The 72,089-nt window shown below is 35.6% G+C and overlaps 3 protein-coding genes across 4 annotated transcripts; all 3 read left to right on the top strand.

The window, feature by feature from the left end:
- Window positions 1-15,070: 15,070 nt before the first annotated feature.
- On the top strand, window positions 15,071-17,985 carry LOC131028773 (ankyrin repeat-containing protein At5g02620). The gene is made up of 4 exons (XM_057959124.2): window positions 15,071-15,671; window positions 16,017-16,498; window positions 16,778-17,627; window positions 17,768-17,985. The coding sequence occupies exons 1-3, from the start codon at window positions 15,218-15,220 to the stop codon at window positions 17,612-17,614; spliced, it is 1,773 nt and encodes a 590-aa protein (XP_057815107.1). The 5' UTR covers window positions 15,071-15,217; the 3' UTR covers window positions 17,615-17,627; window positions 17,768-17,985.
- A 32,370-nt stretch (window positions 17,986-50,355) lies between these two features.
- LOC131028776 (putative E3 ubiquitin-protein ligase XBAT31) lies at window positions 50,356-52,389 on the top strand. 2 transcript variants are annotated; one of them, XM_057959127.2, is made up of 2 exons: window positions 50,356-51,124; window positions 51,756-52,389. In XM_057959127.2, exons 1-2 carry the CDS (start codon window positions 50,851-50,853, stop codon window positions 51,773-51,775), a joined length of 294 nt encoding a protein of 97 aa, XP_057815110.1. In that variant the 5' UTR covers window positions 50,356-50,850; the 3' UTR covers window positions 51,776-52,389. The 2 variants fall into 2 exon arrangements, with proteins under 2 accessions (XP_057815110.1, XP_057815109.1); XM_057959126.2 differs by having other exon boundaries at window positions 51,706-52,388.
- Window positions 51,897-70,154, top strand: LOC131028782 (ankyrin repeat-containing protein ITN1-like). Its single transcript, XM_057959130.2, has 3 exons — window positions 51,897-51,922; window positions 52,048-52,174; window positions 69,426-70,154. The coding sequence occupies exons 1-3, from the start codon at window positions 51,897-51,899 to the stop codon at window positions 70,152-70,154; spliced, it is 882 nt and encodes a 293-aa protein (XP_057815113.1).
- Window positions 70,155-72,089: the final 1,935 nt, after the last annotated feature.

Raw genomic sequence — 72,089 nt, 5'->3', positions numbered from 1 at the left:
TTATTTACATCATCTTATTTGTAAATTTCCCTTCTTTTTGCCACATCAACATGCTTTTTTCCAAGCTGTGTAAAATAGCACAAAACAAAAAAGTGAAACCGATACTTATGCACTGATGTGGCATCACATGATTCATTGATTTTTAATGCTTAGGGATACATTATATTCAGTTAGGGGTAGTTTTCATCATAATAACAAATTTAAAGTCACAATTATTAGTAGAATGTTGTTATTAATATTGGCCATTAAATAAAAAATTATGTGACAGTTGTTGAAACATGTTCAACTACTAGTTCCTTTTTCCTAAATCCTTCATTGGCAGGGAATATCAAGTACTTTTAGCATTTTTGTATCAAACAACAATTTAGTGATCACATATATAGAATGGGAAAAAAATTAGTGGGTTACATTTTACATACTGTATAATGTGAAATTCACAAAAAATAATGTGATAATTTCTACAACAGGTCCTTGGCTTGGTAAATGAGCTATGATTTAACTTCGTGCACCCATAAATCCTAAATGGTATGATTTTTAACAAAAACAATATTGTCTTTGTATGCGACAGAAATGATTATAGCTATTGTTATGGCTTTTCGATAACATCGATGCACACCATGGGATCCGTTATGCATGCAAGGGTAAAAAATTAGTCATTTCAAAGTACATTCTAATAGCTACTTAAAGATGCCCAATAATTGTACACTACAACCAGCTCAAGAATGGTCAATACTTATGCACAAATGCCTAAGTATTTGTGCACTATGGGTACCAATAAAGTTGCTCAACTCCAGTTAAACTACAAAAATTCTAACTACTGCCAACTATTAGTATATGTGAACTTTATTAATGGAATTTTAGTTATCACAAGTTTTGCTTCTTTAAAGTTAGTAATTAGGGAAGTTGGGTGAATAAAGGTTGAATGGTAATTAGAATATGGGTGGTGCCCTTACCCTATATATCATCTTCTTGCTAAGGAATGACTGCTAAACATCAAATCATTTTGGTATCCCCCGCTTTCAAATATTTTCTAAAATTACCATTTTTAAATATATTTTTATGCAATCATAATACCACCTTTTCTTTTTAGTGTTAAAAAAAACTATGCCGTATATAATAACATTATGTCTCTCCTTGTAATGAATGTAAGATGAATTGTACTCTAGTTTTGCTTCTATTATTGAATGGAAAATACTATTGCTTATTGAGTTATGCCATAAATAGTATAACTTTATATTACTCATTCGGTTTAGACTTATTTTGATAGTTGTGCCTAATTTATACTTCAATGAGCTTAGTTTTGGGACCCTTTCAATAAACTTGGTGCATTATCCTATTAATGACTTTTTCCATGGTTCATGTCCTTATCAAAGTAATTTGAGTTCAACATTTGAAAAATGAAAATCAACTTGGCAAATAGAAAAAAATACCCTCTATTATCGATCTTCCCAAAACTTAAATTTAAAAAGATGTAAGTTACATATAAATACAACTCTTTTTTCCTTTTCAAAGTCTAGCAAGTTCACATATCTTTCTATTTGTAGACATCTAAAAGTATCTAATGCATTTTGATCATGTCACATTCTAATTAATTCTTCTATCCATGTTAATTAAATCATTTTGATAAATTAATTAAGATATTTTTTCTCTAATAATTAGATAATATTTAGCTAGTTCATTAGCCTTTTATATATAATTAATTAAATATTTCAAAACAAAGAAAAAAAAAATAGGAGGTAGTGGGCCAAGGGAAAAAAGTGTAATACTTCATCTTCCTTGAAGACAAATTAGATCAAATGTTGGATGATTGGGGCTACATTTCTTAGAGTATCCCTATTCTTAGTGTTTTTTATTAAAAAAGCAGCGTTAAAGAGGGCGCTAACCATTTACAAAGCCAAAGGCTATCAAATTAAAAAGACCAAGCAGGGGAGCAAATCCCAAAAGAACAAAGTCGGACAAGCCAAATTGACCTGTCAGCCCATCAACAACCCAACCCAAATCAAGATGGGGGAGAAAAACCCGAAACTTGACCAAGGGGGGCTTGGGAAAGGGGGTTAGATTTTCCTTTCCTCCTATGACAAACAACCGTCCAAGCAACACTATCATTAGGAACTTTCAAAGAAGAATCAAGTGGGGAAGACCCTGCAGGGTCATTGCCAGACTGCAGATGCAGAGCGGCAACAGGCTGTTGCAGTGGAGTAGCAGCAAGAGAACAAGCGCCGGGAGCAGAGTGAAGGTGAGGAGCAGGAGCAACAGGTGCAGGAACCAAGGGGGAAGGATCCGCCACTACAGTAATATCAACTAGGCCTTCATCAGCAGTAAGGGGCCCCTCATCATGAGATGAAACCGAAATAGAATCTAAAGCATTAATCATCAAGTGGTCATCCGTAGCATCTTTCCACCAAGTAGCAACACCTTTGCGATGAGAGAGAGAATAGTCAGAAGCAAGGTGACCCGTTGAGAAGCACCTTCGAGAGAAAAAAGGGAGGCCCTCATAATCCAGTAGTTGGGTCCAAGGCCTATCTCCAACCATAAGAACCACATCCCTAGGGAGGGCCAGAGATAAATCAACATCAATTAAAAGGCGAGCAAAGGTAGAATGACCCATGGAGAACGTGGTGTCATCAACCTTCAAGAAGCTGCCAATGGAGTTATCGATGGCCTCAAAATAAGAATGTTCCCAGAAATGGAGGGGGAGATTGGGGATGCGGATCCAAACCAGATGAACAAAGAGGGATTCTGTAAGGGGGTTGAAGGAAGGAGTCTAGGGCTTGATAGAGAGGGAGTGATCCCCCCAACTCCAAAGCTTTTCCAAAATCAAATCATGCTCATGAGTAGAGGTAAAGGAGGCAACAAAAAACCCCTTAGCACAAGGGAAAAGCTCAATGCCATGAGAAATAAGGGGCTTCCAAGAATCATTCACCCAGCGATGAAGGTTCGGGAGGGAAGGCCAAAACCCAGTAAATCTGCAGACCAAAGGGTTGCGTTGATAGAAGTCAACATTCTCCATAACCTCTCAGCCACATACCACAACAAGAGAGGTCTTGGCACAAGGGAGAGGCCGAACACCCTTAGAAGGTTGGGCAACAAATTTAGTCACATGGGCAAAGCTACGTTTTCCAGCAAAGGGCCTGGGAAGATCATCTTCACCCCGAGCATCACCCACAGCAGTAGCAAGGGTCTCCAAATCCAAAAATGGGTCAGCACCAACCGTGGGGGACCCAACCCGAAACCCCCGCGTAGAGGGCATGGGTGAAAGCGAAAGGGAGCCATTGTCAGCAACCACGGGAGGAGGGAGACCAACAGCGACAGAGGCAAAGTGAGAGGCATCCACAATGCCCACCAGGGAGGAGGCAAGGCTGCTAGTAGGGGATGTCGAGAGAGAGTCCAACGAGGGCCACAAGGATCCACCACCAGGAATGTCCACAGTAGCAGCACTGCCTAGCATAGGGTCCAGGTTTTTCAAAATCACCTGGGCGAGAGAAGGTGCTAGAGAAAAATTATTTTATGATGCTAGCGTACACATGTAAAGTGTAAAATTAAAAAATTAAAATATTGTTGATACAAGGTAGTCTTTTATAGGTTGAATATGCCAATGCATCATAAAATAATATTTCTCTCAAGATATGACTAGTTTCAACTGTGCATCCCATTGAGATAATTGGTCGATATATCAAATAAGATGAGCAATTCGAGGTTATTGTGCATTGTATGTTAGTGTGTATACCATTGAGATAATTAATTGATATATCAAATAAGATGAGCAATTGGAAGTTATCTTGCAGTGTATGTTAGTGTGTACTACTTGTATCTTTTAGGGTTGTATTGTTTAATTAGCTTTAATTTTACATTCTATTGAGACAAATATTTGATTCATCGAATATGATTATAATTGGGGATGTCAAAATTTGAACATAAATTAATTAATGTAGTTAGGTTTAAAGGATATTTTAGCTTCAATTTTCACATTATTAAATTAATTTGTTGATTGGTTCAAATAAGAAATACGATTTTTGTGAAGTGTTGAAAAAGAGGTCAATTTAATCCAGTCATTAATTTGTTGTAATAACATTGCTCAATCACTAATCTCATTTCTCAACTGCATCAACATATTCTAGAAATAAAATCATTTTACATAACACGAGCAAAAATAAAATATCATTATAAAAGGGGATTTCTTTACTATAGAGTTATGAAAAGGAATGTTTAGCCACATGATAAAGGGCATGAGTTTGAGAGTTAACTTTTGAATCAAATGAGAATTTTTGTAGTTGTATCTTTACAATTGTTATGTGAAATTGGCCAACATAAAGGATAATGTAAGGAAAATGTAGCAACCATGGAATTAAAATGAGTCATTCAAGTAATTAATATTAAATTCTTATTAGAATCATGTCCAAATTTATGAAACATAATACATGTTTAATTTTAAATGTTCAATCTTAAAAAAAATATTGCATCCATTTTTATGTGAAGTGTAGGTCAATGAACAAGAGGGGGTACAATTCTTAGCAAGTTTAATGGACAAGTAGACTACCACATCAAATTATATGCGATGTATCTTATAAATGGGGTAGAAGACTTGGGTTTTCTAAAATGAAGTATTACATCTAATTTTGGGTGTGGTATGTACAAAACAAACAAAGTTAAGAGAAAGTTGTAATTAAATTTTATAAAAGAATGAAATACCACTTTCAATTATGAATGTCAAAAAATCTCACAAATAAAAAATTAATATAAATAATAAATAAATTAAATAAAAAATAATTTAATACATATGAACTACTTTAAATTTAAAAATTAAACAAAGATTTTGAATAGACATAAATTAATTTTAAAATGACAACAGTAAAGTATATAACAAGACCCCAAAAGAAACACCCCACTCTTCACATCTATACTAGAGGTGGCCAGAAAAAAACATATTAAAGCTATTAAAGTAGTCTATATCAGGTCAATTTTTACTGGCAACGATTTCCACAATCTACATCTATACTAAGGCAAAGAAATATATTAAAACTATTAAAAACTCAGAAGAGACAGATAATTCGTACTCTTCTCCACTACAGCATATAAAAATACAAAGAGATAGAAATTACACGGCTGTTCTTGATTATGTCTTTTCTATCAAATCCTTCTTAATTGCTGAACAATAGAATGGAAAAATGAAATTCACGTGGGCAGCTTTTGTCTCTGAACATAATTCTTTATTTACTTTCTCAACTACTCCCAACTATGTCGATAGACAATCATTCAAGTTTTGCCAGCTGTGATCTATCTTCATTCCTCCATCGTCTTTTTACAGTACAAATTCATACATTTTGGCTTTGGTGTCAATTTGTCACATTCTCTGCCTTGTTTGAGCTAAATTAAGATTGTATTGTTTACCTACTTTGAGTTAGAATAAGATTGGATTGTTTAGACTTTAGCGCTAATATATGGGTTAAGTTTATTTTTAATATGATTAAGTTGTGTAGCGTTTCTCAATAAACCATTTAAGTTTTTACTAATAAACATTTTCCATTGCCTTCAAGAATTCATTATCAAGAGAGCAAGATTGATCATGGATTGATGAGTAATATTGGAATGTTGATTTACAAAACTTACACTACATAGTTTATTGAGATACTATATTGTGTATTTTTTATTAAAGATCAAACAAGTTTTGAAGGGACCAAAACCCTTTACATATAGGTTTTGAGGGGGACTTGAAAGGCCAAAGTCACTAAACAAATAATCACATGGGTTTTGAGTAGGCTCCCAGAACCTACAAAATAGGTTTTGAAATAACCTTAGGAAGAAACATCCATAATCTTTCCTTAACAAGCAAAGTCACCACCTCAATAGAAGTGAAAGGAAGGGAAACAAAATAATGGTAGCATCAACTCCCTTCCAACCAAACATTGGTTGAGGAGTAGCAAAAACCTTTTCATAGCCGAACCAACCCTCCCCGCACAACCATACTCCACCTTAATAAGAATTGACACCACCTCAATAAGTAAAGCAAAAGAGAAGAAGAACTACCAAAGGAACAACTCCACCCACACCACATGATGGAGTTACACCTCTGTAGGGGGCCTCTCCACCTCAATAGGCGTAGCATGACAAGTTGGCTTGAAAGAAGCATCAAAGATCCTCCACATGATAAGGGCAATAACAGCATACAAGAACCTCTCACCATCATCATGAAAAGACTTTTCCCCTAAAAAGGGAGACCAAACACTTAACCAAAAACAACAAAGAGAAAAAATTATTTGTACAGTCACAAGGGCAAAAAGAACCTAGAGAAGAGACCAATATAAGCACTTTTCACAAGCATCCCGCACCGAAAGAACACAACAAAGCACCACATAAACAAGAAAGCATCTTTCAATTGGGTAGAACCTACCCAACAACCATAGAGAAACAAAAACATGGTAACCCAAAAGATAGGAAGATGAGGATCAAAGCCACCACAAAAAAAAAACAAGGGCCCAAACAATATAATAGGGCAACAAGAAAGAAGTGACAATCCTAAATAGGGAAACTCCTGAAGTTGTAATAATTGTTGGAACACCAATGCAAGCCCCAGTAGACGTAGCCATGACCCAAAAGAACCAAAATCTCCAATGACCAAACTTGTAAGCCTCATCAAGATCCCTTGCATTCTCTCCAACAATACCCTCTCCCCTTACATGAACTGCAACATCAATCCTTGCAAGCATATGGGAGAGAAAAACAACAAAACAAGGTACCCAGAAACTGCAACAACAAACTCTATCACCACAACTAGAGGAGAAAAGAAATAGTCTTCACAAGTGGCTTCCAAACCTACAACAACCACTAAACAATCTAAGCCTAGGCCAAGCCACACCTAGGCAAACAAACCTCCATTACTATCATCTTCATCAAAATCTTCTCCCTTATCTCTAGTCAAGCCAAAATAAGAAACCCTAGTAGCAGAGTTCAAAAACACTACATTGTGTACATGATTGCTCCCACCAATGATGAATTTATGATATTAGATGGACTATTGAAAACTCATACTTGTTATAATTTCTACTTGTTTTTATAATAATTTTTTATGTTTTTACTAACAATTCAAGAATCTATGGTTGGTATAAATGAAAATATTATTTGTTATTTTTTATAGAAAAATAAAACATGATTTATAAAATTATTACCGATTATTTAATTGTCAAAATATATAATATTTAAGTAGAATATTTAAAGTCTAGTATTCTTATAAAAAAATATTTTTTCTATGATTTTTTATTCACATTGTATTAAATTATTATATAACACTTCAAAGTAAATCTTATTTAACACAAAATGAAGCGAGCTTAGATTATTTTTCTTTCAATATGAAATGATTAATATAAAACCAATATACATGGACTCTAATAAACCAAAAAAGTATTAAATTTGTTTATGAGTGATTTTTCACATTATAAATATTATACATCTATTCATAATTAATTTTTACTTACTATAGCATAAGGAGCTTGCTATATCACAAAGTATGTTATATTTAAGACACACAACCCCAAGGTTCTTCTTTAGATTATTGTAATTTTCTATGTATCAAAAAGTGTATCTCGTAAAAGTGAAGCTCATAGAGAACCATGAATGGTATTAAAAAAGTGTTTCAATAATGCTTATATAAAATAAATATTTGGAGAACTGATATGTTTAGTGTCTAATGTAAGAACCAATTGAAATGTACATAAATTCATTGGGTTTTGGTCCAAGTAGGAGGTCTAGGTCTAGGTTCACTTTACCATGTCTAGGTTACTTTTTTTAATTTCTCCAATATTTATTATGATGATTTTGCATGTAAAAATGTGGAATGAAAGTATTTAAGTAGGGAAAATGATATTTGAGGCTATGAAGATAAAGTAGTCAGGAAGACTATAGGAAAGGGGGTATATATGTTAGCCAAATATTTATGAATAATTGAAATGGCCTCATGATTGAGATGTGTAATTATGAGACTTTGTTAATTGTGCTATTCACATCTTCTTCATGTCTCATAGTATTATCCACCATTAAGTGCAAACATAGTAAACAATCTCTATTAAAAATTGTATGAAATACCTATTACATGATGATTTTTATCCCTTTTCACCAATAAAAGATGGTGAATTTATCTAAATAGAGTGTTAAAAACTAATATTTCCTTTAAGTAGATATTAACTAGACTTTATAAATCATTTTTAAATTTTGATGATGAAATAATACTATATTTTTAACACAAGTTCAAATGATACAAAAGATGGGGACAAATATATATAATTTGAAAAAGAATGCTTAGTGATAATATACATTATTCTAACTAGAGATGGACAAAATGTGACATAAGAAATGAGATATAAGAAGCTAGTTAGTGGTATTATGCATGGTACCTCTATGTCTTTGTGTTTTTTCTTTCATGTAATGTGATTCCAAGTGATGTGCTACTGGGCATGTCTTTTGGTTGTTAAGATCTTTTTGGGTGACCCTTGATGCTCCATTGGCACAAGGATACAAAGGGACCAACCTTGCAAACTTCTTCTATATCTACCTACATTCCTCTATTTGTCATATATATGTTATCTGTAAAAGTTCTTTTGTAGTAAATAAGATTTTGTGTTGTCATTTGGGGATGATGGAAATAGTTGAGGAATTTTTCATCTCTTCCATCTTGACCCAAAATCCCTTTGTTCCATTTTATGCACGCTCCTCTTCATTTGAACTTTTAGTTCGACTATATTTGGGGGATGACGTCGATTTTAAATATATATTGATATACATTATTTATCCTATACAAATATTGACCCTAGATCTTTAAATCCCTTATGTTCTCTTACATGCTTATGTTTATATGTAATATCACCTTGAATTGCCTATTTTTGGGGACATTTCATTGTTGCAAGATGCCTATCTCTGAATGTTTACTACATTAAAGTCATTTTTTCTTTGTTGGCCTAAGAAATTAATTTAAGGTGGGGGAATACATTCCTCTATTTATTTTGAACGCTTTGTAAACACCATGACATTGGTTGTACACTTTGACTGCACACCATGACCATTTTTGTGCTATCAAAACATACTTTTGTAACATTCTGTCAAGATTACTAAATAACAAAGAAGTTTGCTCAGCCTTGTAAATCTTAGTTTCTATGAAGCTCAACTAGAAAAACACAACATGGTAGCCCTTCTGAGTCTTTCACTTGTTCATGAACCACCTATCATAACACAACTTTCTATGCTTGTGACTCCCTATGGACATGACTCCAAGTAAGTATCTAAGGATATTACCAATCCTAGATTCATTTATGTATTAGTAACATCGCTACTAGTAAGTATCTAAGGATATCACTAGTCCTACATGTCATACCTTATCTTTTGGGATATAGATCTTACTAATGCTAGATGTCATAATTTGTTTTGTGCATTCTCTATGTATGTTATCAATAATGATCATATTGCTCACTTTGTGCTTCATCTTTTATCTTGATATTATATATTGATAAGATCCTCTGTTGTAGGGGATACCATCTTGTTGAGCTTGGAGTTGTCTCATCTCCTTAATATCTTTCTGAATGAATCTTTGGCTTCTTCATACTTTACCAAGAGTATGAGCATAAGTCATACTTAGCTAAAATGGGGGCTAAATATAGTGTCATAGATTGTATACCTTTACAATTTCACACTCAATTTAGAGCCATATTGGTAGTTGTGCCTAATTATGCTTAGTTTTGATATCATTTCCATAAAAAATTTCCATTACCTTACTCATGACCTTTTTCATTTTTTATTTTCCCAAGACTGGTTCAGTGAGAATCCTTGTCTTGGTCTTTGATTACAAATTTTAAAGAATGAATGTTGACAGTGCAAAAAGTGATAATTTTCCCTTGGGTGTTCACGTTCCCCAAAAATTAAATTTAAAAATGTGTAACTAGCAAAAAATACAAATCCTACTCTCATTTCAAACTCCTATGTTCAAATTCTTCTTAGTGCATTCTAATTCCAATCAAGACTAATCAAGTGATTTGATTACAATTCTACAATTAAGGACCAAATCATTCAAGCATACAATTTTGTTACAACAATCATAATAAACTACATTAATTTTCTATATGATAGAAATATGCACGCACATGTTGTACATAATTTACATCAAGTCGTGTGTGAGACTTCATGCCAAAGTTTTCATTTTTGAGGTAATATTTATGAATTCAATATTTCTATTAATTTTTAGGCTATGTCCAATTGACGACAAACACTCTTTTTACCATCATATTTGTTGCAAAGGAGTGAAAACCAACAAGGGGTTTGACTTAGTCAATATCCAATACAACCCAACCCTTCTACCCAATTTTTTAAGTGTGTATGCTCATATCTAATAGTGAAAGTGGTACAAGAGAATAAAAGTAGACTATTATAGGTTGCAACAAATTTTGAATGGATGCATACACCTAGAATAAGGTGTCCAACACCATTGTCTTTCTATTTTGGGTTGGATTTCATAGAGATGGATCTTAAAAGTCTCCTAACTACACTCCTCCTGTTTACCAGTTTCAGACACCTGCATATTGGGGAAACCAACACCCATTTCTGATAATTTGTACTCCATTTTTTAGATCTTTGGTTCTTCTCTATATCTCTCTTCGATATCTAATCTACTAAGTATAGCATTCTTTTTGTAATTTATTGTTATTTCTCAAATCTATCATTTTGCTATCATTAACCTTAAATCTTATACACATTTCATAATATCAACCCCTTTGCAACAAAGGAACACAATTGCTAGTGTTTAGTTCTCATATCAAGACTATAGTTGAACCTATTCATGTTATAATAATATTCCATGGATATTTGAAATCTTAATTTGCATCCCTAGGCCTGCGATCTCATTTTTTTCCATACCAAGATGAAAAGTGGAAGAGAGAAGTAAAAGGAAAATGATGAAAAGACGGAAAATATTCATTAAGAGAGAAGAATTTTATTTAAAGTTTGGTTTTTATAAAAGAAAAGAAAGTTTTGTCTTAACTAAAAATTTAATGATCTATTAATAATATCATAAAGACAAAGAATGCAATTAATTAAAGACCATAAAATATATGTGAATGTAAAAAGTGTTGGGTTCACTAAAATGTTCAATATAGAGAAGAAGATTATCTAAACTATTTAGCACTTATCTAGAACCAATTTATCTACCATAAAACATTGACACACAAATTGACCAGAGGTGTTGGCTAACTTTTCCCAAAAGAGAGCCAAACAACTTAGGTTAGGGTAAAAGAACAAAGTTGTGTCACACTTTTATAAAAGAAATGACCAATGTTGATTCAAATTTTTAAATTGCATCAATAGAAAGTGAAATATATGTTTTTAATTTTGAAATGATGTAAAATAATAAAATGTATATTTTTTTGTGTATTTTTATGTTTGTAATTTTATTAAGAAAAAAATATATATCTGAATGTGTTTTCTTTTAAATTAAACACTATAAATTTAATTGATGATTAAATGTTGAAATTTAAGTTACATGAGGCATCACACTTTATCCAAATATAACTCTTTCCATTTGGTGTCATCTTTTTTCTTAATTATTTATCCAAATTAGAAAAGAGTTATATCATCTTGGCATAGACTCTTTTCTCTAGTGCATTATATTTTTTCAAAATTTTATACACCAACATACAATACAAGATATAAGCCTTCAGTTATTTTAATGGAAGAGTAAACCATTAGATCAAATAGTATATGGGAATATTCAACAAATGAGGGTAAGTATATTAAGATTTGATTGATTTTGGCAAAAGTGACATCATATTTAATTCTAGTCATGCTATGTCTAAAATACATAATGTTAAGGGTAAGCTAGAATGAATTTGATAAAAGAATAAACTATTACTTTCAATTATTGGTGTGACATAATCTTACAAATAAAATTGAAAACACACCATTGATGAATTGAATTAAAAAAATGAACTAAAATACCCAACTATAAATAGAATATAGCTAAACATATAACTTTCAAATAAATTTAATAAGATTAAGTACTACCCAAAGATAATATTAAGTCGAGGCCTTATTTGTGACAACCCTAAATACCTAACCGGCTAAAAATATAATCTCTAAAGTCCACAAACAAAGAAATATATTAGAAAAAGCCTCCATCCGGTCAATTTTTATGGGAAAGGATTTGATAGTGGATAAGTGTGTTGGTTGTACGGGATCTAATAGTCATTATAGCAATTGTGCATATAATATCCAGTTTTGCCACATATATATACTATATAATGTAAATAAACAATCCACATGTAAATAAAAAATTTACCAAATGTTGATCAAAATGGACCAATACTTGAACATAAGAGAACCCATAAATGTTATATAAAAAAGACATAAATACATTAATTAACAAGTGAAATAGATAAGATACTCACTTAAACAAGTACTCTTATCATAGTGTAAAAATATTATTCTTATGTGTACAACTATTGGGATAGCAATGTATATGCATCGGAGTATTTCATATTAGTATTTTGTCCTATCACAAATATAAAAGGTGAACACAATAAATACATTGTTTTTCTCCATAAAATGTGAGGGATTGTCCAAAGATTTAAGTGTTCAACAATTGGACCTTTGTGTTCATATAAGTTTTATTTTATATCATAATATGTTGTTTTTGTGTTCAACTATTGGTCTTTTAGTGTTGGATATAAAAGTTAGAGATAACACACATTTATGATTACTAATAGGTATTTGGTCCATTTAAGTTTTATATAAGTTATATTTTACATAAAAATACGATATGCACTAGACGTGTTATTTTGACGACTTGCATGATGAGTCACACCTTCAAACCTTAATTGTAGATAGTTAAGTGTCCATATTACAATTTTAAAAAAAAACGGAGGTCTTACGATATTCCATGTAATAGCTACATGTTGACGAAGTTAGCCCTAACAACTACTAGTCCCTCTACCCTAAGGGCTACAGCTTGAAAAGCTACTTAAACTCAAACATCTGTCCCACTTAGTTTTGTAATAATTTAGTAATCATATTGCTTATTCTCAACATTGGACCCACATAGAAGGAAAACAAAAAGAAAATTTTGGCTTAGCTTTTACGTACAGTACAAAATCTGCCCAAGAGTAGCTATAAACTTCTACAGCAAGTTTTTCCTTCGGAAATGAGCTACAAAAATATATTCCATATCTGTAAATTGCAACGATAGACAAGACATAAATGGTTGCTAGACCAAGATAAATCCTAAAGTTTTTCTTGCTGTGAAAAATGGCTATAATAAGGACATTCAAAATTTGTATGGCTCTAACCCCCGACTTCTGCAGGGCGGCTACCTTTAAAGGCAATATTGACCATTTGGAGATCCTTCAATACAAAATCTCATAACGTCATATCCACACAACAACTTATTCAACGAGATGAATTTAACTATGTTGTAAGAAGAATGCCATAATGCCACCCCTGTATGTTAATGCACAAACATCCAGAGATCTTTTTAAAAAAAATGAAAGAAACCACACACTCAAACTCCTAGCGTACACATGTAACATGTAAAATAAGAAATACAAATGTTGTTTGATACAAGATTGTCTATAGATCAAGTATGCTAATTCATCATAGTGTAATTGTTCTCACAAGATATCAAGTGTGCAGTCCATTGAGCTGATTAATTCTTATGACAAATAAGACAACCAGTGTGATCTAATTGTGCATTAATTGTATTTAATTAAGTTCATATTGTTTAACTAGTTTTAATTTTACATTCTATTAAAACAAATATTTGTTTCATGAAATATGATTATAATTGAGGATAACAAAGCCTTTACATAATTTAGTTCAAAGGACATTTTCAATCTTCACTCCATTAAACTAGTTTTTTAATTGTTTAAGTAAGACACAATTTTTATTTAGAAATTAAAAAAGAGGTTAATTTAGTCCAATCTTTGATTTATTGTATTAACAATATACTCAATCACTAAACTCATTTCTCAATTGCGTGAACATAAACCCATTGACCATCATAAACAATATACGATTATAAAAGAAGATTTCTTTACTATAGACTTATGAAGGGGAATGTTTAACCACATGATAAAGGGCATGGGTTCAAAGGTTCTCTTTAAATCAAATGAAAAAAATTGTAGTCTTATTTTTGCAATTGTTGTGTAAAATGCCATCATAAAAGACAATGACATGGTTAAAATGAGTCATTCAAATAATTAATATTCAAATTCTAAGGCTTTCATTAGAAAAATTCATGCTTAAATTTATAAGATAGGGTACAAGTTTAATGTATAAATGTTGACTACTAAATCCATTTCTAGGTGTGGTGTAGCTCAATAAACATGAATTTGATGGAAGTAAACTACCACATTAAATTATATGTGGGGTATCCTATAGATGAGGTTGGGTAGAAGATTTAGATTATTTTGATATAAAAAGTATTACATTTAATTCTTGATGTGATATGCTAAAGACAAAGAAAAGTAAGAACAAGTGAAAAATTAATTTAATTTAAAAAAAACTACCACATTCAATTATGAATGTCACAAAATCTTACAAATAAAATTAAATTGAAATTGTAAAAAAATTATAGATATGACATGATTTTAACTTAAAAATATATAAAATTATATTTAATAAAAATTTACTAGACAAATTAATCTTGAGGCCTGATTGTGACAACCATAAATATATTACGAGAACCAAAAATATTACTCCTTGATCTTCACATCTATACTAAAAGGCCACCCGAAAAGAAATATATTAAAGCTATTAAAGAACTCTATATCAGGTCAATTTTTACCGGCTAGGATTTCCACAATCTTCATATGTATAATAAAGGCCACCAAAACTAATTTAAAAAGTCTATATCAGGCCAATTTTTACTGGCAAGGATTTGACTGCCAGCCATTGGTGTGTGGAATCTGCTTTTGTGAAGCACGTTTCTGTGTTGAGCAGTCAAACTCAAATGTCAGTCCTCAATTCTACAGTAATTTATCGATCAAATTCTCAGCATAGGGCCCTCACAAAACGATAACGAAAAGAAAATTGTGGCGTAGTTTTCAAATTATGAATGGTACAGCCTATGCCCGAGAGTAGCTGAAAATTTCTGCAACAAGTCAATGGCTTCAAGACCAAAGTGGGAAACGATTTACAATCCATCTTTATAAATTGTAGAGACAGAGAAGACTCAAACGCGTGCTAGACCAAGATGAATAATGAAGTTTTTCAAGCTGCCAAAAATGGCGATAACAAGGCAATTAGGAATCTCTATGACTCTAACCGTCGAGAACTGAAGAAAGTTACTTTTGAAGGAAATACTGCCCTGCACATCGCTGCGAGGGAAGGCCATTCGGAGCTGGTTGAATGGATTCTTCAAAATGTGAAAGGCCTCTCTGGAGCTCGCAATTCTGATCTCAATACGCCGCTGCACGAAGCTGCTAAGCGGGGAAATCAGAAGATAATTCGTACTCTTCTCCATGACAACAATTGCGCAGCCGCTAAACGCAATCAGTTTGGAGAGTCAGCTCTGTTGATAGCTTCAGAACATGGTCATGAGGAAGCGGTGAAGCTTTTGGTTAAAGCCACGCCGGTATACATAATCCTCTGGCCAAGGGAAAACCACCAAACTTGCCTTCACGTTGCTGCTTATGGAGGGCATTTAGGTAACCCCTACCTTAAAATCTGTTCTGAGTTTCCCATTTTTTAATGTATTTTATGTAGTCCTGATACCACTCTTTCTTTTGAGTGTAGAGTACGTTTTATTAGATATGTTGCATTTGATCAGATTATGTCTGTCCTTGTAATGGGTGTAACATGGTAGTTGCTTTTTTCTATCAGTTTGAAAGTTTTTCTTTTTGCATGTGAAGCATCCTTCCTAACTTCAATTACTATGATCTTAACTTTGTTGTATTACCTTTACCTTTACCTTTATTTTTTTATTTTTCCCTTTTATCTTTGTTACTTGTCTTTATTTTCCATCTATTGATTTTAATATTAATGTGTTGCAGGGATAGTAAAGTTGATACTTGAGAGGCCTAGTTTCTGCAACATTTTGCAGCTCATTATGATTATTCCTGATATCCATGGTGCCATTCCATTGCATTCTGCTGTTCATGGGGGGAATGCAAATATTGTGAGTGAAATTGCAAACAAAAATCTGAGTTGGAGATTTTGTATGAATTGGTTTGACAAGAGCTTAATGACAAAGAAGGATAAGTTTGGAAGGTGTGCAGTACATTTAGCAGCAATCATGGGTGATCAAGAGATAATGGATAAATTCCTGTTAGAAATGCCATATTGTACTGAAATTCGTAGTTCAGATCTTAAAACTGCTCTACACTTTGCTGTAGAACACAATCAATTTGGGATAGTGAAGAAGCTACTCCCTCAAGATAAGACAGAAGAAATGGCAGAACTACTGAGATATGACCGAGACATCTCTGGAAATACGCTGCTACACTTGGCCATCATCAATGGAGGGGATCCAGAGGTTGGAAATTATATAGATTTTTTTTCCTTTCCAACCATTATGAGTTTGAAATTGTTTTTCCTTTTTCCTTTTCTTTTCTACTGTAATGAATTTGAAGATTCTTCTTCCCTTTTTCTTATCAAATATCTTAAATTCGAAATAGGAGATAAAATTAAAAGGGAAACGTACAACTTTCTTATAGACAAGATAAACATAAATTACAATAAATTCTTGAAATGTGTATGCTTATATTATTATTATGAAAACAATTAAGGGGAATATTTCTTTCTTATTGTGCAGCTTGTAGAATATCTTTTACCATTTGTAAATGTGAAAGCCATTAATAATGAAGGGTTTAGAGCAATTGACAAAGCTGCTCCTGCAACTTTTACCAAGATCACAGGGATTTTAAAAGAGGTCGGAGGATCTCGAAGTTTTATAGAAAATTCTAGACCTTTGAATTCAATGGAATTCAAACAAGAGAGCACTATAGCTGAAAAACTCTTGGATGTGGACACACTGGTGGCATCACTCATTGCCACGGTTACATTTGCAGCCATTTTTACTGTGCCAGGTGGAATTGACGAGGACGATAGTGGAACTGCCCCCACACCTAGCGCCGCTGCCCCTACACATACTGGAGTTGCTCGAATGGTATTGCAAACCCTTTTTAAAGTGTTTTTGTTCTCTGATAGCCTTGCTATGTTTTCCTCCCTCTCAGTTGTTATTGCCTGGTTATTTCGAGAACGGTTGCAAACAAAGCTTTTTGCAGACCATTCATTATTGCCCAAGTTATCAGTTTTGAGCTTGGGGACTTCTATAATCTCTACGGGGCTTGCATTCTTGAGTGCAACCATCCTAGTTACAATTCCCCGAAATTCTAAAAAAATGAACGATCATTATGAATATGAATTGTTGTTATGGGGTGAGATATTGACAGCTTTTTCTGCACCAGCACTTTCGCTCATTTTGCTTTCAATTTTGTGGGCTATTGAGTATAATTTCAAAGCTACAGTGGAAATCCAAGCCCGACTTAAGAAGCAAATCAAAGAAACCCTCATCTATATAATTCCACCTCTTGCTATTGTATTGGGAATTATTATTGGCTACGGATATAACTATTTTTCTACCAGTTGACAATATATTCTCAGTAAGTTTCTTTTCTCCTTTTAAAAATTGTAGTTTTAGAATGTTTGCTAGGACTGTATAATTCTCATATCATATTCTTCAATTTACAATTTTTTCTGATATTATGTTTAATAATAATCTTATTGTATTAATCTGATGCAGGTGAAATTGGCCTCCCTATCCATTGTTGAGGATCTCAAATAGTAACCGCATGCTATGGGTTTTTGGTAGCTTCTCAGTAATTTAATTTACTGATACAACCTGTTGGAGTGTTGTTATCTTTTTGCTTGTTGCTTGTCCTTGAAACTAGTATTCCTTATGTTGATATTGTTGTAGCACCTTCTATTATGATGGATTATACGAGTTTCCATTTGCTATCATGGCAGTGGTTTGGAATGATTATTTTTATTTTAATATCTTATATCTAAGTCTATTTTAAACAATATTTTAGATGATTACTTCATAATTTAATTGTTTTTTAATATTTTATTATTCAAAATATATTAATAATAACATAGATATTTTGAATATATGATTCTAAAACATTTTCAGAAATGTCAATTTCAAGATGAGATAAGAACATGATCAAGTCAGGGCGAAACAACTTAAATTGTTAAGCAGAACATCAATATAAAAACTAAGAGAGGGTATGCTTTAAAATAACAAGAAGGCTGTAATTATGAGGCATAGCTATTAAGATGGATGAATGCTGTGAGTAGGGAAGAACTTACAAAGCATTACTAACAGCAGAGAGACTTGTGATTGTATTGGGATTAACCGTCTAGTTTAAAGTCATTGTGGATAGACTTGTTAAAATTAAAATAATTTAAATGAGACAGTAAAAGATTTCACAATAACTTTATAAAACATGGGAGGCTTGTAAGGTTTTACCGGACTAATTGTGTGAGTCGGTGTCGGGTCACTATCATTCTGACTAGGTACTCTGAAATTATTCCACTTAGCCCAGACAATAAGATAAGAGTCGTACATCTGCTGGACAATACAGTCAATAGCCCAGACAATATTTAAGTAAAACAGAAATTACTACTTGTATGCCATCCTTGTAGAATAAATGCTTGCTAGGGGATATCCTCTGTATTTGTAAATTTGTGTATCGTATAGTAATTGCATTTAATGGTCACATATCCAGAAGAACGGGAAAAAGAAATTAGTGGGTTGCCTTCTACAGATTGTATAATACGGAATCTGCAGAAAAGCATGTGATAAATTGTGCAATACGTCCTTGCCTTCAGAAAGATCAGGGTCACGTGGAAGCAGTAAGGGTTTTGTTGGACTACCCAAAACTTCGAATCGTTTTGGTAACCATCACTTTAAAATCTATTGTGGGACTCCCATTTTTAATATATTTTATGCAGTCCTTTGGGCCACTCTTTTATTTTGATGGTAGAATAACATTTCTATTACATATGTTACATTTATAGTGTTATGTCTCTCCTTGTAAGGACGCATCTATTCTGGTTCCAAAAACGGTCGCGATTGACTAACCTGTCACTAACACGCTGTATGAAAGCTCTGTTTTGGAGCCAGAATAGCCATGACCTCCTTGTAATGGGTGTCAATGCTATAGAAAAAAAGCTGCAGTTTAATGTCAGTATAAGTGACTCTAAAGAATCTTAATAATTTAAATATTGAGAAGAATTCAAGCTTTAAAGTTATTTAAATAAGAAAATATTTAATAATAGTAAAATGTATACCTAATTTATTATTCAAGTGGGCAGTAAGTTTTCATGTCAATAGTCAATACATTGTATTTTAGATTACTTACATATCAATAAGAGGTTTTAGAGTTATTTTAAAAGGAAGGCTTAAACAACTAACATATTGATTGCAAATATCATGATTGGTGTGTATTCTAATAATTTTTTAATATAAAAAAAATTGAAAAGAGAAGGATGAGTAAAAAAGTGGGCTTTGTGAAGCCTCAACAAAACATACTCTTGTTTAGATTGAAGATGAGGAGTTTACATAGAAGATGAGTAGCAATCCCTCCTCTTCAGGAAAAAGGTTTGATTGCTCATAACAGGGAAACCTAGAGGCTTTAACCAATGAAGGAGGGGATGAAGAAAAAGGAGAAGACTAGAAACCTAAGCCATCTTTAAAAGAATGTAGTGTACATTTCAGAAGAGCCTTAACTCCTTATTCCATGCACCCTAAATCAAGCCCATGATGTGTCTCTAAATCACATGTATAAATAGTAGCACAGTTGACATAAGAGGAGGATCAATTCTGTTGCACAAATGCACATCCTTTTTGAGTGTTGAGATGTCAAGATGAGAAAGGTCAATCTTAGATTCAATTAATCCCTGTAAGCTAAAACCTAAAGAGTCTCTATCATCATCAAGAAATGTGTGAGAAGAAGAAGATGATGAAATAAATTTAGAAGAAGCTTGCACAAATGATGAAAAATACGCCTTCAAAGCCTTGGGTGCAGGTTGTGAGATATTGTTTTGTCCAAAGGAGGGTGTAAAATCTAATGAACCCCAGACATCACCAAAGAGCCTTATTCAAATAATCAATGTTATTAGCAAAGGAGAATAGTGGATCATATTTTGCTAAAGAAGTAACCAAGTTACTAAGAGAGTTTTAGACAAGAGGTCAATATACATCTTCTTATATGTGAGTTTGTATAATTTTATCAACTTCAATTACATGTAGTTTATTATTGTATATGAACATTATCTTGCAGTGAAGAGTAGATGGAATAGTCCCCATAGAATGGATGTTTCATGGTCTATCAAGAAGATTTTATAAAAAGGGTGATCTCACAATAGTGGGTTACATCTTTTGGCCAAAGTTGAAATATTCACTTTTTGATACCTATAGTTGCTAAACCATGAGTAATTTGAAGATGATGTGAATTAGTGATTTGTGACATTTTGTCTTTAGATTCTAAATATATACATTTTTAAAACTATTAGGATCAAATTGCATTTCTTTTTTCATCTCCTTTGATAAGTAAATTTTAAAAGTAAACACCATTTTTAAAGAGTGGGGTGTAATATAAAGTACATAACTTTTTTTGTCTGAAGGATAATTTTTTTTTTTTTAAAGTTGGATTTATAGCTATAATATCTAGGGCATGTGTTTGGTTTCATAATATCTTAGTGAATACTTTATTTAAATTAAATTTTGAAGTCAAACCAATTACAATATAGGCTTAGGTGTACTATGTTGAACATAAGTTTTTTAATATGTATTTGAATTCATTTTTTTTTTTTATGGGTCAAGAAAATCAATACCAATTGGATAGATATTTTTTATAATTTTTTTTGGTAATCTACTATTTTCCCACATGTTTAGAACATAGTGTGATATTTGGTAAAAAAAACCTATGTTTAATTAAACTAAAAAAAAATGTTTAATAAAACCAAAATATATTAGAAATATACTTATAGGAAATCTCATTTTAGGAACTATGATCCTGAAACTGGGTTTGTCAAGTTGATTCCATTTTGATCCTCAACTTGAGCCTTGAAAGAAAAAATATGCAAAAAAAATTACAAATGGAGGGGATAAGCGCAAAATAAGGGAGTTAGAACTAACCCTCCTTCGCTCAAGCCTTCCTTGACTCCTTTGAATGACGGGGTGTTCATTCAAACCCCAATAAAATAATTAAAAATTGGTTGACAATGGCTTAAAACGAACCCCTTGGTGTAAGAATATTGGTTTGAAGGGGGGTGCTTGAGAGAAAATGAAAAGACCTTTGAATGAAGGATTACCTTCATTCAAATATTTTGAAAACATTTTTTTACCACTAACACGTTTTCCTTGTGACCAAAAGTGTAACCCAATTATGTGGCATAACCGAAAGAGTATTGGGCATGACATTGATAGGTGTCGGTAAATTCATAGGTCCACCTAAACTAGTAGTGTGATTGTAGCTAACAGCTATCTACCCACGTTATCAAGGCCACAAATAGAATTACTATCAGATTTAATAAGAACTGTATATTCATTAATCTTACAAATTAGGTCTATGCTACAAACATTAAGGTGTAATCCATTATCAATTAGAATATTCTTTATTCTATGTCAATTAATGATGAGTGGATCATATTATTTTAAACTTCTAAAGAAGCTAACTCATGTTGTGAGAATACAATATCCATCTTTGTTGTATGCATACAATCAAAAAATGTTGCTAGATTTTTTGGCCTAATAGGTGGGACATATATCTTTTGTAGAGCCTCTTGGAGCATCTTGTGGTATATATGTGAAGTTTGAATTTATTCCCAAAGGGAGATCTTAGCCAAAGTAGCATGAAGCTTCTCATCAAGGTCATACTCCCTACAAACATAGTGTGTAATATAAAGATATGGGGGAACAAAGGTTTATGAAGGAGGAATAATAGTAGAAATAGTGATACTTCTTTTCTTTGCTTGTTGTTGTTGGTATTTTATGTATTAGTGATCATATGATAATGAGGTAGTTGTGACACATTTGAATTAATTTTATTATTTTGAGTGATATTTTTGTAAATTTTATAATGTAACCGAGGAGATAAGATGTGATTTTAACACCTCAAATGATAATAATAGGTTTTGATTATAGTTGATGAAAATTAGGTCAAAGATGCACAAAATAATTTTTTGTCTCACAAGTTTATTTACAAAACCAAGAATATGAATCAAGTTGATTAATCTTTGACAAAGAGATTTTCATGGAGTCATAGAACAAGATTTTGTTCAAATAAAATTATCAAGGGCTTCATTTATCATACCAAAATTATCACTACTAAATGACTCGTCAACTACATGAAAATATTATCAAAAAAGATTCAATATGATTGGATAATGTTTCTTTTTCTAAGATTATGAAGATAGGAGGAAGAATTAAGTAGAAGAAAAGTGACGATGAGATGGAAAAATTTAATTAAGGCATAGAAAAAAATTGTTTATAGTTTGGTTTTCTAAACTAAAGGAAAAGAAAGACTTGCGCACACAATGTTATTATTTTTTAAGCTAGTTAACCAATAGAAAGAAAATGCATAGAAAGTGAGTTATTGAGATTGAAATTAAACATGTGTTAGAATATAAGTAAGATGGGTCAACATTTTTTGTGTCTTTACTTTGATATAATATGAATTTTGATTGTAGTGTTGTGATAAAGAACAAATATATTAAATTTGAAGTTGGATTTTCAATTATAGACTTGAGACAACAATAACTTGAGAAACTAATTTTTTTGGGCATGAACACAAGAGAATCTTTTTTAGAGATGTGATCTAATCTAGGAACATAATGATATTTAAGATAATAAAAATAGTTTTGATGTAGAGAAATATAGTGGAACTTGTTGTATACAAATTTTTAGATCTAACATTTTTTTCATCTTACTAAAGCTCAAATAGTAATAATTAATAATTTAATATATTTTAAAATAATATGTCACTATGTTTTGATTAGATAAATCTTAGAGAGGCCCAAACCATTACAAAAATTCCATAAGGCACATAGAAGGGGGAAATCAAAAGCAGTGAGACCTCCAAGACCACAAAGACCAAAAAAGGACAAGCCTTCTTTAGAATAGAGGCTATAGCTGGAACAATAAACCAACAAACCCTTTTAGAGGGATATTTTGATTGGATCAATGACCTGGTGGGAACAATAGTCTCGAACCCACAAGACTACATAATCATAAACATAGGGGTTAGGCAAGAACCCTAAACCATCATCCAAACAAAAACCCTTATATTAGAAACATAACAACTAAGGAAATAGAACAAGCATCCTCTTTAAAAAAGACCTTTGTACTAGAGAGATAAAGAAGTCAAAGGAGCAGACAACAACCATCAAATTTTGAAAGGATTTCTACAACCTTTTTCCAAAAGGAGCACCATGTATAGAGACACACTCAAATAAGGAATGAGGCCACAAAAATATGAAGACACCTAGAAACGTTGTGGTAATATAATAACCCAGCCATTCTAATAAAACTCTAAGCATGAAAGAATGTGCTAGCACAAATAAATTCAAAGGGTTTTGAAAGGCATCCATAAACCTTAGACTAATAGAAAAGACTACAAACAAAAAAATGTGGACAACCTCAATAGATCTATTGTGAGAAGCACCACTAAGAACCAAAAGCCCTAAAGGAAAGAACTTTGGTGTAGAGGCACTCTCTAGCAACCATGAGCAAAGAAGAACCCAAGGGGAGCAGGGGGCATACATAGAGACCTAAGATAATAACAACCCCCTCCAAACAAAGCCAAAGGCCATTGCGAAATTAGATACACAAGATAAGAATCCCTCTCTTGTTAATTACTTACAAGGTAACCAACCCTCAACATGTATCCAAAGCCAACCCATAATTGTTGGATGGCATCCAATACCAAGAAGATCACCGTCATCCACAAAGAAAAGCGTAGCCACCATAGCCCATGAACTAGCAATGTCGATGCTCAAAAATAGGGAAGGGACCAGAGGGAAGCCCAACCCCAACTGAGAAGGAACCACAATAAACTCGCCTTCTTAGACCATCTCAATAGGCCCTGTAGATAGAAGAAACAATAGAAGATTCAAGAAAAAGCAATTAGGAAGAACACTCTTGAAAAATAACCCTACCAAGTCCTCTAGAAGACCACCCACCTAAATAGGACTGGGATCGAAGGAGAAAGTAGTAGAAAAATCCATCTCCAAATAGACACCCACCAAAATACTGCATCTTGCCACGACAAATCCACCCCCAAGCCAAGACCCAACAACCAATGGGGGAACTAGAGAGAAAGAAATAGTAGAGATAAAAGGGAAAGGTGCAAAGAAGGTAGGAACCAAGATAGGGTACAAAAACTAACCCCACAAACTAGCCCCAAAGGCCCAAGAAAAGCAAGCAATAGTAGGGGATAGAGCAAAACCAAAGCAAAAGAAGCTAGACCAAAGGAGAAGCAGACTAACCAAGAGTCTCACACAAATAAAATGAAAGGAAAACGAACTACACAACCCCACCCAAAGAACAAGGGGAAGCATCTAAATAGGGACTACCCATCCCACACTCTGAAATAAGAGAAACATGGGCAATCTAGAAAGCAAAACACATTAGGGAAAAAAACTAGGGAAGCAAACAAAGCCATAGAACCCCAAGGTCCCAAACAAAACAATAGCAACCTGCATGCGAAAATTCCCCAAAACAAAAAGGGAGCAAAGCAAAGAACCTCAAACATAAAGGAAAGCAAAGAGAAAATGAGGTCAAATTGCCACCAAGACTTCCAAATGCCCCATAATAGAATGCTCTACTATAGAGGCACTTAGATCATTGCATTCAACATGTTCATCCTCATCGCCACCATCGCCATCTTCTTGGTCTACCACCGCTCTCCACCATCTGTTGGAGTATGTTTAATTAATTAATATAATATATGACTATATTAAAACTTATGAAATATTATAAATAAATAATTTTTATAATAAAATATTATTTTTATTATTAAAACAACCTATAATAATAGAATTCAAATTTTTTAAATCATACATATATACACACAAAAAAACACATTAAAAAAAAACCTTGTATGCTCTACAATCGTATACGGAGTGTTAAAATGTGCGGAGATCAAAAGTTTGGTATGTGGATTGTCCATTTGACGCTATTGCGTTTAAAGACCATGCAATTGCCTTCTTGCTCTTTGAACTTGGCATTAATGGGCAAAAACAACTTAGGCTCACTCCCGTTGCCTAAAACATTTAAAGATATAGTGGCATTGAGCATTTCTATTGTCTCTGTATTTAGGTAATAACAAACTATATAAAGTCAATGACAATCCGTCATAGTTATTTTTTATACAAAATAACATTTGATAAAAAAAAAAATTATTTTTCTACAGATTAGAAAGATCAAACTAATAAAAATCCCATTAAAATCTATTATTATTTACAGATTTTGTATAGAAAATAGACAACTCTATAACAATCCCATAGTTTATATAAGACATAATCAAAGTGTGGAGGCCCTTTTCGTGGACCACATTTGCGTGTTGTACAGTAAACCCAAACATCAGTCCCACTCAATTTTACAATAATTTAGTGATCACAGATTACACGTTTCCAACACTGGGCCTGTCGAAAGCAACACGGACAGAAAATTTTAACATCTTTTAAATAATGTATAGTACAGAATCTGCGCAAAAGTAGGGGAAATTTTCTGCAAAAAGTCTTTGCCTTTAAGACCAAACTAGGAATCGAGCTATAGATTTACAATCCATTTTATAAATTGCGAAGAAAGAGAAGACTTAAACGCGTGTTAGACCAAGATGAATCCTAAAGTTTTCTATGCTGCAAAAAATGGCGATAAAAGTTTGTATAACCTCGACCGCCGACTTTTGCGGGGAGCTACATTTGAAGGCAATACTGTCCTCCACATCGCTGCGAGGGAAGGCCATTTGGAGCATGTTCAATGGATTCTTCAAAATGAAAGGCCTCTCTGGGAGGATTAAAAGGAAAGTTTAGATAGTTTATATATTGTCTTAAATAAATTGGTTATATTTTTGTTTATGGAGGTTCAGATTTAAATAGGACCGGTTTCATTTCTTATGAGGTCGGAGTCTTGCACTAGTAAGACTTTATTCTTGGTGCACTCATTTGGAATCATTCAACTTCACTAGTAGACCAATTGACAACCAATTGGTTATTTATTTAAGAAGATTTGAATAATAGTAAATTATATTTGATATCTATGTGAGGGTAGTTTTATTATTTAAATGATTTATATATTAATTGATTTTCAAGTAGTTTCAAGAAAGGAATTAAACTTGTGAAGTAGGGGGGTTTATGAGATGAACACATTTTCTATAAGAAAATTTAAATTTTGATCATAAAAATGGGAGCTCTTAGTTTTAAGAATTTATATTTCAAAGTTTCTTTGCAATCAAGTTGGGAATTCCCCCCACCAAATCAAGATATTTCAGTACCATGTGTAACTCATCTAGATTCTAGATAATAAATGAAAGGATAATTTTTAAATTTCTATTAATTACATTATTTTAAAAAAATTGTGAGACTATATTTTAGAACTTAAAGTTTTATGCTTTGCTTATTTCTAAACTATTCATAAAGCCCTCTATTTATAAAAGCTACAAATATTTTAACACTTACCTCTAAAATCAATCTTATGTACATATGTACATATGTCCATACCTACATACATCTAATGTAGGTATGTATATGTATACACATGCATAAATATACATACACACAAAATTTTAAGAAAATAAAATTAATAATATTTTATTAAAATTGAGTTATTAAAAAAAATGATTACTTAAGATTTCACGAGTTGAATATAATAGATAATAATCCTTTATTCAATTAATATAGTATTTTCTTTATTTTATTCTTTACCATAATATTAGTTTTTATCTTATTCTCTGTTTATTTATATTTTTTTAAATTATTTTCCATCTATTAACTTTAATATTAACATGTTGCAGCTATAGTAAAGTTCATACTTGAAAGGAATAGTGTCTGCAATATTTTGCAACTAACTCTAATTATTCATGATGTCCATGGTGCCACTCCATTGCATTCCGCTGTTCACAAGGGAAATATAAAGATTGTGAGTGAAATTTTAAACAAACATTTAAGTTTAAGGTTTTTCATAAAATGGTTTGTCAAGAGTTTAATGGAAAAGAAGGATAAGTATGGAAGGTGTGCAGTCCATTTGGCAGCAACCAAGGGCAACCCAGAGATAATAGATGAATTCTTGTCAATAATGCCAGATTGTTTTGAAATTCATAGTGCAGACCTTAAAGACAGCTTTACACTTTGCTGTAGAACACAACCAATTTGAGATAGTGAAGAAGCTACTGCCTCAAGACAAGAAGGAAGAAATGGCAGAACTAGTGAGCTATGACCGAGATATGTATGGAAATACATGGTTACACTTGGCAGCCATCAATGGAGTGGATCCAAAGGTTGGACATTGTATTTTATTTTTCGTTTCTACTATTATGAGTTTGAAGATTCTTTTTCCTTCTTTTCTAATTTCTTAGATTCAAAATAGAAGATAAAATTGATCTTGAATTCAAATAGTCATAAAATAAATCAAGAAATTACAAGACTGTTCATCTATATATAGTAAGATACATACATAAATTATAACTATCACTTAGTCCTAATTTATAGAAGACAATTATACATTGCATAAGTTTTCATGCTAGCATAAATCTAAAATACAAAGCACAACCATAATTATGAATTTCTTTTGATATCAATCTAATACAGAGATAGAAAATTATAGAAAGGCTAATTTTGTTGTTTTCTAGTATTATAAATTGGAACTATAAAGTATAAATTTATAAAATCAGAATTTCTGTTAGATTCTATTTTTTCTTTTCTTTTATGTTATAAAAATATAACAAGAACCAGAATCATCTATCAAAAAACTCTACTGAAGAAACCATAGCCCCTAGAATCCACAGCTAGGGATATGAACAGACCCCAATAATAGAAAATTCGTAATACTAAAACTGCATCAGGAGAATATCAAAAACCCTACTAAAGTCCAAGCATGTATAATATAAGAGAGAAATGATTCTGGAATCATTTGAAAATTAAACAGGGGCACTTTAAATCACCCTATCCTTTTGTGTCATGAGATGAAGAAGGCATAGCATGTCCAGAATTCCTGCTCCCTATCACCATCCTCCTCACTCGAGCTCGAAACCACTTCATTATTTGCATTCAGATTGTCCATGTATATGTAATCAAGCACCCAATCCTCTATTTCATCAACCGAATAATCAATAATGTTCAAGCTAATATTACCCTCTTTCGGAAATCCCATCAGTCTCTTAAGAAGTTGGACGTTCCATTGAATAAAGAGAATTCTAATTTCCCAGAATGATTTACTCCAAACAGTTAGAATTGGAAAACAGGGAATAGGGATTCCCACTATTAGATTATATTTTTTACTTATTATTGTAATATTATTGAAAACAATTAAGGTGAGTATTCCTTTTTGTTAATTTTGCAGCTTGTGGAATATCTTTTAGGTTTTGTGCATTTGGCATAGCTTCTACTGCAACAAAATTTGAAAAGGAATCCAAGTTTAACAAGATCAAAGAGGTTTTAGAAGAACACGGAGCATCTGGCAGTTTCATAAGAAATTCCAGACCTTCTAATTCAATGGATGTCAAACAAGAGGGCAATGTAGCTGAAAAAATCATGGATGCCGACACCCAGGTGGCATCACTCGTTGCCACCATCACATTTGCAGCCATTTTTACTGTACCAGGTGGAATTGATGACAAAGATAGTGGAAATGATTCTAAGACTGGAAGAATTGCCCCTACACCTAGTGGAGATGCAACTGGAGTTGCCTGAATGGCACTGGAAACGCTTTTTCAAGTGTTCTTGTTCTCTGATAGCCTTGCCATGTTTGCCTCCCTCACAGTTGTTATTGCCTGGTTATTCCGAGATAGATTACAAACAAATAATTTTGTCGGCCATTCATTATTGGCCAAGTTATCAGTTTTGAGCTTGGGGATTTGCATAGTCTCTACTGGACTTGTGTTCTTTAGTGCAACAATCCTGGTCACAGTACCCCGTGATGATAAAAATGTTGACAATCGAAGTGAATATGATTCGTTGTAATGGGGTCAGATATTAACAGCTTTTTCTGCACCAGCACTTTCGCTCATTTTGCTGTCAATTTTGCGGGTTACTGAGTATAATTTCAATGCTACACTGGAAATCCTAGATCGACTTAGGATGCAACTCAAAGAAACCCTCATCTATATAAATCCACCTCTTGCTATTGTGTTGGGAATTATTTTTTTGTTATGGATATAACCAATATTAATAGCGATTTCCATATCTACTGTAAGTTTTTTCCACTTTTGAAAGTTGTGGTTTTATAATTGTTTATAGGATTATTTTATTCTCATATCTTTCAATTTACATTTTCTAAAATTACGTTTACTAAAATTAATGTACATTATTATTATTAATGTACATTATTATTATTAATGTACATTAAATAATAATCTTGTATTAGTCTTCTGCCGGCTCCCCATTAATAGGCCTGCTGTTTGAAGATTTCAATTGGTAATCCCATGTAATGGGTCTTTGGTGGCCTCTCTATATCTTATTTATAGATACCACAAGTACGGTGTGGTGTTATCTTTGTGTTATGTAAATATTTTTGTTTATATTGTGTCAGTTTTTATATTGATGTAGCAAAATCTTTTTATGGTGGATTAGGCTATGATGCAAGTTGTTTGTAATTGCTGCAACAAATGTGTTGTTTTTTCTATGTTTTTTTGTCTTCTTTCAATAAAAAATAAATAAATTATATCTAATATTTTTTTATAATTTAATTAATCTTTTATGTTGTATTATTGAAAGAATATTAATATTAACATAAGATATTTGAAATATATTTATGTAGAAGATTTTGGGAGATATCAATTTTAGATGTTAGAAAAAAGAAATATTATGTACTTCACATTTAATATCTCTCAAGATCTTTTAAATAGATATATTATAATTATAAATACTAGTTTATTTTTGAATAACAATACAACAAATTATAAAAACTATTGATCCACATTCAATGCTAATAAAAAAAAACCATAGATGTAAACATTCATTTAAAAATAAATAAACAACTTTTCATTTTAAGACTCCACAAATCCTAAGAAGATTATTCCTTAGAGTTATCTCATCAAAGTTCAAAGACACGCAGGTTTCTTGCATCCATACTTGAGTAATAATAGACTACAGTACACTAGTTGAAACCAAATAGATCCACACAATATCTCATATAAGAGATGAGATATTAACGTGATCAAGTCGTTACCACACAAGTCGAATTGTTCAGCAGGAACAGGATCCTCTTTAGGTTATATCAATATAAATTCTGTGAGAGCGGGTATGCTTTAAAAAAAATAAGACTAATTCTAAGGCATAGTTGTTAAGATGGATGAAGGTTGTGGGTCAGGGAGGGTTTATAAAACATTACTTTGACAGCGTAAAGACAACTGGATTGACATATTAAAATTTAAATGATTTAAATAGGACAGTGAAAGATTTGACACTAATTTTGCGAAAAATGAAAGGCTTGTAAGGTTTTACTGGAGGGATTATGAGAGTGGAGATATGGTCAGATCATTTTGACTACACAGTGAAATCAGTTTTTTACAATTTATACTGTTGTTGTCTGTTATTTTGAATTTTGATCATGTGTGTTTATTTGTATCTATTTGTATCAATGTTTCGGATCATGAGAATGTAAGAGAGTTCAAGAGTAGAAAAAGTGAATTATTGTAGACCTAAGGAGAATATAAATAGGTGGGAAGAAAGGTAAAAAGGAGGAGAAGAGTAGCAAACAAATCACATCAAAAGCCAACATGGACTAACTCCAAGAGAAATCGTAAAATAATTAGGCAATGAAAAGGAAAAAACCAATACAGAAGAACAACGATTTTCTAAAAATAATTTACATTTCTAGAATGGTCTCAAAATTCTAGAAGGGGTATGTTCATTATAATTTAAATTTGGAAGTCAAATAATTAAAATCAAACCAAATTTTTGAAAATTAATGCTTTTTTAATAAACCTACTCTCTAGGGTGCAAATTAAGAAATTTCTTTTGAAAATTTTACATTTTTGGAAAACTCCTTAAAATTTAATAGGGGTATCTTCTTTGCATTTTTATTTTTGGAGTAAAAAATATTGCAAAATAATTGGATCTTGTTTGACTAAGTTAAAAAAAATTTGAAATTGTAATCTTGTGATAAACTTATATTTGATTGTATTATAATATTACTTTATCATTCTTGAAAGAGTTATATTATAAGTTCTATTATCCTAAATAATCAATTTGTGTAATACATTTCATTTCTTTGGACTATCATTATATACATGTTTTCACGCACTTGACAAGTGAGATTGATAAAAGATAACTTGAAGCTCATCACATTGGATAAAAGATGTTCAAACATAATTGGAAAGCATTAAATTTAGGTGAAACTATTCTAAACCCTCTAATTTCTACTTTAAAAGTGATTAGTATTTGCTATCTATCATAGAGTCATTTCTTTATTTAAATCATCTTGTTTGGTGTATCTTCCACATATTGAAATTCAGCTTAAAATTAATAATGTACATATGTCGATTTGGTCATAAATAAATCCTCAGGTATTTTAATCCCCATAATCTACTTATGTATACTATCATCTTGCATCCTAGTGGCAAACTTCAGTGCGCCAAAAATATTTGATCTTTTATTTTTAGAAGGCCTACATAGAGAAGTGATCACTATAGGGCTCAACCTCGACTATAATGTTCTTATCAATCTTAGCTAAGCCTCTATGAACTTTATACCTTAGAGAAATGAAGGTGGAGATTAGGTTACCCTCTCCTCCTACTTGTTTGGCATTATTATCTTTCATTTTTCAGATTTAGACCTCAATGAACCTTTTTGGTATATAGAGGATATCCATCGTTGAGCTTGTGAAGTCTACAGTTGAAATTTTTGGCTATCATTTCTTGTGTATGAAATTATTTTTACTCCCACTTGAATAAGTTGTATCTTATGTGCTTCATTGTTTAGATTTTCTTCCCTATTTGAATCCAAAATGGGATAAAAACCCAAATTGAACCATAGGGAAAATTTCCTCATTTTTCTTTTTCTTGTATGTTGTATCAAATAAAATAACAAAAGCAAGTCTTTTATCTTTGTGAATCTAGAGGTTGTTATTGTGCTTGGTGTCCTTGCATGCTTGTTGTTTCTATCTCTTTCCAAAAGACATCATCTAACCAAAACATAAATCTTGTTGGCAAGAAACATTGTTCCGGTGGAAGTTGATGCATGAGAAATTCTTAGGAGTTGTCATTAATGGAAACTCAGTTCAGAAATCATATCCAATGTACATAGATTTGATTTACCAGAAGTTGCATTGTTCATGAGGCATAAGTTTGGAAGGTGGAATGCAGTAACCGATAGAGTATGAGTGCAATGTGCATCTCTTGATTTTGGTTGTGTAATTTTGGTTGTGGTGATAGAGGTAGATGATTCAAAGTTTGAGGTAGATTATTCTTTAATCTTGATACCCGGTGTTGATTCATGAGCGAGATTGAAGGTCTGGTATGCGGCAATTCAAGAAGAACAAAGCTATTTTGGTGTAACATGTGGTCCGAACTCTTTGGGATGATTTTAGTGATTGGTTTCATGTTCGAGGATTTTGGATCGACATATGTGAAGCTTTTTATTATCTTGTTTAGGTTTGCATATGGATTTGTGGATGGATTGAGCTGAATTGTTGATACACATTTCTTGTTGCATGTTATGCTATTTGTGGAAGCCAACATGAGAAGTGATTTGTTTTATTGGTGGAGATATATAAGATTGATTTGGTTGAGCATTTTGGTAGAGGAGATGAGAGTGAGAAGTTTGTTTGAGCGAATGTGCGAAGTTTGGTGATTGTGATTGAAATTTTTTGTGCTCCGGTATATGACAGAGCAAGAAAATAGAGCAAAGAGACAGAACAATTGCAGAAGTCAAATTGAGCCTAACTGAAACCGCTATTTGGCATTAGTAGATGCTATTCTTCAGTTCACTCATTACTATAACCATTTGCAAACAATTTTAGGACAGTGAGTCCTCTGAGTTGTAGCCCTATTTTGTATTTGAGCAGTGAGCTCTAGGCATTGAGCTTGAATGCAAGTGCATTCCTCTTTTTGTAATATTATCATACTCCTGATCAAAGTATAAATATTGTGGGTTCAAATACCATTGTGGTTTTTCCCTTTCCGGGTTTCCACGTAAAAATTCCAGTGTTATGGTTTTGTGGTTGATTGGTTTATGTTTCATCACTTTGCTTTCATTCTTATGCATCTGGTGGTTTACGAATTAGTTTAATAATTTTGTCAATTGTAGAACACTGGTTCGCCTCCCCCCCCCCCCCCCCCCCGCCCTTCAGTGTTCATTGATTCCAACAATTGGAATCAGAGCCTAGTTCCTCAGAGGAAGCCTAACAACTTGAGGAAGATTTGGAAGATTGAATCAAAGGACTCCGGTTTGCAGAAGCAACTCACTATTGCACTTGAAGATCTTGATGCAGCTATGAAAGAGAAAATTAGTCCGAGGAGAAGTCTGGAAGCAGCTGAAAATTTCATTGGATCTCTAAAAGAACAAGTGAACACATCCAGAGAGAAGAGAAAGGAACTGATGGATAAACTCAAGGAGAAAGAAGAACAAAGCATTGACAATCAAGCCCTACAAGACAAGACAGATGAATGTGAGAAGCCTGCTAGAGAGAATATAGTCCTAAAGAAAGATGCAATCCATTATGATGAAGCTAACAAAGGAGATTGAAGATAGGAAGAAGAATGAGGAAAATCTGACTCAGTCATTAAAGGATAGAATTGATAAATGTTGCAAATTGAACTATGAGAATGATCAATTGAGAGTTGAATTGGTGCAATCCAAGAATGATGGGCAAGAACTTGAAAGGCAGATCATAATCTTGAGAGATGAACTTTCTACTGCTAATGAGTACAAAGAAAATTCAAAGCTAGCTCAGCCAGGCTAGATGAGATGCTAGAAAGTCAAAGAAGGGGAAATGACATGCAAGGACTTGGATATGAGAAAGGAGAATCCTTTGGTTCTAGACAAAATAATTATCAAAAGAACAAGAGACCTCTAGTAAGACAACCTAATGCTTATAAATTCAATGATAAATATTTTGTTTGCAATAAATTGGGTCATATGGCAAGTCAATGCAGAAATAGGATGATGAATAATGGTCCTACCTTTACCAATCAATGTTTTAAATGCAACAACTTTGGTCATAAGTCAAACATGTGCAAAGAAGTGATGAATAATTTCCAAAGTAAGAGACGTTATGCTTGTAGAATGTTTGGACACATTTCTAACCAATGCACGATGAGACTAAATCAGATGAAATTTAGGCTTATGGAAGGAAATGTTGCTTTTTATGCATGCAACAAATCTAGACACATTGCAAAATATTGCAGAAGCAAGAATGTGAGTAAGAATGCTCCAATAGACAAGAACGGATCAAATCAAAAGGGTAAAGAAAAGGTTGAAGAAGTCAGAGAGTAGCATAAGAAGATGTGGGTTAAGAAGGAAGATTCAAATACACCGAATGGCTCCACACCCGATTCCGGTGTTGGAACTTCAAAGGCATTTTGGCCTTAGGGGGAAGCTTTTCATGTAGATCCTTATAACCCTGTTTCAGAGATCTGTAACCAAAAAAGGAAGGTTGTAGATGATGGATATTAGTTGTACAATTAATATCCGGAAGATTGCATGCCTATCTAAGTATCCGATGATGAATTTTTGAAGTAACAGGGTATCCAGAAAGCCTTTAGGGTTGTGCATTTATTATAACTTAAAGTTAGATTTTTGGAAGATAAAAGGGCATCTATCATTCATTCTTCACATTATGGATGAAGAGAAAGAGTAGAAGAGAAAGGCGAATGAGATTAAGCAGCAAAAATAGAGTTCAAAGTGATATGACAGTGATTCCTAGCATCCAGTTGAATTTGAAAAGGTATTTATCCGTGTTTGAGCTATTTTTTTATAACCCTATTTTTGAAATGGCATCTGCATCTAGTGTAGCAACTCCATTGGTAGTAGAGATCACTGAAAGGGAAAGGCCAATGTTTAAGAAACACCCATTCAAATCGGTCGACGATGATCCAGAAGGAGCATTTTCCTCTGTATCGTATGACATGTTGCATAACAAGGATATTAGGGCATAAATTCACTGCAATATCGAAGAGCTTGGGAGTGCAAACATGATAGCATTGTACACCAAGGATATGATGGATGGAATGTGGAATCTGAAGCCATAATTCAAATCATTGCGAGAAAAGGGTTTTATCCAATTTATTCACTTTTCGATGTTTGATGAACCTGAATGGGTTAGGTATGTCTTGAGCCGAATTCATGATGAATTCATATGGATAGATAGACCTCATAAGATCACAAAGCAAGTCATTCAAGTGGTAACTTGTTTGAGTGCAACCGGTGAGATCCCTGGTCTGAGAAATGTCAAGAATGCAACAGTGATAGCAATTACCGAATCTCAGCATGACAACCGACCTATGACAAAAAGTGATATCATTGAACATGATGTGAGATTTTCCTTAATGGTGACAAGATATAAGGTGTACCGGTCCAACAAACAAAATTTAGTGTCTAGTACTACAATATTTGCAGCCTATTAGATGCTTAAGGAGGATAAGAGATATAATTTGTGTGGAGTGCTTCTCAGTGAGCTTACGAGAAACCTAAAGAAGATAAAAATAGATAAGAAACGAGTTTTTAAGTTTGGTTCCTTTATTGTTTGTTTGACACTTTACTTTTTTAATGAAATCCCAGTATAGGAAAAGTTCAGTGGGCTTATGATAAACCGGTGGCAGTCCAAATTAAGGAAGATTTGCAGGGATTGGGTGACACAATAGTTTAGAAATCTTCTTTGTGGGGTTACTTCAAATCATTTCAGGGAATGATGCAAAGCAAAGAGAATCCCAAAGGACATTGTTGAGAAATATAAAAATACCATCTTCTTCATGGTAGAAAAAGATCAAACTCATATGGAGGCAGTTGAACCAAGAACTGTTTGGATCATGCCCATGGGGTATGAGGGGGATGGAAATATTCTTGATGCATATGCTCAACACCTGTTGAGAAAATTGGTAAATGAGTAGGAAGAGAGGTTCGGTACCTACAAGGAGAAGGATCTACACCTACATAAGAAATTCACTGAGCCTACAAGGAAGAGGAAGGTTAGAAAAGAGGTTGAGGAGCTTGCAGAACAAATGGGAATATCAAAAGAAGTTGTTCAAAGGTCTAGGGAGAAGAATATACTAAAGGAGGAGGACATGGGAAAACCTAAAAAGACAAAACCGGTCTCCACTCCTCCCAAGCCAAGGCAAGCCTAGTCTGCACCTACCTCTGATGCTCAGAAGCCTATGCCTCCACCCAAGCCACAATCCAAGTCAACCAGTGGAGCAGAGAAAAGGAAGAAGGAGAAGCCTTAAAGAGAATATGTTGCGACCACTATTGAAGATATAGAGACAAAGTCTGATGAGGCAGTTAGAGAGGTGAAGAAGACAACCACCTGTATATGGTGAAAATGGATAACAATAATAACGATATTGAAAGGCTAAATGAATTCAACCACAAAAACCCTAGCCTAACAACAACAAAGATCCACCATAACATATGAAGATTACCTAAGACAATGCAAATCAAATGAAATCACAAAGATTATACCATCACATGTCCAATAGGGTTTGGATCTCCATTCTTCCTATCTCCATTGATTTTGCTTGATATATTTGCTCTCAGATTTTATGTGCACAAGAGCTCAACAAAGAACGGAATGTGGTTACAAGTAGGATCGTAGTGTAGTCAAGTGCATAAATTGATTAGCCAGGGTTGATAATGAAGGAAGCATCTCCTTATATAGAAGACACTATATGAAATGGAGGGATAAGATTGAGAGGTGTAAAAGGAGGTCGGCTATGATTAGAGGGTAGGTAAAAGAAATAATAAAATAATGAAAGGAATAGGTAGTGTATGAATTAAGAGATGAATGACATGTGTCTTGGGTAGAAAAGGCTAATGAATTAATTAAATAAATAAATATTGTCCAATAGTGAAAAATCGAAAAAATAAAGAGAAATAATTTCGTCCAATAGTGAAAACCACTTCGGTGGTGCCCTGGGCAAGTACCATGGTGAAAATTGGGTCACCAGCGCCATGTGTAGAGACATTGCTCCTCCCTCCTTCAGGATTCTCTTTCATCACTTCACTTTGCACACACTCACAACCTATTCGTTCATAATAAACTTACCCATTCCCATCATGGCTTGTTATTGATCTACCCAAGATTAGTTAGCCATTCATAATAAACCTCCCTTTTCACCTCCCTTTCCATCCATAATAAATCAGATCCTATATGTGGCTAAGGCAAATCCTATGTCTAGTGATGGGTGTGGAACTGAGAACATCACATGTTTCAAGGAGTCCAGTTTCTTCCATTTTTCTTCAGTCTATCCGCACACAATCCGCAATAAAGTTTCATCTTCTCCACAATAAAGTATCAGTTTCATGGATTTAGTCAGTTTCAGATGAGACACAGTAGCAACAATGGGCTTCAACAAAATCAAATCTTTCAACAGACTCAGACAACATATGGTTCAGTGCTATCTATCCTTTCTGTGAAAGTAAACATTATGACCACAATCAAATAAGACTTATACAAGTGACAAGAGACACTAAACTTGAGGACTACAGTGGATGTTGGTGTCGAGTCTTGGTTTTCTTTTGATTTTATCTTTTGGTGACATGTCTTTTAGCTTTTCCAGGATGTCTCTGACTAGAGATTCTATCTCCAGGATATCTTTGACTAGAAAGGCAAGGATGGGGTATCGTCACCTATTTGTATTTGTTGTCTGTGGATTGTCTCTTAGTAATGCTATGACTTGTCCAAGGATATGAGGACACTATGAGTCTAGTGTGAACTGGGGCATTCCTTGTTTGTGACTGTCATATATCCATGCAAACAGGTACAATGACTTTCTGGGTCGAACATATGCCTCCATTGTCATAACCTACTTGCCATAATAAAGCTCAATGATGATAATGCACAAGAAGCTCTTTCACTTTCATATCTTCTTTCTTTCATCCCCCTTTCTTGATTGACTTCCATCGTCCTTCTTGAGTCCGCATAGCCTGCTATCACATGAATGAGTATAATGACACACCAAAAACATCTGCATTTCATGTAATTGCACCTACATTACCACATATAAGCATTTCATACATCCATATAGATATCACAACTGCATCACATCCTGCACACAACACCTGTTAGCACAATTTACATTTGCATTATCATATTCATCTGCATGACATACATTCACATTTGCATCATGCATACACATATAAAACATAAAAGAACAAAAAAAATATATTGCATTGCATCATATACATATTTGCATCCATATCATAAGCATCACATAAGAACATCTCATCACATAGGTACACATGCATATAGCTGCTGCAAAGATGAATCATCTCATATATCATAAGTGTCATGATACAATGATGTCAAAAACATATGGCTACAATCACCCGAAGGTGTCTACATCATCATATAAAAATGATACAATACTGATACATAGGGAGCCCTCTATGGCTATGATGAACTCCCTCCCTCGGAGTCGCCTGGCCTCGACGGAATCTGAGCCCTCGAAGGACCCACCCCAGGATGATCCCTCCTGTCCCCTCTATCTGGTGGTGGTGGAGGACCCATAACCCCACCACTAGATGCTTGTCTCCTCCGGCTCCCTCCCGTAGCTGTCGCTATCCGCGATGGTCTATGGAAGCTCCTCGCCCGTTGATCAACTGGCACCACACCATAATAGAGATCCCACAGTAGGCAATCTCCTCTCTTGCCTGCAGAACATAGGCATATCCAACCCCTGTGTCCTCTACTGCCTGCCTCCCAGCCCTCGGTGCGGTCTCAGCCTTTGTGTAGCGCTGAATGGCCTGGTCTCGCTCCTGCTCAATATCTCTGAGCCACCTCCTGAGCCTATCCCTCTCCCTCTCCAGGTTCTAGATCTCATCTGCCTGTCCCTGGCAGATCTTCCTCAGCTCTATCAACTCATCCTCCTTTGCCTCAGCCCCTTGTGGCTCTGCCTATGGCTCCCCCTGTACGGGTGCTTGCCCCTGTACCTATGCCTGTACCTATGCCTGTACTGGTACCTGTCCCTGTATCTGTACCTGTCCTTGTACCTGCACCTATCTAGGACCCTGTGCTGCTGGCACCTGTAGCGGTAATCCACCATGACCTCTCACCACCCAAGCCTGCCTGTCCTCTCCACCCTCCCTCCGCGGTGCCACCCTCCTCTCTCCAACTGCTTCCCTCCTCCTCTGTCGGCCTCTGCCACCATCATCTGCATCATCATCCCCATCCCCACCACCATCTCCATCTAATAGCTCTCTGTCAAGCGTGGGAATGGATGCTCGACCCAGTATGCTGTGTACTCGGCATCCATGTCGACATCCTCAATCTCTGGCCACATGTCCCAGGGTAGGGGCATCATCTCTACTAGCTGCGTAACAGCCTGATCATATGATAATAGGGGCCCAAACTGTGCCTGATCTCTGACAATTCATGCATACATGCCTGAACCTCGCGGCATCCGCTGGATCTTGCCGAACTGCCTGCCCACCCTGTCCACTAACTACCTCTCCAGTACATAGGGCGTCTGCCCAATCAGGTACCTGCTCCGAAAGGTGTAGGGTAGCTCTACCGCATCATCCTCCCACTACTCGCATCCTAGGTATGGCCTCCATATCACCATATCAATGTCGTCAATCACCTGTTGCCAGTGCTCTAACCTGCCAATCCGTGGTTGCGAAGTGATCATGTCGTACAAGTGTACGAAATTGTGTCCGTGACCTCTGCCCCTGAAATGTATCGGTCTCGTCACTGGAAAATGCTCATAGGCCCACACCTGCAACAATGTGACCCCGTTGCCCAAGCGTACTGACCCGTGGTACACAAACTGATGTAACTCATAATAGAGGTGTGCTAGCACACACAGTCCCTAGGCGTATCTGGTGTGCTGTGTCACCAGTGTCACCAGTGCACCTCCCCAGCCCACAGCCAACACTCGTGTCACTCTATCAGGACACAAGAACCCACTGATTGCTCCTCCTATCACTGCTGGTAGTGTTAATCCTGTCCATGTCATGGTATCCTATGCCACATGTCCCACCCTCATCTCTAGGCCCAGATCCTGGAACACTCGTCTCAGGGCCTCCCTTTCTCCATCTCGATCGTATGGAATCAGCTCCACATCGATTGGTATCCGCAGAATCCTATATACATCCTCCAGGGTGACTGTCATCTCCCCCATCGGTAAATGGAAAGTAAAAGTCTCGGAGTGCCACCTATCCGCCAGTGCAGTCAGTAGTCACATGTTCGCCCGAAACTCAGGCACATACAGAATATGTCTTAGACCCATAACCTCAATCGCGGCTCTGTCCTCAAATATCAACTCAGGTCGCAACCTCTGAGTCGATGGGAATCTCTCCCGTGACTCCAGCATAGGCAAATACTCTTGCAGTCACACAAATCAATCATCTCAGTCCTAGTGACACTGACTGTTCATCACAAAGTGTTGCTTCTATCCTAATGGTACTCCCTGTTCATCACAAACTGTTGCTCACATTTGCACTCACTGTTCATCACAAAGTGCTGCTCATATTTTAGTACTCCATGTTCATCACAAAGTACTATATCTTGGTACTCACTGTTCATCACAAAGTGCCTTGATCTATCTTATCCTAGGGCCTATGCTTAAGTGAATCCTCTTGAGAAGTTTCCTAATTGGCAACGTATGTTCTATCACAGAATTGTCAATCCTAGCCCTATTTGTTATCCTAGTCTTCCCTAGAGGACCTGCTTGAGTGTATCCTCTCAGCAGCTTATCCAATCGATAGTGTATGTTCATCACAGAACTGCCGATTTGACCTAGAAGACACAAATTCATTTTTTTTTTGACACAAACACGCTTTCCTGACATAAACGCGCTTAAAGACTGCATAAACGCGCCTGTTTTACACAGACGCGCCTGAACGACACAGACGTGCCTATGCTCTGCACATACGCGCCTGGGCGACATAGACGTGCCTTCTTGGCATAGACGTGCCTACACATCACAGACGCGGTCGCATTCATCACAGACGCGTTTTCTGACACAGACACGCCTGGCACAAACATAGACGCGCCTCACGAGCATAGACGCGTCTGGCACCAACACAGATGCGCCTGGATGTTTTTGACATTTTTGGACCCTAACCTAGAGCGCATTTATTACCCTATCTAGCATGCATTAATGACAACAATAAATGCATCAAAGTACGAGGCAGTTTTGAGGTACTTACCGGCTCTCCTGCCTCTGCTGGCCTCTGGAATCGGCGAACGCGATCGAATCTGTGAATAAAGGCCATCGCTGCTGACTGTTGCTGCTTTATTTTCGCTCTGCACTCTGCTCTCGTGGATGTGTGGATGACAATGAGGATGTATTTTCCCCCGTGGTCTATCTTATAGACTACCCTAGCCCTAGCCCTCGTTTCCCGAGTCAATCTTCATTATCCCATGACTCTGTCACTTTATCCGGTCAGTCCATTCTATCCTGTCTTTCTTATCGAGAGATTGTCTGCAATCTTTTCAGACATTTTCATCCAATCTCTCGAGGGGGCATATTATTCCCATCTTGGGGCAACTCTGTATCAGTTTATCTTATCTTCTTTGAAACAATGCGACAAGCCGCATTGTCTCAAAGAGGGGCAAAATGTAGACACCTAAAATTGTCCAGTCTAATTAAATAAATACTTTAAATATCTAAGCTTCATTCTTCTATTAATTAAATAAATATTTATTTGTTTACTTAATTCATTTATCCTCTTCTAGCCTTATTTCTCATTTAAATAAATACATTTATTTATTTAAATTATCCTTTTCCTAAATTAAATAGATATCTTATTTATTTAATTTTAGGTGTCTACACCACCTATGCTAGGGTGGTGAGGAAGCCTCAATCCGATGGAGCCCAACCAACTAAGAAGCCAAGAACAGAAGTTGAGCCATCTGGTAGAGCCAGAGCAAGAAAAAACAAAAGTCTGAATTGGATGAAGCTCTGAAGTCTAGCAAAGTTGAAGGTACTTATGATGTTGTACCCCCAATGAATTTAAATGAAATAATAGATGAAGTTCTTAAGGAAGGCAATTTGAAGAATGTGCCTGTATATTATGAAAATTGTGATGATAAGGATCAAAGAGCTATAGAAGAAGCAATAGTACAGTATATGAATGTTTATAGAAAAGAATTAATAGAATTATCATCTATGATACCCGAGAGCCTATATGATATTTTGGATGCAAGGAGGCATACAACTAGTTTGGAAGATGAAAGGATAAAGGAATATGTATTAGTCAACTTGTCTTTTGTAATTTCCAAAGCTGAAGTTGATAGATTGTTGAAGATTGCCAAGGATAGATTTGGAAGCAAGAAGAGAGTCAATAAAATCATGCTCGATAAAGAGATGAAGCAAATAAAGAAATCAAAGCAATTTTGAGACCATTTTTGAAAGAGCACAGAGATGATGTTAATCCGGTACATAATGACACCCAACTGAAAGAGCAACCTCACAGGATACATCCATTCCAGAAGTTCATACAGTCATTCTTGATGAGTAGAAAGATCAATCAATTGAGAAATACATCCCGACATAGAAAACCAATGTGCATATTACAGTTGATGATTTTGATCAAGAGGTTGATAACTTCAGTGAAGCTGAACAAGATCCTTCAGTGATAGAGTGATTCAATAAAGGCAACAGAGGAGATTAGTAAAGTGGATGAAGAAAAGGGAGAGGTTGAAGAAGAAAAGGGTGAAAAAGATGCAATGCAGAGGTAATAGAGAAGGAGAAAGGAGAAGAGAAGGGTGATCAAGCTCTGGTGATAGTGGTAAGAGATACTAGAGCTGACAAAGGTAAACGGGCTGTTACTGATTTACATGATTTTGCTCAAGGGCCTATAGATTTGAGTTCATTATCACCTATTCAAGAATTGAAGCTTGCAACTCTTGCACAAGAAAAGGCAAGTGAGGACCTACTCAAGTCCCATACCGCAGATAAAGAGTTGATAACATTGGTAGCATATGTATTGGAGAAAATTTTGCCATCCTTCAAACTAGATATATCTGTTACTACCTCTAGTAAGCTTAGAAGTATGTTAAACGCAATAGAATCTCACTTTGTGTCTTTGGAGAAAGTTGCAGATGCTAGAATTTTAACTCAGCTTAATGCTATGCGACTAAAAACATTTTTGAAGATGATTGAGGGAGATAGGGTGAGTTTAATAACTGCTATGAAGAGCATTCAAGATGCATTAGATGAAGGCCCCCCAAAATGTGATTTACTAAGATATATGAAATGCCAAAATTTTGGATCTTTCAATATTTTCCATTACCAATTGTACCAACATTTGAATTCTTCTAAATTGCTATCTAATCACGAGGCCTACAATATAGGATCTAGCCTTAATTTTGGTAGTTGATGAAGAACTAAGTGTAGGATTATAAAGTTTTGGGGTAACATATAACACATCTTCTAAGTTGGAGGTAAAGCCAAGACTATAAATGTTTCTAAAATGATCTAGGGGAAAGGACACTAAAGAAAGTGTCAAAATGAGTGTGAAATTGGGCTTACACCATTACGAAGCATAATTTATGACATTGTAATATTAAAAAATATTTAAATTGTAAGACATTTATAATGAAAATTCGCGCTTAAATTTTTATGAGAAGTGATACATTTTTAATGTATAAATATTTAATTAGGTAAATTACTACATCCGCTTCTATGTCTGGTGCACACCAACATACAATACAAGGTATGGGGCTTCAATGAATTGAATGGAAGACTAACCACTAAATCAAATTGTATGTGGGAGTACCCAATAAATGAGGGTAAACTTATAAGATCTAGTTGATTTTGACAAAAGAGACACATCTAATTCTAGTTGTGTTATGTCTCAAACAATTAATGGTAAGTGTGAGCCATAATGAATTTGATTAAAGAATAAATTATCACTTCCAATTGTGGGTGTGACATAATCTTACAAATAAAATTGAATACACATTATGAATGAATTGAATTAAAAAGAAAACAAACCTACCTAATTATAAATAGAAATAGAATATGTACTTTAAAAAATAATTTTTTAGATTATTTTTTAGAAGAGTTAATACCATATACCCAACAATTAATATTAAGAAGAAGCCTTTATTGGAGACATAAGTGCACAAAGTTGAGTCCCACTCAAGGAGAAGTGCACGCCCGCTAGGAACGGGGCCTTGTTATGTTTCAGGGCCTAAGCCAAAAAAATAACGGGCCCCCATTATTAACAAGTCCCAAACCATAACGAGCCCCATTTAGAAACATAATGAGGACTTGTTATTTAACAAATGAATGGTCAAAAACATAACGGGGCCCCGTTTACAAAATGTGGAACCATTTCTTAAATTTTGAAAATAGAGCCCATCCTGTGCAACGGGTTTTGGTTTAGGAAAGGCATGGAATGCCCAACCCTTAGCCTTGAACCTGGAAGTATAAGGTTGTATCAATGACATGGTGAAATGCTAACTTCTGGCATATGTTTGATGCCCATTATCATAGAAGTTTTCAACAAAATTAAAACCCATTTCAGATTACACGGTGTAGACTATGAATATGTATTTTTTTAGAAATTTGGTTATTTTTCTTTTTTTCAATTAATTTGTAATTTATTTGGTTCATAAACTTAAAATATCAATTTATTTTATTTATTTAATAATTTTTTTTCTTTTTTTGAAAAACAAATTATGTCATCAATCTACACATAATTCTTTTTAATTTAAAAATAAATAAAAAATTTATAAGTTTAGGTCAAATTATGTTGGTTGTACATGACGAGTTTTTAAAATGACGATTAGGGCCAATAAAAAATTAATAAAACAAAAAAAAAAAAAAATATCCTCATCAATCTTGAGTGTATTACAAATCATTTCCAAAGAGGGTTTGAAAAAAAAGTTTTATTCGTGTCAAAAAGTGTTGGTTGTACACATGCATGATATGGTCATGAAACAGGATTTTTAAAAAGTGGTTTTTACAAATCCCTTTTGAAAGTCAATTTCTATTATCTACGTATTAAAATAAATTACATATTTGAAAACTAGACTTTGAGTGTTGCATTTCATATTACTATTTTTTTCAAGATTCAATATCTAAGTGCTTCCAATTTTTAGGTCAAATGTGACAAAAACTGAAAATTGGGCAAAATACATCCATTTTTTTTGTGAAAAAGTGGACTCAACTTCTTGCATTTATAGTGGTCATCATCCTAAAATACCTAACCACCTAAAATATAAAAGGCCACTAACAAATAAATATATTTTAAAAAAGCCTCTATTGGGTCAATTTTTATGGTAAAGGATTTCATAATTGACAATCCAAGTGTAGAATCTCTTTTGATGAACCATAGTCGTGTGTCGTTAAAAATATATTTATTTATTTTATATTGAAGTAAAGAAAAAAAAAGTAACAAAAATAAGAGCAACAAATAGGTTGCCAAATTAAAAAAGAGAAGATATACATATCAACAAGTATACATGGCAATTTTCAGTGCTTACAAATAGTTGAATGGATAGCCCTAAACATAAAAATAGTCTAAAAAAAAGCAGATTTTAACCAACATACATTGTGCCAAAATGAAGGTCTCAAAAAGGTCTTTGAATCTCATCATAACATCTTTACATAAAAGAACATGAACAACTAAGAACAACATGAAAATCAGACTTTGAACTTCAATAACAGTTGCATTTGTTTGGAACACGTGGTGTCTTTCTCATGAAGCTACAAAACTTGATATTTGATGGCATCTAATTGTTGAGAAGCCTTCACCTATTATTTGTTCACTCCCTACATTTGAGAGCACAAATAGACAATTTGAAATATGATGGGGAGTCAAACTTTGGCATTTGTGCTTCTAGATGAATAATTTTCTTTGAAAAAATTGACAAACATCTTATTTTCCATATATGAAGTAAACTATTATATCTCATTGTGTTACCCACAACATTATCATGTAAGCCAAGCCCCCAAGTGGCTTGCCTCCCACTTAGAACATGACAAAAAATAGCAGGGAGATATTTGAAAATTGCATTCCACTTCTTCCTAGTCCATGAGAAATCCCAAAATATGTGTTTCAAGTTTTCACTTTTTTGACAAAAAGGACAATTTAGAGGTTGAACCTTCATATATTTCAATCTTTCAACCACTAGTCATTTGAAGTGCAAGAGTTTCCAAGTCAAAATTTGAGCATTAGCCTCAAGTTTGGATTTCCCAATTGAGCACTAAGTTTCTTCCAAGTTTTCTCTTTATATTTGTATTTCCATTTTGAGTTCAATCTAGGATTTAGAGACAAAGTAGGAAGGAGATTCAAATATATCTTTTTCAACAAAAAGCGTAAAAAAGGATATTTGGATAGCCATGACTATTCCTTAAAAAAACTACAATAAAGTGGAGTACTTGAATCTTCATCAATAGATCCACGGGCACTAAAGGTTTAACAAATATCATGAACCCTTTAGAATTGTTGGCTACTCCAAAAATATTTTGAATGATCATAGCCAAGTTGCCCAATCTAGAGTATTAAAATTCCAAATGTCCCCAAACTATTGAATTCCTTTTTAAAAAAGATAAAGAGTTTGTCTTGGAACTTAGGCAACAAGTAAAGGTTGGCCATGATGTTGAACCAACTTGTTCCATCAAATAGATGATGTTACAAAACTAAAACCATGTTGTAAAGAATTACTTTTCCAATTTAAACATTTACAAGCATGTTGCCAAGCTTTCCAAACTAATTGTAAAGGAAAAGAAGCTTTGATATTAAAAAATAGAGTCGATAAACTTTTGTCCAACCAATTAACTAACTGCCATTTCTTTTTACAAGAAGCCATAACAATGTGATGTCCAACTAGATATTTCCATGGTTCATCCCTACGCATTTAACTTTTATAATCCATTTTCCTAATAACCAGACCCCTTGAGTCTTGGGATTTAATAAGCCTAATCCACCTTCAGTTTTTTGTTCAATGCAATGTAGCCATAAAGTAGATTTGAACCTAGCAAAACCATTCCAATTAGCCCATAAAAAGTTTAGGAATATTTTAATCAAAGAATCATAGTATTTATTAACAAGCATCCAACAAGATGAATAATACACATGAGAAGCTGGAAAAATTTGATTCGCAACTTCGATCTTGCTAGCTAAAGACAAATATTTGTTGCTCCAAGTGTTAAGTTTATTTTTCAACTTATTGAGGTACCAACTCCACATGTCAGAAAGAGAAACTCCAAGCCCAAAGGGGATTCCCATGTATTAGGAAATTTGACCATGTTTAATCTATTTCCATTCCTTAGTGATCCAATGAGGAGATGGATCGGGACACACCATAAGAAACTCAGTTTTATGATGTACCAACTTTGAACCAGAGATAGAGTAGTAGAAATTGTGAATCTCCATCACATTCTTAATTTTCTCCTCAGTGTTTTGAATGAAGAGCATACTATCATCAATAAAACGTGAGTTAATAATCACCACATTATTTGAAATAGATACACCCTTAATCAAGTTCATTTGGTTGCATTTTTGCAACAGATAACCCAAGGCATCAACAACAAGAACACAGAGGAAAGGTGACAATGGATAAAATTACCCAATAGATCATTGTAAAGAAAATGGATTAGTCCTAGATTTGTTTATAACCAGCTGAGAATTAGCATTAGTAAATAACATTTGGACATGTTTGCATAATTTGGGCCCAAAACCTAGCCATTGTAACATCTTAAGGATAAAGCTCCAACACATCTTGTCATAGGCTTTATCAAAGTCAAGCTTGATAAGATGAACATTTCGTCCTGATTGGTGAACCCATTCAATGGTTTTCTAGGCCAACATGAGATTACCAAGAATAAACCTTTCACCAAGGAACCCCGTTTGTTTGAGCCTTACTATCATTATTGCCACAGGTTTTATTCTTGTAGTTATTTCTTTTGCAATGATTTTATAAGAAGTATTAAGTAAGGTAATTAAACGCTATCAAAAAAAAAATGTTTCATTCTTCCCTTTGGAATTAGTGTTATACAACTTTTATTAATATTAGGCCCTAACGAACCTTGCTCCAAAGCTTCCAAATAAAGTAGAGAAAAATCTTCTTTAATGTGTGGCCACATTGTTTAATAAAACTCAATAGAGAGGCCATCAACCACTACGCTCTTATTATAGGACATTGAAAAGACTGCATGTTCTTATTCTTCTATAGAAAGATCATGATCTAAGGATCAACTATATTCAAAGTCTACCTTCTTAAGAATATGATCTTTAACAATTTCTTTTAGAACAACTTGTATGTCTTGTCAATATGATTCTTCTTTGAATAGGTTCTCATAATTTTTTTGAAATACATTCTTAATATCTACAAGATTAGTATGAAAGACTCGGGCTAAGCCATCTTGAATCACCCCAATAAACTCCTTTTTATGTTTGTAGTTAAAAAATTAAAGAAATACTTGGATCCTTTGTCTCCTTAACCCAATGAAGCTTGGCCTTTATTTTAGCACCTTGACCCTTATAGATATCAAGTTTGCAAAGTTGAAATTCCAAAGAAACAATGGAAGATTGTATATTAAGATTAGCATTCAACAAATTTTTGATGTTTACTAATTTTCCTTTAAGGAATATTTCTTTACACTTATGCTGTCATGCTAGTCTCCTACCATATGCTCCTAAAAATTTAGCACATTGAGAAATAGCATTATGCCACCAACATTTAAACCCTCCATGTGTTGCTGCTCTTATGTCGTAAAAATAATTGAGGGCTACCGCTTGGAAAACTATGTAAACTTAAACATCAGACCCAATTAGTTTTGCGATGAATCAGCAATCCTATCGCCTATTCTCAACATCAGTCCCTCACAGAAGGCGTAGCTTTTACGTACTGTATAGTACAAAATCTGCCCAAGAGTAGATGTAAAATGCTGCAGCAAGTCCTTGCCTTTGGAAATGAGCTAAAAAATTATAATCCATCGTGATAAATTGCAAAGACGCAGAAGACTTAAATGGGTGGTAGACCAACATAGATCCTTCAGTTTTCCATGCTCTGATTCATGACTTCTGTGAGAGATACCTTTGAAGGCAAATACCCTGCACATCGTTGTGAGAGCTTGTTCAACACAAAATCTCATACAAGAGATGAGAAGATGTTCAGGTCATTGCCACACAACTCAACTTATTCAGCGGGATGAAGAAAACTATGTTAGGTACAAGAAGAATGCCACAATGCCACCCTTATATGTAAATGCACAAGCATCCAAAGATCTTTAGAAAAAACTAAAGAAGACATGAATTTGATGGAAAAGTAAATTACCACATCAAATAGAAAATGAGATATCCCATAAATGAGGTTGGATGGTCTAATTAAAGAAGACATGAATTTGATGGAAAAGTAAATTACCACATCAAATAGGAAATGAGATATCCCATAAATGAAGTTGGATGGTCTAATTATTGGTGGGGTATGTCCAAGACAAAGCAAACGTAGGGCGAGCCCTAAATAAATTTGATACAAGATTAAACTACCATTTCTAATTATAAACGCCACAAAATCTTGCAAATATATAAACTTACACATTCAATTACAGATATGACATACTTTTTAAGTAAAAATTTTGAATAAATTTAATAAAAAGTTAAGCCCAAAACAATACCCCTCGATCTTCAGATCTGTACTGAAGGCCACCAGCAAAGAAATATATTAAAGCTATTAAAGAAGTCTATGTCAAATCAATTTTTACTGGCAAGCATTTCCACAATCTTCACATGTATAATAAAGGCCAGACCGCAGCTATTCTGGTTCCAAAACAGACCTTTCGTACAGCATGATAGCGACGTATTAGTCAATCACAGCTGTTTATTACAAAATCGACGGTGTGAAGCACACGACTAGTGTTAACCAATTTGTACTGCCATTCTGAAACCAGAATAGACGCGTCCCTAAAGGCCACCTGCAAAGAGATATATTAGAACTATAAAGAAGCCTACATCAGGTCCATTTTTACTGTCAGCCATTGGACTGTGGAATCTAGTTTTCTAAACCACATTTCTGAGTTGAACAGTAAAACACAAATGTCAGTCCTACTTTGTGTTGAACAGTCAAACTCAAATGTCAGTCCTACTTAATTCTACAGAAATTTATCTATCACATTCTCAACATCGGGCCCTCACAAATAGAAAACGAAAATAATGTGGCGTATACAGAATATGCCTAAGAGTAGCCGAAAATTTCTGCACTAAGTTACTGTGGCTTTAAGGCCAAAGTGGGTAATGATTTACATATTTACAGTTAAATTGCAAAGACAGAGAAGACTCAGATGCGCCCTAGACCAAGATGAATCGTGCGGTTTATACTGCTGTCAAAAATGGCGACCTTGATGCTATTTTAAAAATTTGCACGGGCAAAACCCTCGACAACTGAAGGAACTTACTTTTGAAGGCAATACTGTCCTGCACATCGCTGCGAGGGAAGGCCATTCGAAGCTGGTTAAATGGATTCTTCAAAATGTGAAAGCTTGTCGTATGTTTGGAACTCGCAATGCCGATCGCAATACGCCGCTGCACGAAGCTGCTAAGCGGGGAAATGCTGAGATAATTACTACTCTTCTTCACCACAACAAATGTGCAGCCGCTAAACGCAATCGTTTTGGAGAGTCAGCTCTGTTAATAGCTTCAGAGCACGGTCATGTGGAAGCGGTGAAGCTTTTGGTTAAAACCACACCAGTATATATCATTCTCTGGCCAACGGAGAACCACCAAACTTGCCTTCACATTGCTACTTATGAAGGGCATTCAGGTAACCCTTACCTTCAAATCTATTCTGGGATTCCCCCTTTTTGATGTATTTTATGCAATCCTGATACCACTCTTTCTTTTGAGTGTAGAGTACCCTAGCTTTATTAGACATGGTACATTTGTTCACATTATGTTTCTCCTTGTAATGGTTGTAACATGTCACTCTAGCTTTATTTCTACTCTTGAAACTGTGTTATGAGAGAGCATTCTATATGCTGTTATTACAGCAGTATGTCTGGTTTAATGGTAGTATAGTTGATTTAATCATTAATCTGTCAATCGTAGATTCTAGAGTTGTTTTAAAATAGTGGCTCGAACAAATGGTATTTTGTAGTCATTATATAATTATCTTAAAATTTTTTTAAAATTTTTTAGTTTCAATTTGTACCAAGTGTTTTTGGGGCCGGTCTAAATTTTTTTTTTGAAGTTTGGAAGTCTTCTTTTTTACATGTCAAGCATCCTTCCTAACCTCAATAACTATGATCTTAACTTTATTGACTTTAATCTTTCCTTTCCCCTTTTTTATCTTTGTTTGCTGGCCTGTATTTTCCATCTATTGATTTTAATATTAATCTGTTGCAGAGATGGTAGAGTTGATACTTGAGTAGCCTAATTTCTGCAACATTTTGCAGCTCATTATGATTATTCCTGATATTCACGGTGCCATTCCATTGCATTCTGCTGTTCATGGGGGGAATGCAAATATTTTGAGTCTCATTGCAAACAAAAGTCTAAGTTGGAGATTTTGTATGAATTGGTTTGACAAGGGATTAATGACAAAGAAGGATAAGTTTGGAAGGTGTGCAGTACATTTAGCAGCAATCAAGGGTGATCAAGAGATAATGGATAAATTGCTGTCAGAAATACCATATTGTACCGAAATTCGTAGTAGAGACCTTAAAACTGCTCTACACTTTGCTGTAGAACGATAGTGAAGAAGCTGCTCCCTCGAGACAAGATAGAAGAAATGGCAGAACTAGTGAGATATGACCGAGACATCTCTGAAAATACAGTGCTACACTTGGCTATCATCAATGGAGGGGATCCAGAGGTTGGGAATTATATATATTTAGATTTTTTTCCTTTTCAACCATTATGAATTCGATATTTTTATTTTCTAATGACCTAGACATTTCTAAGAACACATTGTTACACTTGACTAGCAGCTTCTTGGAGTCTAATCCCAACTATTCCCATTACTCTCCTCCGTAATTTTTTTCCCTCTCCCGCTATCTTCTATCCTCTTCATATCTTTCATTTGTGTAAGCATTTAATTCAGCAGCTTCTTTCATCCCATCCTCCCTCCATTTTCGTGAAGGCAAGAGGCAGGGGACTGAAACAGAGACTTTAAGAACAAATAAAAGCAAATACTAATAGAGATAAAGCCAAAGATTGAACCAAAAACTGATGTTTATATCTCCCTATTCTTTAAAAAAATATACTGATGCTCTGCAAAAAGGATTAGAAAATCTGTTTGATGGCAACACACACAAGAGCACAAGAAACAAACGTTAGTGTTAGCAACAAAAGATTATCCTAAACAGGCATATCAAGAGAGATATTAAGCATGAAATAGAAAGCATATAAACATAAAATGAAATAGCTAATCAAGATGCTCATAGTTGCTCCTCCCTTGTTCCTCTCCTCTCCAAGTCCCAAATGTGTGTAGCTCTCAGCAGCTTTTTGCACTATGGATGCTTATGGAGGATTGAGATTTAATACTAAGCTTCAAATATGAAATGAAAAGCTAAATACTATGCTAGAGTAGATAGTGATGCTATGAAAAAGCTCTATGCTAATGCCAGTATAACAACAATACTCTAAAATGCTTCTCTTTTTTGCTTGAGGAGAAGGGTTCTATTTATAGAAGAAATAGGGAAATGAAGGGTTAAGATTGAGCAATCTTAACAAGGGTTAGGATTGAAAGTTGGGGATCCATGTGCACAATTGGCACCAATAAAATGGTGACAAGTTTCAACATAGGATTGGGTTGAGAGAAGAGGTTGGAGGCATTAAAGGCCTGAGAAGACCTCATGGTTATCTAGAAGGTAAGGGTCAAGTCTAAATTAAGATTACCCACCGGATTAAGAGTTAATCCAAGGATAAACCTTTGTGCAAATGTTTAAGAGATAATCATGGTCAAAGCATTAAAGGCTTGATGAGACCTTTGGGTTGGGTAGAGGTTGAGTCAAAACAAATGTTTTAACCATGTAGGAGGGTTTGAGGTAACCATTAATGGTTATTGGAGACTTTGGCGATTAAGTGGTTGAAGGTTGAAAGCCTTCAATGGTTATCAAAGACTTTGAGCCATTTAGTGGTTGAAGGTTGGAAGCTTTCAAAGGTTATCCAAGACTTTGAGACATTTAGTGGTTGAAGGTTGAAAGCCTTTAATGGTTATCAAAGACTTTGAGGGTTTGATTTGTTGAACACACAAAGCATTAATTGCTTTTCAAAGACTTTGGAGTCTTTGAGAAGTGACTCCAATTTGCTTAGGAATGTGACAATATTTAGGGGATGGATTAGGCTAATTAGGAAGGGTTTAGAAGAATCTAGAAGGGGTTTAGGCATACAAGTGGATTTTGTAGGAAAATGCAAGTGGGAGAAATTTTGGTATTTTCAATTAAAATAAAATCATTTATTTCAATTAAATGGTGTAATTTGCATTTGGATAAATATTCAAATAAATATTAATTTATTTAAATGAGAAAAATGAAGATAAAGCATTAAAATGCTTGAAGACTTTGAGGGAAACCATTAAAGGCTTGAAGACTTTAAGGAAAACCATTAAAGTCTTAAGAAGATTATAGAACGAAGCCATCAAGTTTGAAGACTTTAAAGCCATCAAGTTTGAATACTTTAAGGGAAACCATTAAAGGTTTCAAGTGGGTGAGGATAAAGGTGATTTTAAATAAATGATTTATTTATTTAAAATAATTGTGCAACTTGTATTTGTAGGAAAATGCAAGTGGGTGGAGGATAAAGGTGATTTTAAATAAATGATTTATTTATTTAAATGTGAGAGGTGGGATTTTGGGGGTTTTAAATAAATATTAATTTATTTAAATGTGAGAGAAGATTTAATTAAATAAATATGATTTATTTATTTAATTAATGGTCTGAATTTGGTTAAGTGAATTAAATCAAATAAATTGAATAATTTATTTAATTAATAGGAGAATAGGGTTAAGATGAATTAATTAAATATTAATTTAATTAATTATTAATTGATGGTTAAATAATCAAATAAATACTAAGTATTCATTTAATTAAGTGGACAGATTTATGTGACTACATTTGCCCCTCTTTGAGACGGTGCAGTTTATCGCGTCGTTTCAAAGAAAGAAAAATAGGTGTGAAGAAATTCCCCATAAAATGTAAATTTAATGGGTGGTATGCCCCCTCGAGAGATGGGCCGAATGTTTTTTTGTTTTTTTTTAAAAAATCGGGCGATCTCTCGAAAAAGAATGAAAAGTGGAGGGGTGGTAGAATAGAAGAAATTAGAACTAATGATGAAAGAATGGGAGAAAATGGAGTGAATATGAAGAAACAACAAGCCAGCGAGTACCCTGAGGTCATGCAAGAGATACATAGCAGATGTAGTGTGAGGTTTGGATTGATGCTATACAATTGATCAAAATTGTTTGGACAATCTGGTGCAATCGGTTTAATTGCCCCGGTCAAGTCAAAGCGTGACAGTTGATGTCAGTTGGTCGCTTGGACATGATAAAGTCTGAGTAAGTGAATCAAAGTGACCTGATGTGACTTAGACAATTGATGTAATTGCCCGATGAAGTCAAGGTATATGAAGCAAAATACTCATTGAGACGTAGACAATTGATGTAATTGTCCGTTGGATTGTGTTTGATTGGTTGATCAATTGATAGTGTGTGCATGTGATGGATGGTTGTGGGGAATCATGGCAGCCCCGTTGAGACTAGGTCATTATGATAAATGCCTGATGTAGTCTAGGATTACCATAATCGATTACCTGTTGAGACCCGAAGATACTTGATCAGAGTATCTGTTGATAGTCTAGGTGTGTGGGAGTCGATGTATCTGTGTAGATAGAGTAACTGGCTTAATTTTGTGGATGAGTGAGGATGGGAAGCGATGAAGGGATTAGGATGATGTTGATGATCAAGATAGGGAGGGTGAGGGGGGATTTGATGTTAGATAGAAGATATGGAGGACTAGGATCGAGTCCTATGGAAGAAGATGAGTAAAATAGAGTATGCATTATTATGACTACGTATGCATGATATGTAGCTATTATGAATGTATGGATGGGTGGAATGCAACGAAATGCAATATATACAAATGAGATGGAATGACGATCCATGGTGCTTTATTTTTCATCATTGAGCTTTAAAATGTTGTAAGAAAATACAAGCAACTTGACATAAAGATTCAAGATGACCAGAGTATTTCTTACATGGATTTTGATATAGCAAGTTAATACAAGCAACTTGATATAATGGATCAAGTTGACCTGAGTATTGCTTGCGGAACAGATAAGGATTATCTCCTTTCATGCATGACTTGGAACGTCCTCCTTGATCTTAGGCTGATCATATCCTGAGACAAGTGCATACCGTAATAAGAGATAAAACCTTTATCCAAATTGGATGAGGAGGAACCAAAGAATGAGCATTGTACCTGCAAACAAACAGTATATACATAAAGAATAAAAGAATATGGATCCTTGGTAATGGTTCATGCTCATATGGTCGAGGTATACGCTGTAGTCAGCAAGCCGTAGTGATCTATGATTGCATTTGGCATAAGATCACATAGCCTAGTGAACTTCCCACGTAGACACCATTAGTACATGCCCCAGAACTTCATCGGAAATAATGCGCAAATGATACAAAACAATGCTGAAAGATCCCGATATAGATAAACGAACGATTGTACTCACAAATCAACCAAGTATTTGATAGCTTAACATAATTTTCTTGTCAAAGAAAACGTCATCTTGTCTTTGTTTTGGTAAGGAAGGATGCATCCTTGTTTAAAGACAGGTTTGGATTTGTTAATGTCGATTGTGTGGTTTGATTGGTAAATGGTCATTGTGTGAGTATTTTGTCAATGTTTATTTTGTATCTGATCGGATAAATATGTACAAGGTGTTGCCATGTTTTTGTGTGATTTTTGATGGGTTTTCCGATGTTTTTTGGATTTTGTGAAACAATTTTGAATGTTTTTGGTATTTTGAGAGTCATTTTTTTAATGTTTTTGATATTTTCTGATGATTGCCTGAATGAAGAGCGTAATGAATCATATGAGACAATGTAGAATCCACTTCCTTCACAAGGGTAAGGGTATTGCCCCCAGTTTGTAGACCTGACTATGAAAAGGTGGGATGCTAGACGCATGGAGTATTTTCTTAATTGCAGATCAAATAACAAGCCATGGTTTGGATGGATGGATGTATGTGTGCATGAATGTGATCGCAATGAGCCTGAAAGATACTGGAGCCATTGCCTTTACGAGTGGCGCCTGTTTGCCAGGTTTTCACCATCGCACTTACCCAAGGTGCCACCGGAGTGGTTGTTCACCGTTTGGATGCATGATTTTTTTCTTTACTTTTGTGAATGTTTTTGTATTTTCTTCAGGACATTTTCTGAATGTTTTTGGTATTTTCTGATGTGCAGTGGAGCCTGATGCTCTATACACCTTAGGTATAAAACCTTTTGAGGTGCATGCTGTTGATTGGATCTGCAAGCGGTTCTCCTTCTGATGTAGCCAACTGATATGCCCCGGACCCGAATACAGCAGTGACAACATATGGGCCGAGCCAATTTGATTCAAACTTGCCTTGATGTTCTCTATTTGGTTGGTTGCGAGGATTTTTGCGAAGAACAAGATCACCTACCTCAAATGTACGAGATCTAACTCGGTGATTGTAGCTTTTACTCATGCGCTGCTGATAGGCTTTGAGGTGATTGTATGCAGCTTGTCGCTTCTCATCTAGTAACTCTAAGTCCTGAAGACGAGATACTCTGTATGCTTCATCATCGATGAGATTGTGCAATGAAACTCGTAAGGATGGTATCTCGACCTCAATAGGTAAGATAGCTTCAGCACCATAGACCAATGAATAAGGAGTTGCACCTGTAGGGGTCCGAATGCTAGTTCGATATGCCCATAGCGCTGGATTCAATTGAACATGCCAATCACGGCCGGCATCATTGACTGTCTTCTTTAGGATCCTCAATATGTTTTTATTGGATGCTTCGGCCTGACCATTGCCTTGTGGGTAATAGGGAGTGGAAAAGCGGTGTTGGATATGAAATTTCTCACAAAGTTCACGGACATCCTGATTTTTAAAAGGAAGACCGTTATCTGTGACGATGGACATGGGTACACCATACCGGCAGATGATGTAGTTGAGGATGAATGAGGCGATCTGCTTGCCGGTGACTTGGGTAAGTGGAACAGCTTCGATCCACTTGGTGAAATATTCGGTGGCGGTAATAATGAATTTATGGCCATTGGATGAAGATGGATGGATTTTACCCACAAGGTCAAGGCCCCATTGACAAAAAGGCCATGGTGTTGTGATTGGTTGTAGTTCCTGTGCTGGTGCATGTATCAGGTCGCCATGAACTTGACATTTCTTGCATTTCCTGACAAAGTAGTAGGAATCCTTTTCCATAGATGGCCAATAGTATCCAGCTCGCATGAGTTTCTTGGCTAGTGATGGACCACTTGAGTGAGTCCCGCAAATTCCTTCATGTACCTCTTCCAAAGCCTTTGTTATCTCATCTTGTTCCAGACATCAAAGGAGAGTACCATCAAGACTACGTCGGTATAGGGTTTCGGCAATAATGGTATATCGAGCAGTTTGGCGAATGAAGGTTTTTCGTTGGTTATTCGATTGGTTGGGAGGAGGGGTATGATCGCGAAGATAGGTGTAGAACTCACCATACCATGGGGATTTAGAACCGACAAGGCGACATATCATTTCGGATTCGGGGATATCATAAGCGGGAATCCAAAGCTGTTCTACCAAGAACTCGTAGCGTGTTGAATTCTGTGGAAGATCTAGGAGAGATGCGATAGTAGCCATAGCGTCAGCAGCTCGATTCTGATCTCTTGGTATCTGCTCAAAAGTCATAGTAGTAAATGATGTCTTTAGAGTGTCCACCATTTGCTTATATGGCATGAGTTTATCATCTTTGGTCTGATATTCATCTGTTGCTTGTCGAATGACCAGTTGCGAGTCGCCATATACTTGTAGTTCTTGTAATTTCCATTGTATGGCTAATCTGAGTCCTGTGATCAAAGCCTCATACTCTGCTATGTTGTTTGTGCATGGAAATGTGAGCCTGTAAGACTTCGGGATGCTATCACCTTGAGGTGTGATAAACAGAATGCCTGCCCCCGAGCCATGCCTAGTGTATGAACCATCAAAATATAGTTTCCATGGCTGTGCTTCTGTGATCATGAATATCTCTTCATCTGGAAAATTGGAAATGAGAGGATGATCGCCTATGAGTGGTGCATCGGCCAACTGATCTGCAATAACTTGCCCTTTGATAGCCTTACGGTCCACATACTCAATATCAAATTCACTTAGAATCATCACCCATTTGGCTAAGCGACCTGTCAATGCTGCTTTGCTGAGTAAATACTTGAGTGGATCAATTTTTGCGATGAGTTGTACCTTGTGTGTTAACAGATAGTGCCGCAATTTAGTGGCTGCCAGGATTACTGCTAGGCAAGCTCGTTCAATAGGTGTGTAATTGAGTTCATAGCCAACCAATGTGCGAGAGATGTAGTAAACAGCACACTCTTTACCTTCTTCATTATGTTGTGCCAGTAGCACACCTAGTGCTGTACTTGTTGCTGAGATATAAAGTAACAACGGTCTACTTGGATCTGGTGGCGTCAACAAGGGTGGATTCATGAGATAGTCTTTAAGTGCCTGAAATGCTTGCTGGCATCTGTCATCCCATTGGAAGCGTATGTTCTTGTGTAGCAGGTGTGTGAATGGGTGACACTTATCAGCCAATTGTGCAATGAATCTGCGGATGGATTGAAGCCGTCCTTGTAGTGTTCTTAGCTGACTGATATTCTTTGGAGGTGGCATGTCCATGATTGCCTTAACCTTTGCTGGATCGACCTCAATGCCTTTGCTTGAGACAATGTATCCTAGAAGCTTCCCGGAGGTCACTCCGAAGACACATTTCTTTGGGTTGAGTCGAACATGGTATTGTTCCAGTCTATCAAAGATTTGATCTAAGATATGGAGATGTCCTTCTCTTGTGAGTGATTTTGCTAGTAAATCATCCACATAATCTTCCATCATAGTATGCATCATGTCATGGAAGATGGTGGTCATTGCTCTTTGATAGGTCGCTCCTGCATTCTTTAGACCAAAAGGCATTACATTCCAGCAATATGTGCCCCATGGACATGTGAAAGCTGTCTTATGTTGATCTTCTGGTGCGATCTTTATTTGATTATATCCTGAAAATCCATCCATGAGTGAAAGCATCGCATGTCCTGCTGTTAGATCCACTATGATGTCAATATTTGGTAGGGGAAAGTCATCCTTAGGACATGCCTTATTTAGATCTCTGAAGTCAGTACAAATGCGGATGCCCCCTTTTGGTTTGCCGACAGGCACAATATTGGAGATCCATTCTGCATAATCAATTGGTCTAATGAAACCAACATCCAGGAGTTTCTTGAGTTCTGTTTTGACTAGCACGGCAATCTGAGGATGCATCTTACGAAGCTTCTGCTTGATAGGTTTGGCTCCTTTTGCTACTGTGAGATGATGCATGACTAAATCAGGATCAAGCCCAGGCATGTCTGCATATGACCATGCAAAGTTGATCTGACGCTTCTGGAAGAACTCTATAAATTTAGGCTGTTCCTCTGGAGTGAGAAGGGATGCCAGATGTATAATATGAGGATTTTCAGGAGTCCCCACATTGTATTCTTTGGTTTCCTCGATAAGAATCGTTGATCGTTCCTGTTGTGTACTAGCAGGGAGGATGTCAAACCCTTCATCCTCAGGCGCCTCAGAGAGGTTTTCACCATTGGATACGCTCTTTCTTTTTACTTTTGTCGGATCAAATAGTGCCACAGTGTGGTTTTCACTGGAAGATCCATGTTTTATTGTTATATTTTTGCAGCTGAAGGGTTTGGCATCCGCCCCGAAGTATGCTGCGCTATTAAGTTCAATGGTGAATCCAGCTTTGTGATCCCCGCTTGGTAGATTATCCCTTAATTCCAAAAAGTCAATGATAGCCTCATCGTTCTGGAAGAGGTCAAGACATGGGGGATTTGGTTGGTTCCATTCAATGAGTTCAGGGTGGATAATGGGCATTACTTCATCGATTAAGTTAAGTGCGGGAGATGTATCAGTGAGGGTTAAGACAGTGTGGTGAAGGTCGTTGATGGTACTCTCCCTGTCAGAATCAGGCGTAGGATGAGACATAGGGTCTGTGGAAGATGTTTCCAGCTCAGGTACCCAAGTGGTCTTTATCTGTGCTTCTCCGTAAACAGGGATGTCTTTGCGGGGTGGAGGTGGTGATGTGTCTTCCTCATCTGAAGTGTTAAGTTGCACTGAATCGAATTCCCACTCATGTGAGTCGGTCTCTGAATCACTCTCCAGCATCCGATTGCTATACCATACTGGGATGTCTTTGGAGTTAAACACGGCAGGTGTGATTGGTTTATGTATCCTTGTAGTGATCGGTGCTGCAGGAATTGTGATGGGGTTTAATGGATTTGTCACTGGAAGTATTGGTAATGGTGACTCAGTGGCTTCTGCTAGAACTACTGGTGCCATAGATGCTGCTGCGGGTTCCAATATAGTTGCTGCTACAAATGGTGTTGCTGATAGGATTACTGGTTCGTTTGATGGGATGAGTGACATTGGTGATGGTGGATTTTTGAGCCTTGAGGGGGCACTGGGGATAGTTCTTGATGGTGCTTTGATTATGAAAGGTATCCTCTTTGCAGTAGGTGGGCAAAATGGTTTGCTGGGTTTTCCTTTGAATCTGAGTTTAGGAAGGATCTCTTTTTCAAAGCCAAGGCCTGTATTACCTTTGGGCTTGAATTCTGGTAGTAGAGGTTCGTGTCGTCCTTGTTTGCAGTATCCCAAAGCACTCTGACCATCATATCCCATTCTTTGCATAATGAGGAGGCCTTTGCCATATTGTTCCGTAGGAAGTGTAACTTGCGGTTTGTCAGTGGTGATGGGATCTTTATAGATCCAGTCCGCTAGGTCCTCATCTTGTGTTTCTTCCTCTTGACTCTTTCCAAGGATGAAAGGCGTTAAGGCACATGCTGGCATGATTAGTGGTTGCTGGAGCAACTGCTGTGGTTTACCATGTGTTCTAGGAGAAGTGGGCATTTGTCCCACACAAAAGAGCTGACTTAAGTTGTATTCTCCAGGACCTTCCTCTGCGACTTTCATCTTAAGCTTTTCTTGCTTGGGTATAGGAGTGTTTGAACTGGCAAGAGAGGCGGGATTTACATATGATGTGGAGGAAATGGCTTCCCTATTATTAGGAACAGTAATCTCTGGTTGATGGCTGATATTATGGCAAAATGCAAAGGGATTTGCATCGCCCAGGATTGTGATCTCTACACCGTTATGTGGGAACTTGATACATTGATGGTAGGTAGATGGAACGGCTTGCATGGCATGTATCCAAGGTCTCCCTAATAATAGATTATATGGCAGAGGAAGGTCCAGAACCTGACAGATGATGTGCTTTACCACAGGGCCTACTCGGATTGGTAGTACCACAGCTCCTTTGGATGAACGCTCTGCATCATCATAGGCCTTGATGGTGATCTTCTTGCAAGGATCCACTGATTCTACTGCATAGCCCAATGCTGTGACCAACTGTAGTGTGCAAATGTTTAGGCCTGCTCCATTATCAATCAAGACTCGCTTGATCCTGTGTTGGTTGACAAAGCCTTCAATGTGGAGTGAGGCGTTATGAGGTTGCTGGAAGGAAGAGTTATCACTTTCGAAAAAAGTGAGACAAGGTGATGACTTTAGACTTCCAACCATGGCTTGAAATTGGTCCGTGTTCAGGTTTGCAGGGACTGACGCCTCTTGGAGTGCTTGATCCAAGATTGTTTTATGAGAGGGTGACAGACGCAAAAGCTCCAAGATGGATATAAGCGCAGGGGTTTTGTCTAATTGTTCCACAAGATTGTACTGCTTTGGGATGGAGGTGGTGCCTTGTGGAGCTGCCTTGATGGTAACTTTGCCACGACGCGTAACAACATTGCAATTTGCGGTGGGATTTTTGAAGGTTATAGTTGCAATTTGTTCACTGGCATCATATAGGTGATTTACAGTGTAGTTATACGCAGCCTGCGTATAGTCAGTGGTATCGGTGCCTCGCCTGGAAGTGGAAGGACCCCTTTGATCTTGTGATGGAAGTGGATTCTTGAACATCAGGTGATCATTATTTGTCGTTTTTGGATCATGTCCTTCAATCTCAATTTCTCCTCGATCAATAAGATCTTGAATGAGATCTTTCAATCGGTGACAATTACTTGTCTTGTGTCCTCTTCCTTGATGGAACTCACAGTGTTCAGTATCTTTCCACCATGCTGGTTTGACTTGAGGCTCATAGTTTGATAGCTTAGGTAGAGTGACCAAATTTTGAGAGAGGAGTTGTCGCAACACTGTTTCAATGGGTTCCCCTAAGGGAGTGTAAGTGCGTTTTTGTTTTTGTGGACGAGGTCTTGGTTCATCTTGAGATGTGATGCGACCTTGATTAGGAGGACCATGTGTATTATTTTGAGGTGGAGGATTTTGTCCTGCAAACTGAACCATAGGTTGTGCATTTTGGACAGTCCTGGCATCCACAACTCCATCATTGACGATATTCTTATTCTTGTTCCAGAAGTTCGGTTTATCGCTATTGAAGCGCGGGCGAGGAGCATCTTTTGGTTCATTAAAGATTTTGATGAGTCCTTTTTTGATGAGTGCCCTTTCACATTTTATACCCTTGGTGATCATATCGTTAAAAGAGTCTGTGTCTTTGACATCCAGGTGAAATTCCATTTCTTCGTTTAAGTTGGAAATGAAAATTTCCACTAGTTCTTGTTCAGGTAACTGAAGAGAACGTCTGCTAGACATTTGGCGCCATCGTTGCAGGAATACTGAGAATAATTCACCTGGTTTTTGTTTGGTGTTGCATAGATCAGCCATGGTGATGTCGCGTTCAATATTATAAGAGTAATGAGATAGGAACTTCTGGATGAGTTCCTCAAATGTTCTAATGCCACCTGGAAGTCGGGAAAACCATGATGTGGTTGTTCCTCCCAAGCTTTGGGGAAAAAGGCGCATTAGGTATGTGTCCTCATAAGCCACTTCAAGACAAGCGGAATGAAATTCTCGGACATGATCACGGGGATCCCCCTTTCCTCTATATTTTTCAAATTTGGGTGTTTCGAACCCGCGTGGAAAGGGTGGCATTTAAAGATTCCTATCAAAAGGATAGGGACAGATGTCGTTAAGTGAGAATTGATTGGTCTTAACACCACTATGAAGTTGTTGGGCGAGATTCTCGACTTGTTGCCGCAACATCTCTATTTCATTTGGAGGAGGAGGTGGTGGGTTACCTCGAGGAATGTTATATCTGATGTGATTTCTACCCCTTTCCTCCTCATGGCGACTTTGTCTTTCTGATGCTTGTCTTAATTGGGCAAGATCAAAGTCCGAGGGGAGTTTGGCTCCTTCTTGAGCGAGTTTTAAGAAGTGAGCATCCGCATTGCTCCTTAATATTTCATCAAATAATCTGTTGAAGTGAGGGTTATGCTGAGCCCTTTCGATTGTTGAAGGAGTGGGAGTACTTGGGTTTTCATCAGTTACAGTTCCTCCAAGTGCTTCTTGAAATTCATTGAGGTTGTCTTCTTCTTCCTCAATTTCTATTTCTCGTTGCCTTGATCGCGATCGGGTTTGAGCCATTTTGTTTGTAAGTTTGTGTTGAAGTTGATTGAAGATGATGATGAGTTATTGATGAAAGATTGATGATTGGTGATTTGTATTGTATGGGGATCTCTAGCACTTTAAGGTAGATGTAACCGAAATTCCTTCTTTGAATTGCTTGTTTGTTTTGAGGAGTTTGGATGTGATAAGGTGTAGAGAAATCTGAGATGTGTTACAGATTTTGACTACCTAGCAATGAGAGGATTCACTCATGAACTAGTTTTAACCTGCGTAGATGTGTCTCTTAGGATGAGCTTATCCTAGATGTAGAAAAAATCTAAAAGTGATGTGATGTGTTTGATTTCAAGCAATATCTAAAAGAGAACTTGGGACAAGAACCTCTTAATGTTTTGAGAGTTTTGGGATGAATTGATGATGGAAAAATGATGTATGAATGAGATGATGGATGTTTTGTTTTCAACTTCAATAAAAACTTTGTGTTACAAATGGAACAAACTCTACTTCTTCCCTTTCAGGCGTTGGTGGCACTTCTCGAGCTGTGTTGTAGGTGATACAGATGTTTGGGAAGAAGTTGGGATTAATCTTTCCTCCTTGATTTTTGTGATAACTCAGAGCTCTATATTGCATAAAAGCTCTGCGGTTCAATGATTCGGAATCAAACTCGTTTGTTTTACCTTGAAGATAGAGACGCATGCGATGTAGAAAGACTCTATGTGAGACAAAGATTTGTCTATTGAGATAGAAGAATTTCCTCCTTTTGATCAAAGCCTTTGAGCTTAATGGTCTTCTTTTCAAGGTAATATTCTGATGACACTTCTTCTTTCGCAAGATGTGAAGAATGGTCATAAATTTTTGACTCTTTGTTTGTTTGCACTTTGTTTTTGGTATTTTTGGTTGTGTTGACAAATGTTGGATGAATACTTTGTTTTTGGGATTGATTTTCTGATTTTTCTTTGACAAGAAAACAAAGCAAGCACACAAACACAAGATTGTAGCCTCAAAGGCACAAATGAGTATGGGTCTAGATCAACCCAATTCTTGGACTTGTTTTTGACCCTTCCTTTAGATGTATTTTAAGGTGTATTTCCAAAGCCTGAAGTCGGCTCAATTTGCTCTAGGTCTGTAAAACGAACACACTTCAAACACTCTTTATCCCTATGGTCAAATGGCCAGTTGTGATAAATTTAGCCCACATCTTGATATTTCTTCGACTTTGGTACTACATACCTTATGAATCCCGTCGTGGCAGGTAAGGATGTGATATACTAAGTCTTGCACGAGCATAACAAATAGATGATCCCTATGATGGGGGAGTCACCACTTTTATCAAGCCACAAGTGACTTTTCAAAAAGCTATGTTTCTACTCAAGGAAATATGTATGGTGAGTATCTTGGAAGCAAAACCATCTATGCTCTTGCACTAAATTATATCTCAAATATCCTCAATCAATAGAACAGGTGGGCTACTACTTAAAGGTGTTTAGTCATGTTCGATGTTTTTGGACATAAGTTCATTCTGCAGTGACTCACTTAAGAGCCTTGTAACTGGTGGTGGGGCCCATTTGTCCTTTCGGCCAGTTACACTGTAGGAACAGCTATACCCAAGGCTACAGCTTTCGCTCTCACCTGATTTCTATAGCGGCTCGAAGGATTTACCGCTCGAGGTCGTTCCCAAGAGTATCGATCCCTTGGCAGGCCTCTCTTAAAAAGATAAAATTTGAGTGTTACTAACACTTTTCTCTTGCACCTAGGACCACGAGAGCCAAGGGAGAGGATAGTGTGTGTTAGAGGTAGGACCACTCGACCAACTCTTTGCACAAGTGTGCCAAGCACGAAAAACACTTGTTCTTTTTAATCTATCATTGCAATGTGATCTAACTATTTGGAGATGTTGCTCCAACAATCATGGTGTTCTTTTTAATTTTCAAAGGCAATTGTTTGAGTAAACTAGAATTTGAAAATCCTGGTCAACTTAATGAAAAACACGTTTGCATGAAGTAAAATTGCTTTGAAAATGAGACAAGTTGATTGTGAATTTTATTTGCACCAAAAATGGAAGTGTGGATTGTGAGTTTTATCTTGATGCAAGAAATAAAATTTGCCTTGTTGATTTTAAGCACCAAAACGAAGTTTGTTTCCTAACTTGCAAAAAAAATAAAGTTGTTTTTGTATAAGTTTGTGGTTCTTTTTACCTTTGAACAATGAAATTCTTTTTAAGAGCCCCAAACAAATGTGTGATTCTTTTTTAAAAGCCCAAATTTGAAATGTGAAGTTAATTTTAAACCAAAATAAAAAGTGAATTCATTTTTAAAACCAACTTCAAAAAAACAAGTTAGTAAAAAATATAAATCTACTTTTTAATCTAATTTAAATCTGCACAAAAGAGAAAAATAGTTAGTAAAATCCGCCTATTTGGTGGGCTTCTACAGGCCTAATTTTTTTTTTAAAAATTTTTTACAAGGTGATTTGTACAACGTTTTGTTACAATAGCGCTAGTCTGCGTTTGAACAGAGGCACTATTTAACACAAACGCACTAAAAGAAAGGGAAAGACAGAGAAGGGAAAAGCACTGAAACAGAGTGAATAGCGCCAAAATAATGTCAAACGCACCAAAACAGTGTCAAAAGCACAACCTGTGTGACATTTTCAACATTCAAACATGTTATTGGTTAAAAAAAAAGTTGATCTTTTTGGTGTTTGGATTCACGTCGGGTTCACCAAATGATGCTCTGCAAAAAGGATTAGAAAATCTGTTTGATGGCAACACACACAAGAGCACAAGAAACAAACGTTAGTGTTAGCAACAAAAGATTATCCTAAATAGGCATATCAAGAGAGATATTAAGCATGAAATAGAAAGCATATAAACATAAAATGAAATAGCTAATCAAGATGCTCATAGTTGCTCCTCCCTTGTTCCTCTCCTCTCCAAGTCCCAAATGAGTGTAGCTCTCAGCAGCTTTTTGCACTATGGATGCTTATGGAGGATTGAGATTTAATACTAAGCTTCAAATATGAAATAAAAAGCTAAATACTATGCTAGAGTAGATAGTGATGCTATGAAAAAGCTCTATGCTAATGCCAGTATAACAACAATACTCTAAAATGCTTCTCTTTTTTGCTTGAGGAGAAGGGTTCTATTTATAGAAGAAATAGGGAAATGAAGGGTTAAGATTGAGCAATCTTAACAAGGGTTAGGATTGAAAGTTGGGGATCCATGTGCACAATTGGCACCAATAAAATGGTGACAAGTTTCAACATAGGATTGGGTTGAGAGAAGAGGTTGGAGGCATTAAAGGCCTGAGAAGACCTCATGGTTATCTAGAAGGTAAGGGTCAAGTCTAAATTAAGATTACCCACCGGATTAAGAGTTAATCCAAGGATAAACCTTTGTGCAAATGTTTAAGAGATAATCATGGTCAAAGCATTAAAGGCTTGATGAGACCTTTGGGTTGGGTAGAGGTTGAGTCAAAACAAATGTTTTAACCATGTAGGAGGGTTTGAGGTAACCATTAATGGTTATTGGAGACTTTGGGGATTAAGTGGTTGAAGGTTGAAAGCCTTCAATGGTTATCAAAGACTTTGAGCCATTTAGTGGTTGAAGGTTGGAAGCTTTCAAAGGTTATCCAAGACTTTGAGACATTTAGTGGTTGAAGGTTGAAAGCCTTTAATGGTTATCAAAGACTTTGAGGGTTTGATTTGTTGAACACACAAAGCATTAATTGCTTTTCAAAGACTTTGGAGTCTTTGAGAAGTGACTCCAATTTGCTTAGGAATGTGACAATATTTAGGGGATGGATTAGGCTAATTAGGAAGGGTTTAGAAGAATCTAGAAGGGGTTTAGGCATACAAGTGGATTTTGTAGGAAAATGCAAGTGGGAGAAATTTTGGTATTTTCAATTAAAATAAAATCATTTATTTCAATTAAATGGTGTAATTTGCATTTGGATAAATATTCAAATAAATATTAATTTATTTAAATGAGAAAAATGAAGATAAAGCATTAAAATGCTTGAAGACTTTGAGGGAAACCATTAAAGGCTTGAAGACTTTAAGGAAAACCATTAAAGTCTTAAGAAGATTATAGAAGGAAGCCATCAAGTTTGAAGACTTTAAAGCCATCAAGTTTGAATACTTTAAGGGAAACCATTAAAGGTTTCAAGTGGGTGAGGATAAAGGTGATTTTAAATAAATGATTTATTTATTTAAAATAATTGTGCAACTTGTATTTGTAGGAAAATGCAAGTGGGTGGAGGATAAAGGTGATTTTAAATAAATGATTTATTTATTTAAATATGAGAGGTGGGATTTTGGGGGTTTTAAATAAATATTAATTTATTTAAATGTGAGAGAAGATTTAATTAAATAAATATGATTTATTTATTTAATTAATGGTCTGAATTTGGTTAAGTGAATTAAATCAAATAAATTGAATAATTTATTTAATTAATAGGAGAATAGGGTTAAGATGAATTAATTAAATATTAATTTAATTAATTATTAATTGATGGTTAAATAATCAAATAAATACTAAGTATTCATTTAATTAAGTGGACAGATTTATGTGACTACATGATAAACTGCACCGTCTCAAAGAGGGGCAAATGTAGTCACATAAATCTGTCCACTTAATTAAATGAATACTTAGTATTTATTTAATTAAGTGGATAGATTTATGTGACTACACATACAATAGTTTAAATTAATGCTATTAGATTTTCACAATCCATGTGATTGATATGAGCTGCTTCTGGATTCGATTGTGAGTGTTTTTTTATCAACATTTCGGATCACACTCATGATCTCTTTGGAGTGTGATTCGAAACGTTGATAAAAAAACACTCACATAATCGAATCCAGAAGCAGCTCATATCAATACAATAGTCTGCTTCATATCACAGAGCTGCTGCTCATTTTAGTGCTCAGAAAATTAAGAACAAATCCCTATTTTTCCAAGGTGTGGCATAATATGTTTTTCCCCTTTTCCACTGTTATGAATTTGAATAGTCTTCTTCTTCTTGTTTTTGAATTCAATTGTGTGTTTTTTTTGCATCAATATTTTCGAATTCTGATTACATTCTGTTATCCATCATCAGGATTTTAGATAGTTCAAAGAGTAAAAAATGATCTAAAATGTTTATGAAAAAAATACAGAATCAAATCCAGAAACAACAAGAACTATTATAGATTGTGGAAAACTAATAAGACTTGAAAATTTTACTTACATTTTTCTTTTTAATTTGAGATATAAAATTAATAAGAAAAGGACAACATTTTCATAGACAACATTCTGGTAATGGGTATATTTATGTTATTTTTTTATTAAAACACTTAAGATGAATATTCCTTGTTTATTGTGCAGCTTGTAGAATATCTTTTACGATTTTCAAATGTGAATGCCATCAATAATGGAGGACTTAGAGCAACTGACATAGCTGCTCCTTCAGCATTTAAAAATGAATCCCATTTTAACAAGATCACAGCGATTTTCGAGGAGGCCAGAGGATCTCGAAGTTTAATAGGAAATTCCAGACCTTTGAATTCAATGGGGTTCAAACAAGAGAGCACTATATTTGAAAAAATCATGGATGTGGACACGTTGGTGGCATCACTCATTGCCACCATCACATTTGCAGCCATTTTTACTGTACCAGGAGGAATTGATGATAAGGATAGTGAAACTGACCATCCACATACTGGAGTTGCTCAAATGGTATTTAAAACCCTTTTTCAAGTGTTCTTGTTCTCTGATAGCCTTGCCATGTTTTCCTCGCTCTCAGTTGTTATTGCCTGGTTATTTCGAGAACGGTTAGAAACAAAGCTTTTTGCAGATCATTCATTATTGGCCAAGTTATCAGTTTTAAGCTTGGGGACTTCCATAATCTGTACTGGACTTGCATTCTTGAATGCAACCATCCTAATCACAGTACCCCGTAATTCTAAAGAAATGAAAGATCATCATGAATATGAATTGTTGTTATGGGGTGAGATATTCACAGCTTTTTTGGCACCAGCACTTTCGCTCATTACGCTGTCAATTTTGTGGACTATTGAGTATAATTTCAAAGCTACAGTGGAAATCCAAGCCTGACTTAGGATGCAACTCAAAGAAACCCTCATCTATATAATCCTGCCTCTTGCTGTTGTATTGGGAATTATTTTTTTTGATCGGTAAAGGCAGAGCCAGATTATATTAAAAATATATAGAATTTACAGAACCATAGTTTTTAGCAGAGTTCAAAAAGATGCATCCAAATTCCTTCTACTAGAAAAGAAGGAATACAAGCAAGCATTCCATATGAAAGTCTGAGGAAACCCTTTAAAACAAGAACTTAAAGTCTAAATGGCAGAAGCTTACTGCCCTATTAACAGAGATTATAATGAAGTAATCAAAAAACCGCTCGAGAGACATAATCAAAAAACATAAGGTAGCTAGAGGGGCCTAGCTTGCATTTTCCTTTTGAGCTTCAGATGACAGATGCTCCTTCCTCACGCATCCACAGTCTCTGCTCGGTGGGCGACCTCTACCACGGCCATTTCCAGACCCGTGACGACCCCTGCAAGCACGACCCCTGCGAGCCTATTCCAAATGAGGGTTTTCATCTTCTGGCTTCGGAGGCAGAATTCCATTGAGTCTAGCAAACTGAATAAGGTCCTCCTCCCTTCCCAGGTCATCTGAGTTCTCTCCCAGAAATCGCCATTTGAGGTAGCCAAGACCAAAACCTGCAAAAACTCTATGTCTATCCAGGTCTTTCACTTTCAGGTCAAGTAGGAAGGGATAATAATTAATTAATTCTCCATGAGCGTTGAAGAGGATTCTATCCCTTGGCCGAGGGGCCCCAAAGTCATGAATTGCTTTGTTTAGAATTTCTTGGAGCTCTTGAGTGACCTCCTCAGGGAAAAGCTTCTTGGTGAGGGACCAAACTGTCTGCTTGGCGAGTTTTAGGTCTAGCAGGGAGGCAACGAACCTTGAGGAAATGCTGGTGTTGTCCTGAGGATATTCATCTCTGTTCAGGTGTCCGCTGCCCAAGATCATCTTCATCGCCAAAATGAGGGGGAAGTCCGAGAAGAGGAGGAGGCGCTTGAGCCTTAAGTCTGTAATTTTCCTGAAAGAGACTTGACACGTTGACACCGAGAGAGAGATTGGAGTGTCTGCTCCAAAACAGCAAGTGGGTCTGGGATACACACTCATGATGAAACCAAAAGGGGGCTTGGACGCCATAGATTGCAATGCAGGCTGATCAACAGAGGAGGAAATGGACTCCCAGATAAAAAAGAAGAGAAATGGGAATGAACACAGAATGCAGAAAACAAATGCGAAGAAGAAGGATGGCACACTGTTTAAAGCCAAATAATGAGGGTCGGGTTTGCAATAAATTTGCCAGCAAAGGTGGCGAAGGATGTTTGTCCTTGTCATGCCAACTCTCCCGGACGGGCCACGCAGACCTTAAATTGATTTGACAATTTGTCAGCTATCTCAAGAGGAGAGTCGGAGAAGGCATAGGTCATGACTACGGCTTAGATGACGTGCTTAACTGCAAGCCCACCCTCCCAAGAAAGGTAGGATTAAATTTGAATTGATATGACCGTTAAGCTTAGCCGCCAGGGTTAAATTTAATGTTAACCATATAGCAAAATGATAAGAGACTTCTGCAAGATCCTGAAGGGATTCTTGCATCTGATTGAACCTCTGGGACCCTAGCCTATCAATTGCAATGGTCTGTATGAGAAACAGGAAGATACCCCTGATCCCAACTGTGGAGATAGGATCCTTGAGCGGCTAATTTCGAAAGAACATCTACCTTTGAGTTTGCTTCTCTGTAGATATGCTTAGCTTCATAATTGTTGATCCTGTCCAGGCTTGCGACTATGCTTTCTAGAATTCCCTGCAGTCTCCAATTTGGAGTGATTTTCCTCTTGATGGCATTTATTGCAATCTCTGAGTCGCCCTCCACTAAGATATTATTAAAACCATGGTTAATGCAATCTCTAAGTCCAAGTTGTAGAGCTTTGAACTCTGCTATGT

The sequence above is a fragment of the Cryptomeria japonica genome, chromosome 5 (assembly GCF_030272615.1).
Source record: "Cryptomeria japonica chromosome 5, Sugi_1.0, whole genome shotgun sequence".
In the NCBI taxonomy this organism is placed as follows: Eukaryota; Viridiplantae; Streptophyta; class Pinopsida; order Cupressales; family Cupressaceae; genus Cryptomeria; species Cryptomeria japonica.
The sequence above is the reverse complement of the archived record's forward strand: the minus strand, read 5'-3'. Positions and strand labels throughout refer to the sequence as shown.

What these genes read in the sequence shown, in the direction of transcription:
- LOC131028773 (XM_057959124.2), top strand. Translation starts at nt 15,218, where the DNA reads ATGAATAATGAAGTTTTTCAAGCTGCCAAAAATGGCGATAACAAGGCA. An exon ending in TGCTTATGGAGGGCATTTAG is followed by an intron (nt 15,672 to 16,016) that starts GTAACCCCTACC and finishes AATGTGTTGCAG; the next exon opens with GGATAGTAAAGTTGATACTT. An exon ending in TCAATGGAGGGGATCCAGAG is followed by an intron (nt 16,499 to 16,777) that starts GTTGGAAATTAT and finishes CTTATTGTGCAG; the next exon opens with CTTGTAGAATATCTTTTACC.
- LOC131028776 (XM_057959126.2), top strand. Translation starts at nt 50,851, where the DNA reads ATGTTTGGAACTCGCAATGCCGATCGCAATACGCCGCTGCACGAAGCT. An exon ending in TACTTATGAAGGGCATTCAG is followed by an intron (nt 51,125 to 51,705) that starts GTAACCCTTACC and finishes AATCTGTTGCAG; the next exon opens with AGATGGTAGAGTTGATACTT.
- LOC131028782 (XM_057959130.2), top strand. Translation starts at nt 51,897, where the DNA reads ATGACAAAGAAGGATAAGTTTGGAAG. An exon ending in AAGAAGGATAAGTTTGGAAG is followed by an intron (nt 51,923 to 52,047) that starts GTGTGCAGTACA and finishes ACTTTGCTGTAG; the next exon opens with AACGATAGTGAAGAAGCTGC. An exon ending in TCAATGGAGGGGATCCAGAG is followed by an intron (nt 52,175 to 69,425) that starts GTTGGGAATTAT and finishes TTTATTGTGCAG; the next exon opens with CTTGTAGAATATCTTTTACG.